The following is a 72,089-nucleotide window of genomic DNA, read 5'->3' as shown; positions in this document are numbered from 1 at the left end:
GCAGGAGACCAGCCTGCCAGAAGAGCATGTGAGGTTCATGCTGTTTATGATGAAGATGAAGCTTGACAGCTTTATAAAAATATAATTTTTTCCCCCAAAAGACCAGCGTAAGTGCTTGCAGGTCTGAATTTCCCAGAAGATGAACAGCTTGAAAAGCTATTAAGCTTCTGGAAGAAATAATAAGGAATCAAAGCTTGAATGAAGAGTGTAGGAGAACTATACAGTGTGTTCATGGGCCAGGGCCCCCCACCTTTCCATAATCACCATCTGAACTTAGTTTAAGAATAGCACATAACAAGGCAAGTAAAAAACACACATTGAAGTTTTAAGCCACAGGGGCAAATGAACTCTTGTTTGAAATAAGCTAAACATTTGATATGTGGTCACACACTGTGGTGGGGCTCCAGAAGGGCTCCAGCCATGACATGGTGAAGGAACTGGGGGGAAGGAGGGAATGGACTGATGACCTGCCAAGCCAGAGGCAGGACATCAGTTGGGGTAAGTCCCAGCAATGGGGAAACCTTGTTTGGTGTCCAGGCTGCTGTGGGCCAGCCTTCTATTTGCATGTACCTTGTAGCTCTGCCCACGCCCATTAAGGTCCTGCAGATCTTTTCCAGCTACTATTACTGGAGGGATCAGGGTAGAAAAGCAGTAAGTAGGGAAAAGGCAATGGAAGATCTAATCTGGAAAGGGCAGTAAAGTAGCAATGAAGTGCCAGAACTCAGAGACCCTCCTCTGAAGTGGAAAGCCCAGAGGGGATCCAAGAACATTATCTATACCATGCTTACTGGAGGGATGGCAGTGAAGTGTTTCTTTGCAGGGTGAGTATTTGTGCTTGCCTTTACCAATTACAGCTGCTGTAATGAACACAGCTGTTGCTGGAAATAAAAAAAAAAAATTTAAAAAACCCAAAACTAAGTTGCTTTGGCTAGAATTAAGCATTTGCATGGAAGTGTTTGGAAAAGTCCTATGAAGACAAATGAGCTCTTTCTGTCTGATCATCATTGGATTTGCAGCAGAAGGAGATTTTGGAGAGACCCTCCCTTGAGTGTCTTACTTTTGCAAGGGGGAAGAGCTGTCCTTGCTGCTTGTTCTGATACAAAAAATGTTAAGAAGGTCTGGTAATAAATGATGCAGTGTTGCAGGCTAGGACACAGAGCACCTTGGTGTGATAGTGGTAACACATTAGGCACGGGGTACTGAGTATGTCACATATGTCCAGATATCCCTGTGGTGTGCTTGTGCAGGTGGAAGCTGTTAAAACTTACTAGCACTTCACACTGAAGTAGTCTACTCTTTGGAAAAAAAAAGAGCAGCTGCTCCTGAGTCAAAGGGTTAAAATTTTTTGTATCACAAAACCTAGACAAATACAAAATTTTTGTTTTCACTCTTGCAGATGAGTCCTGCCAACTCATTCACCCTAAGGGCACAGCTTAGTACCAGGCACAGGCAGCATCATAAGCCTAAACAGCAACAGCTTCATCTGCTATTCTGTTCCTTCCTTTGCAGTCACAATAATAAAATCCAGGGGGAATTAAAAGTATCCTGGCTGCAGAACCCATCATCCAACCATTGTAATATGACTGTGAAATACAGAGCCACAGACTAGCAGGCACAATTAGCTAATAAGACCGGTGCTCCATCATAACCCCATTTTAAACAGGCTGCTGATAGAGTAATTTTGACACCAAAATAGCATCACAGGAAATGCATATTCACTGAAACTCATTGTGCGTTCTATTAAGCAACACTACAAAGAAGCCAGCAAATGATTTTCACTGGGGGCTGTCAGCAGGAGCAATTTCTCTGCTCAGACCCGTGCTGATGAGAAAATTTTCCATGTCCCCTTCCCCCAAGCAGAGCCAGAAGGGCATGGTTACACATGCCAGCTGTGAAGGTTTTAGGCTGCCCACAGCTTCCCTCACAGACCTCAGCTGGGAGAAACACCATGGCTGTTCAGCAGCACATTGGCTCTGCCATATCCTCCATAAATAGCTCAGCTCAACTCAGTGTGCATTGAGCCATATTTATTCCTGTGGGGCACTAGGCCTGTTCTTACCCCTACGCATGAAGATCAGGAAACCAAACCAGCCATGCTCGACTGTTTGAGTCAGCTCCTAGAAAATGGAGGACCAGCAGCTCAGAGCCCGTTAGGGAATGTAATTTAATGCTCTTTAATGCCCCGACAATGTACAACTGCTTCCCACAGCATGCATGGATGCACAGCACTCCCTGGGTTTGGAAGCTCCCCAGCAATGGTGCTCTCTGTCACGGTCCTAACTGGAAACAATGCAGCTCTCTGAAAGGAAAAGGCAACATTTTTTTCTGCTCTAGTTTCTCCTGTAAGAACAAACTGCTCTCTTTTATATCTAATCTAGGTTTTTAACAAACCAGCAAAGGGCAGTTCATCTTATTAGAGCCCACGACATGAAATCTTTCACCACAAAAATAATCCTAGTGCAATGAAGTCTCCAGTCTTCAAAGGCACCTCTTGGGCCAGCTCCAGCCCTGAAAAGCCTTATTCTGAGATGAGATGTGGTGCTGCAGCTGGGTGGTATGGCTTCCAGTGACCCTTCCTGAGATCTATTCTCTCAGTGCCCCCCGCCTCTGCCTTCTGAGCCTGCCCGGAGGGTGGACTCACAACGTGCCAGGATTGCTGTGAGCTTTGCCAGCCTCTTGCCTAAAGGACTGTTGCCAGCTTGATGACTTTCTGACAGATGTCAACCCTGTGTGCCCCACTTCTCTCCTCCTCCAAGGCAGGGCTGATTTGTGTCAGCATTTGTCCCCCCCACAGCCTGCGGTGCACACACCTGACATGATTTTTTACTGGACACAGCCAGCCTATGAGTGCTGCCAGAAGTGTGAACAGATGAGAAGCTCACCTCCTGACTGGCCCAGTCCAGAGCCAGAAGACTGTGCACAAAGCACTGGCATTGACAGTACTTGACCTCCCCCAGCTCCTGTCCTTTCCTCCTCCTTATCAGACTGCAACCCAAGGTGATGCACCAGAGGTTATTGCTCTCTGGGAGGTAGCAGAAAATTAGCATTTGGGGCAAAGGTGATCTGCTGCCTCCGAGTTTCAGTTACAGTAAGTGTAGGACAGGATTATAACACCCTTTCATGCTCCCCAGCTTCTTCTCCTTAAGGAGATTTATGGCTCATCAAGCCCAAAAAGTGCTGTGGTTTTTTTCCTGCTGTGAATCTTCTTTTGCTGTGCAGCCAGAATTCACTGCAAGATCTGAGAAGTTAAAGGGTCAGATCCTTCATCCATTACTGCTCCCTGAAGTAGTCACACAAATATATGCAACACTGCCTTCACAGAAGTGCAGAAATGTGACTTCTAACCCTTTTATGACTGTCTTTTTGTCCTTGAGGATCACATCCCTGAATCACCTTTCTTACCTCACCTCAATTGCTGCAGTCCTATTTTTTTCTGTTCTTTGAACAGACAGTTGATCTTCATGCCGCACATAAAACTCACCCTGTGCTTTTGCTGTCCACATGCTCAGCCACTTCCCTTCCACTTGTTTACCTTACACTGCTTGTCTTCACCTACCCAAACATCACCCAGCTGTGCCTCTGTTCAGCTCTGCTGTTCTCTGTGATTTTCCAAAACCAAACCTTTGGACCCAGCCTTGAGCTCTATGTATAATCTATACCTCTCCCCCACCCAGGCCTTGCCTCCATGATATTTCTCTCCTCTTCCAGCTCTCCTGGAACCTGAGGTGTCCCACAGTCATGTTTATGCTCTGACTCTTGCTTCTGTCATCTGGGACAAAGTTCCCCATATTTCCCTCTCTCTCTCTCTCTCGGTTCTTTTTCAAGCTAGATGTCAAATTTTTTGTCTCACAGTTTAAACATCCTCAAGGAAAGAAAATGGAAGCTGTGTGCATTCTGCAGCACTGGCTTGCTTGCCCCAGTAACTTCAGTGAAGGTAGGCAAATGGACAACAGCTTCCAATCTCTGTCCTGCCTTTTACAGGATCAGTCAATGGCCGTGTATTTCTGCTGCTATTTTAAACTTTGATCACCTTGCTTTGTACCTAATGCTAGCAACAAGACACAGATGTATTGCTACCTCCTTGCATGTCCATCCTGCAGTTCCTCTCTCTGTGTAGGTGGGTCGCTGTGTAGTGCTTGGTAAACCAGGGGTCTGACTCCAATATAAAATGTTATGCTGGAATTTCAACTGCCTTTGGCTCTGTCTGCCCCCCACTTACTTGCACTACAAGCAGAGTGGAGAGCAGATATGCACAATCAAGTATTTTTAACCATGTCACCCTAAAATTATTTGAACAGGGACCCAAAGGACTTATGCATGGTGTGTTCTAGTTCATTCAAGTACCATTTAAGTGGAATTGCTAGTTGCAGGGTCCCTCGTTGGCACAGGCAACAAGCCCATAGATACAATCTGTCTACATTTCACTCACAGATAGAATAGATAGATTCAGATCTAAAAAACCTAAAGCTTTGTTTTAGAATGTGTTTTGTCTTGGATTCACTTACAATTTAAACACTGATTTGTTTGAAGTGCTCACTTTGAGAAGACATGAGGAAGTTAGGCACTCCACACTGGCTCCAGTAACATGGGGAGACTCACACTGGTTTCTGCAGGATTTCACTGCACTTTTCAAATGAAAACCAAGACGCGCCCTAAATGCTTTCAGCACATGGCACTTTTTAATTAAAATTTATTTCAGTTAGTGACCTTAGCAGAGCATAGTGCCACGTGTTGTTACCTGCTTGTCCTCTGCGAGGCCACAGCTGGCAGGTGGCACACCCTGACGACCCTGGGCACACAGACCTACATGCAGGCTCTTCTAATGGCGGGTGTGCCCCTGCAGCCATCACATGGTGTCCTCTTCTGCACGGACCCTCAGCATCCCCAGGTGGGTGAGGGCTGTGGAGCTCAGGGCCAGAGAGGTGCCTGCAGGAGCAGGCACTGAGGGAGACTGGGGCATGGTGGGGACAGGAAGTGCAGCGATGGGTGCTGCTGATACCCAGGTCTGGGGTGCTTGTGGGGGTGTGGCAGAAGCCCTGAGACAACACAGGTCACAGCAAAGTCAGAAAAAATGCTTGCAAATTTGCAACCTCCATCACTTTGCCTTCTCTCTGCTCTTCAAATCTTTTACAAAATACTTCAAATGTCCCCAACAACTTTAGTAAAACTCTACTTGCCTGAGCAAAACTGCAACTACTTAAAAAGAGGACGTGGCCCCAGGAGGATTCAGTAAAAAATGCTATAAATTATAAATGCTTGTCAGTGATCAGCAAGCTGCCTGTTTGACCAGCTGGCCAGAAAATGGCAGGCTTTTCAAGTCAGGCACGTCCAAATTGCAATAGCAGCAGTCACCTGTTCCTGTGAAGGAAGGTGTACACTGTACACAGATGCTTTCTTGAGCACTATGACAGTCTGATTTCCATTTCAGGTCTCTGGCAACAGCTGCACCCTCTAGAGGAGCATGCTGTGGAGCTTCTTCACTGGTCAGGGTGACCACCTTGGGCATGGGAAATCTCCAACTAATTGCAGCATGGTTCATTCTCCCCCACAGAGCAGGCAGACACCGTGGGGAAGTGGAAGAGGACTGGCTAATCTTTCTTTACTAGAAAGTGCTGATGATGTTCGGCTGCAGTCATAGCTGGCTGTCCTAGGGAGGAAGATGTGGGGCTGTCACCAGCTGCTCCTCAGGCTTTCAGACCACCCACAGCTCCCAAAAGGAGAGCCAGGATTGCTCTTGGAAGAAGTAAGATGAAGGTGTCTTTACAAACAGACTGTGTGAATCTGCTTGTCGACAGGGCCAGGGATTTGTAGATAAGTAAGTAACAGGCGAAATTATCAGTTTCAGAAAATACTACTAATTGACATGGACTACTGCTCAGCCAAGGTCGTGCTAAATTCCTGAACTTAGAGAAGAAGAACAAAGACTTAATAGAATATGAATATCATTTAATATACAAAAAGGGGGTTGTATCTTAAGAGAGGCATACAGTACACGGATCAGGGAGTCCATACCTTGCAAGTACCTTAGCCAGTGGGGAAAGGAAGAGGGTGATGCTGCTGGGAAATTAGGAAAAAAGGAGGCTGCATCCTCCAACAATTTGAGACACCCCAGGGGGAAATGCCCCATGGCCTCTCTCTTTATTCATGAATAAAGTTACAGGAATCCTCTGTCTCCTCTTTGGACATAAACCTCTGGCGACGTGATTTTTTCTGCACACTGTCCATGTCACAGCCTCCAGCTCTGTTGTGCCCAGGCTACGGTCTCTGTGTGCACAAGAGCTTCCTCCTCTGCAAAGTTTTCAGGTGCCAGCACCCCTGTTCAATGTTAACTGGAGGGTAAAAATGGCAGGTCATGGACTATGATTGGTGCTACAGCAATCCTTCTAGGCACTGATCACAGGCAGGTAACCCACTGCTCTCCTCCAGACAGGCAGACTGACGAAGACACAGTGCCATCAGCTGGGCATTTGCAGAGTCCGGGCCACTTTCCTGCCAAAAGGCAGGGGCTTCATTTTGGTGACTACAAGCTTTTTGTGGCAGACAACAGTGCGTGCAGAGCATATGCCTGTCATAGGTGAGGTGGGCAAGCCAGTCTGCAGCACAAAAGCAGGATTAGAAGGTGTTGAGTAGGGCAGCACTAATTCTTGCTAAGAAGCAGATTTAGGGAGCCTTTTGTCCTTCATTCCACACCTTGCCATCCATCAGCACTTACTTGCTACATGAAGGCAGGCATGGCAGCAGCAGTGCCACTGGCACTAGCAGCAGTGTGCCATGGGGACAAAAGCCTTTGCCTGCAATTTGATTTGGGAACATTTTATAATGAAAGGGGAGGTGCAGGCAGCAAGCTGGATGGACATTATTCCTTAAGCTTTAACAGCTGGGGGACTGCAACTGACTCTGCAGCCCAGCAGAGTGCATACAGCCTTGGAAACCTAATTAATTATGCTCCTTCTCTTCCACACTGAAACTGGTCTTTCCAGTTGTGCTGGAGTATGCCAACATATCTCTCCCTGGAGGTGAGAGCTCATATTTCCTTCTCCCCACTAAAAATAATAGGCAACAGCAGAGCCTTTTCACAGGTGTGCTTGCTGTAATGCCACACGAAAAACCTCCCTTTTTCTGCTCTTTCTCTTGCTGCTGCCTCTGATCCTCCCCAGTTTATCTCTTCACTCTGCCTGTCTTCTTTCTGCTCCTGGATGGCTGCAGGGCTTCTCAAAATCTGGTTTTAAAATATGAAGTGACTTTTGGACTGTGTGGCTCTGGGCCATGCCTTCATAGGCAGTGGCTGAGGAAATGTACTTATTCACTGCTTTTTGACATGGTCAAAGCTTATTCCTATAGACACTTTGGCATGAGAGGAGCAACTTCAGAAACTGACAAAATGATGTGGTTTGAAGAACTCAGCCTTCATCTTCATAGAGGGATGGCTCCTGAGCAATATACTTGTTTTTCACATAATGCACCTTCTGTTTCTTTCCAGCAGTTCTCATGAATTCCCTTGAGTCTGCTTTATTTGAGGGGTGTATAGGGGTTTATCCTACTTATATTGATATATCTTGTGTTCTGAAGAATTCCCTCTGTCAGAGACGGGGAAGGAGCAGGAGGTGCATGGGTGGGGCAGAGAATTAAATTCACAGTAGTTAAATGAAATTAAAGGCCAAATTCTAGTCAGCTGGGTCCTTTTGAAACTTACCTCTCCCAACAGAAACAGTCAGTATCAGGGGAACAAAATTCACAGCAGGGCAGTGTCCCAACGATGGCACAAGCCTGGTGATGCGTTTTAGTACCAGCACCGTGCTGAAGGCTGCTGTAACACCGTGAAGCTGCACTACAGCCCAGTGGCTGTTTGTGGCTGGATTTCTGTCAAACGCCATCATTATGAAATTACTATTTCCTTTCAGCACTGCGGTGTTGGAATTCGTTTGTTTGTTTTTTTAAAATTTTTTTACTTTATTTTTAGAACTTGGATTAGTGAGCTCTGTGATAAAGCAAAGTAAACACGTATACACAATACTCAGCCATAGAATGGCTGGGGTTGGAAGGGACCTCAAAGATCACACGGCAGGACAGTACAGCCTCACATGTGATTGCAGTTGTTGCGATCCCGCATGACACCCAGGGTATGGGGACAGGCTCCCCACTGCGGGACACCCCGAACTTGAACCCGCCGCCCCAGCGCAGCGCACTCGCGGCCCGCCCCCGCGTTGGCTGCCAGCTCCCACTGCGCATTCCCAGCGGGCATCCTGGACGAAGGAGGGCTTGTGCCGCCGGCGGGAGCCTGCATCCCCGTGCTGCTCCGGGGGAAGGGCGGACCTGCCCGTCTGTCCCAAAATGTGGAGTGTATCAAGATTGCCTTAAGTGAGGATGTGCTTCGGTGTAAGATCTTTGTATGCTTTCAAGCCTAATCAGCAAGAAAGGAGACGTAATCAGTGGAACAGGGAGCGGCTAGCATCGTCTAGTTCAGGACATCCGGGAACTAACAAGCTGTGCGGATGTAGTAAATCAAGATGTTAATGTTACATACATTGATAACTTGGCAATACACTCAAGCTCCATGTATCCTATAGCTGAACTATGTGCATTATGATCCTTGAAATCACGCCTGTAGATAAAAAAATCCCTGACCAGGTGAAAACCCTTCCCCTGAGCATGCGTAGAAATTATCTGGGGTGTATTAAGGTATGGAAATTTCCGACTAATCGTGATAGCGGAGCTGTACTTGAGAAGTCACTGACTCCTAACTTGTGCGTGTAAATAATGTAGAGGCAAGGCCGGCAGCACGGCGCGCTCCGTCTCTGGAATACCACGGAGCTCGCGCAGCTCTGAAATAAACAACCAATGCCTCTCCTGAGTGTGTAATTATTGGCTTGTGGCGAGGAATCCGATTTTGTGGAGAGCGCTCCCGCGGCTGGGGGCGCTGCCAGGGGCTCCGCCGGCACCTTCGGCGGTGCGGGGGCCAAGGGGCTGCCCCGCCCCGCTTGCCCTGGGTCGCAGCGGGGTCCCGGGGCAGTGTCCGGCCGCAGGCTCTGCTCCGTGCCCCGTGCTCCGGGCGCCGGCGGTGCCGCTGCTGCTGCTGCCCCGCAAAGTAGCGCGGCTCTGGTGTAGCGTGCCTCCCTGTAGCGTGTATCTCTGTCGGCAGTAACTATGGTGCATGCATAGACCCTTCTGTTTTCTCACTGACGTAGTTGAAGGGATCTAATTATAACAGCGTTTTTGTATGTTTGTTTTTCCTGTGTCTGCTGCCTTATAATTTTCTCTTTCCCTTACTTGCTATCTACCTCCTCGGGGAAATCACTGAGGAGCAAAGATGTGCCTGGCCAGGGGCTGAGCTTTCCAGTCCAGAGCTGGGTTGGAAAATGGGGAATAAAAAGCAGTGAAGTTTTGGTGCTGTAATTTTTTTCTCATTAGTTTTCTCTTTCAAACCAAAAGAAAAATGACCTAATCTGAGAGCCCATCATCCCTTCTTAATGAAACAATTAATTCCTTTAAGAAGCAGCAGAACTCTGTTTACACATCTGCTTCCACCCTAAGTCAAGGACACCTGATCGCAGTGATGATGTGGCTGAGCCCAGCTGCTCAAATCTCCCACCTGCCCAGCCCCGGATGCCAAGCTGGTAATAGGGAGCCCCTTTACTGAACCACCTAACCCCAAAAACCTGTGAGAAGGGAAAGTGCATTCTCAGATTTTAGAAGCAAACATAGGAAAACCCACAACAACTGTTGAAGCTCACACCTTACCATCTGCTCCAGATCAGGATTGCTGTGTTTCTCCAGCTTACCATGAAAAGCATGGTTATTGAAAGCTCCTGGCATCTTCTTTTTTTCCTGTTAAAATGGTAGGAAGATAGAGATATGTATTCCTAACAACTGGCTTGTTTTGCTTCTGCTCTGAGTAGATGACTGTGTTAAACTGGGACCTTGTGAATTCTGGCTGCCATCCTGCCTGTCCCCCTCACACTTCCCTCCAGCACAGCACCCATCTAAGAAGGATGTTTTTCAAGGGCTCGATTCAGATTGGTGGTTTCCACTCTCCTGGCACCATTACTTGAGTAAAATGATATGTCCTCTTATGACTGGCTCATCACAAACACCCTCTTCCACTGCTCACATAGTAAAGAACTACATAAATAAATGTAGTTTATGTTTATATATAAATACATATAATAAATAAAGTCTGTAAGCAGACATAACAAGCAACGTCAATCCTTGTAATACAAACCTGAGAAACATAGGCACACAATAGAGCTGTACAATTCACAAGAAGTTGAATCCATAAACTCTCTGTCATCTGTCCTGCATACCCCGCCAGGGCAGACAAGGCTTGAAAACACAAGGATCAATTTAAAAAAATGAAAATAATCTCCCACCCTACCAACGGACTGCAGTTCCTTAAACAAAACAGGACTGTTGAATTCTACACTGCCTTTCTTTTCCCGATGAGAACAGACCGCAGTGCAGGGCGCTGGGGCCCCGCACGAGGCCGGCCATGGGGACATGAGCGCGCTGCCTCCTGAGGCACGCTCCGGGTCAGGCAAGGCTGCCCTCTGGTGTTTCCCAGCAGGATATCCAGCCTACCACCGGGGCTGCGAGCTGGGGATGCCAACATCAGAGTGCTTCCCGCACAGCCCTCCCTCTCAGGCCAGCTGACCAGCATCACACGGCTCCATCACTGGGGAGTACCCCCGGATCCCTAAAATAGGACACGAGGAAGCGGCGACCAACCGTGCTGACTGACCCACCCCGCTCCCGGGTAGCACAGATCACCCGTACCATCGAATCCTTCAAAAAGACTCACAGCAAGCCAAGGGGGCCTGTGCCCACACTTGTCTTGTGCAGACCACAGGGCTGTTTTCTTCCCCTTCTCCTGACTCTTTTCTGCTGCTTTCAGTAAAAAAAAACCTCTCATATATCTCCAAACAAAAGCAATTCATGTAGTTTTAAGAGGAATGGTGGAAGAAGGTAGCTCTGTCAAAATATTTCTTTGCGTGAGGACAAGTGGAGACCTCAGGGCAGCCTTTGTTGGCCCTTCATATTGATTAATTCATATTTACACTGCTTTGCTTCATTTGAATGGAGCTTGTTGTGATTTATTTCTCATGTATTTTCAGAAATGTAGCCCTGGCCTGCCAACACGGACAGGAATTCCACAGGCTGTAGTTTGGTTTCAAGTGTTTGTTTACTATTCTTGTAGTAGACAGTTGGTTGCATTGTGATGCTTAATAAATCCCCTTTTTGCTGTGTGTGTCGGTATGCAAGCAGAGCCTGCCCGCTGGGGGTTGAGACAAACACCCCCAGTGCAGGTAGCTCGGTGTGCAAGCTGCCGGTGCCAGCCGCAGGTTGTACCCTGGATGGCAGGAAGCCAGCCGGGAATGGGGGAGGACTCTTCGTCTAACGAAGGGCATGGGCCCTGCGGGGTGGGCATGAGGGAGACATTATCCCGAGACTCCGCAGGAGCCAGTGGACACGGAGAGACCCCGGACTAAACACCAGCGTCGGAATGCGCGCGGCAGCTCGAGCCGTCCTCGTGTCGCTGCACCACGAGTGAAAACGCTCCAAGAGGGGAGAGGTCTGGGAATGCGTTATGGAAAACCTGCGGCCGAGCCGGTGGGAGGAACCGGTCAGACTGGGGGGGTGTGGGGTGTGCAGGGAGCCAAGCGGGGCACCCGTCGGGTCACCGGAGCAGCCCGCTGCGAAGGGGCTGCGGTCCCAGCTGCGGCAGTCCCCGTTTCACCTAGGATCTCCGAAGCAGGGAGGAGCCAAAGGGTGCGTGTTGAAATTTCCGGAGTAGATCCAGTATCAGTCGTAAAGGTGGACTCGAGCCCCTCCGCTAGGGCAGTATTTTGTTCAGATTTGGTGACATTCCTGCGGGGGAGTGCGTGTGTGTGGTTGAAGTCCCTCGGAAGGCGCACGTAGAGGGTGGGGAAGTGTTTTTTGTCCGGTGCCGCAGCGTTATCCCAGGAGCCGCAGTCGCGGGGCGGGAGGAACGGCCGCTCTCACCTGGAGCTTGGCGGAGCGATGCCATCACGGGGACCGCCGATCACACCGATTCCCTTTCCTGCGGCAATGGTTGCCGGGCGATTCCCATATCCCAGGGTTTATTGCTGTGTCTGAAAGACGGCGCCGGGGGCTAATTGAGGGTATCTTACTACCCTGCATTCTATCAGTACTAATTAATGAATATTTACACATGTGTAAATTCCATTTAAAGGACGTAAAATCAATTTTGAAAAAACATCAAAATAAACCTTTTTGAGTGGACAAAAAATGGAGTCCATCCTCGGGGTAGGGGGGCGGTTGGTGGAAAGATGTCTTGAGGAAATATTCATCCTAATCAAAAGAGACAAACAAAAGAAAGAAATTCTCATGCAAAAGTGGATATAAGATAAAATCTGTCTTGAAGGGTTTCCAGCAGTCCATATGTAGGCTCTTTCTAATATGACTTGCAACCATGGTTAATTGGGTCTCTGAAAAACAGACACGCTGTTATTTAGTCATTATTCTTAACCTCTGACTTGACTCTAGAAGAAATGAAGAGGCCCAGCAACAATGATGCAAAGAACTTCCATTTCCTGTGGCTCCCAGACAGTATTTTTTACTTGATTTTGGCTAACTTAATTTCTTGTTTGCAGAAAGACATTGGGAAGAGGTTTCTAAGAGTATGCAGGGAGTTATTTAATTTTTGCATTATGTCTGCTCTGCTATGTTGAGGAGTTCTTGTATTTGTTTTGGGTCTTTTGGTTGGTCTTTTTTCCCCCCAAACTTGTATTTCTGTGTAGAAAACCCTGATTTTGTTAATGTAATATCAAGGAAATTATTTTCCATTTTCATTTAAATGGAAAATCTCAGGAACCTGTATTCATAATACAAACATTTTAAATAATTAATAGCTGTTTATTAAAATCTTAATCTTTTTATTGCAAGTTTTTAGGTAATTACCAAGAAATATTCCTGCTAGCTATTCAATTTGAAACAGTCTTGCTTGGTTATGATGGAATGCTATTACCATCTGGCAGCTACTCAGTGCCTGTGTGAAATGGCTGAGTCGTCTAAGTGTGCTTTGTGTCTCAAGTGTTGCCAAATGAGAGAATGAACTAGCAAACTTAATAGCAGACTGAGGTCAGGAGCCAAAACCTACATGATCTGGGAATTGTGGAGATGGGAGTACCAGTGTGAAGAGGAAATCAGGCATGTTACAGATCAAGAGGGAAAAACAAATAAGAGCTAAACTGTGGCCTAATTCAGCATGAGAACAGAATAAAGTGTTTGCTATTTTGAAAACATTGTAAAAGTGGTAACAATGCCTGAGAACATTCTGTTTTGAACTTTTTCCTTAAGGTAAGCCATGTTTTAAATGAGATTATTTTATATCCACTTCTGCTCTCAGACACTGACTATTGTGTGCTGTCCAACTTGCTCATGAATTGGCACTTTAAAAACTGCTGTACAGCAATTGCTTACACAGCATTATTTTACATTTCTCACTGATACTAATTATTTTTGTCTGGGCCACCAGTGTCTTAAGTTAGCTGAATATTTTACTCCTTTAGATCATAATACTGATTCTGCCTTTAAACTGCATAAGTTATTAGATTAATAACGCTGTAGGCATTAATAAAATACAAAACTGGCAGTCAGAAACATAACCAAAATACAAGCAGTGCATATAGACAACAGTTCAATGTTTGTTAATTATATGATGTAATATTTAATTACAGTATCTTATGCTCAGTATCAATTTTTTTGTGTGGAAAATAAACATTCAATGTCAAAATACAGTTGTAGCATTTAGTGGCCATTATTTTCCACAGCTTACACCAGAATTAACACAGATAATCTGTTTGCAAGAACCCATCACTTCTGGCATGTAATTTCTTCCTTTACTTACCAGTAGCTATACTACTGAAAGAGAGTTCTCATGAAAACTGGGCTGAAATGACTGTAAGTTCCAGCTGTTTCTGTAAGTGAACACCTAGGCCTTGTTAAAAGGAAGAGGCAGATCAGAGAATATAGCATTAGCACACCTGCTGGATGTACTCTCCTTCACTGCCTGTACCTGATTACATTTAAAAATTAAACAACTCCACACTTATGTGAGGGAAAACCTGTCTGCTGTATATTCTACTGTGTATTTCCCTGAATTCACATGATCTTTTCTCCGGACAGATAAAATAGGTATTGTATCAAGATAGTTCTTGCCCTATTTGGAGCCCATTTTGCAGAGGTGTGTGGTTAGATATTTCCCAAGCAGGGGACTTACTTTCTCTTGGTTTTCAGTCTATGCTGTCACTACTGCCATAACACATTGAAACACAATAACTGGTAATAATAATAACAATAATAATAATAATTGTAATAATAATAACGAATGCTACCTTCATCTAGGGCACATTGATATCTCCCACGGGATACAAGGTTTCTGAACTTGGAGTGAAATTTTAAAAGAGCAATAATATTTGTTACGTAATCCATATAGATTTACTAATCTCCAGAAAAATACTCCAAAGTCTACGGGTGACAGGCGTGGTAAAAAACAAAACAAAACAAAACAAGGCATAATTTTTTGTTTATAAAGCTATAGAAAAAGCTTCTAATATAACACACATTTTTAGCTATAGTAATGCACTTAAAGAATAAATATTGCACCTAAATATACCAGAGTGCTTTCAATAAACTATGCTGCACATTAAATCAAGTGAAATGAACTGCCCACAAAATAATTTTATATTAATTATAGGTCACATTTAGCTGTAATATGAGAAGATTTTGGCTTAGTTTTCTATACACTGTAATCAAGAACCCCAGACTAGATAAATTTTTCGTAACATATAATTTTCATGTAACTTTTCTAATGAAACAAAGAAAATCTCCCCAGTTACGGAGACAGATTATATGACCAGATAAAGACATTAGAGTTGGTGCCAGGGGAGTGATAGTTGGTCCTTACCAACCACTATAAAAGACATAGACTGCTATCAAGTCACTAAATTCAGGTTATCATATAACCTTAAAACGTGCACATCAGTTGTAAACTCTTCAGAGCAAAGAATCTTTTTACTCTGCTTTGAGGGTCTTTCTGAGGGTGATAGAGCTCTTCAAAACATCCTCTATTTTAATTTAAAAAATAATTTATATGCCACTAAGCCATAGATCATTTATTATATTATAGAATATTATATTATAGAATTATTATAGAATAGAATTTAAAAGAATAATATTAATAATTCTAATGGAATTATTATTATAGAATAGAATCATAGAACAGAGTCACAGAATAGAATATTTTCAGTTGAAAGGGACCCATAAGGATCATTGAGTCCAGCTCACTGTTCCTTTCAGGACTATCAAAACCATATGAATAAGAGCATAATGCAAATGCTTTTCTAATTACTTGTTGCAAATTAATAAACCAAACTAATCTACTGAAAGAAATTACTTCAATAGTACTAAGGAACCACAAAAGCACTTTGAAAGCTTGTTTCAGATGGCGTGTGGACACTTCATGTAATTACATACCAAGTGGGTAAGTAGCTGAGCTTCAGAGCAGTATCAGTATTTTCACTCATTTCAGTCACCACAAGGTGGTAGCATTTCTGAACATTACTCATACTGCCTGCCTTCTCTAGTACTTCAGCAGCGGCCTGATTTTTAATCGCAGAATGGTTGAGGTTGGAAGGCTCTGGATGTCTTCTGGTCCAGCCCCTCAACTCCAGCAGAAACACCCAGAGCCAGCTACCCAGATGGCTTTTGATCATCTCCAGAGTGGGAGACTCAACACCACTCTGAGCAGCCTGCACCAGTGTTTGGTGACCCTCAGATTAAAGAACTCCAACATTTTCCTGATGTTGTTATTGTTCATATTAACATATTAATGTTCAAGAGGAACCTCCTGTGCTTCAGTGTGTGCCCATTGCCTCTTGTCCTGTCACTGGGCACTACTGATAACATCATAGCTCCACCTTCTGTACACACTGCCTCCAGGTATTTGTACAGTGAGGTGATCCCCCTTGAGTTTTTCTTCTCCAGACTAAACAGTCCCAGCTCATTAAGCTTTTTCTCATAGGAAATAAACATCCATAAAGATCTTTGTGTTGGCCCGAACTCTCCACAGTACCCAAAATACTCTCCATGTGCTCACAACTAGACGTAGCATTACAGGTATGACATCAACAGTGCTGAGGGAAGGGGAAGAAGAACCTCCCTTAGCCTGCTGGCAATGCTGCTCCTAATGCAGCCCAGGACATAAATATTTTCTAATAATAAGAATAATATTAAAGAGCTCCAGGAAGCTCAGAGAAAAGTCTGGTGACTACTCTGGCTTTATTCTCACTGTGAAGATATATTACAGTACACTGTCTGCCCATTACTGTCTCAATTCTTCCTCATGCTTTTCCCCTCTATAGTCAATTCTTTTCCAACATTCAGTCTTCAGAAAAAGTTAAAATAAAGAAGAGCACAAGACAACAATTCTGCTCCTGGTTTCACAATTAAAAGCCAGTAGCTTATTCATTTGCACAGGTGAAGAGCAAGTTATGTCCCACCTGACTTAACTTAAAAGTTAATGTTTTCAAAATGCCTTAGAAAAGAAATTACATCTCTTTTGTTTACAGTTCAGTTCAAAATTGTAATTTAATTTCTAGTTTAAGGAATAAACTTATGCTAATAAGTTCCTCTCCATCAATGGTGGAGCTACCCGGTATGCTTTTTAAGGCACCAGTACTTTTTTCGCTATCAGTACAAATGTCTTGATAAACTAGCAGTAAGATGCAAAACATGTAAGGAACTAAATGTGATAAGGAAGACACTGTACCTACACAAGAGGAAAATAGCTAATCAGCAACTTTGTAAAGAAAAGGCTACATTGGCTAGAGTGATCAAATCAAAGGACATAACTTACAAAGTCAGCACATGCAAACCGAGGCTGTTTATTCTCCAGCAGCCTGCATAAAGCAAGCTCCCACTGTGGTTACACTGGGTGTAAAACACAATGGCCAAGATGATTTGACCTGCACAAAACCTGGCTCTTTCTGCAAGTTTAAGAGCTTCCAGAACAGTGTTGAGCACAGAGAGAAATTCAGCTGTGTTTGTATTCCTCCATGAACATACAACCAAAAATGCTAACAGGTAGTTTTAATTACCTCTAGCAGCAGCAGTGCGTACCACCCACCTAATTAAGCATGACAGCTGCCTCTGGAAGTGCCAATCTCTTCTTACTAATGATAAAGTTTTCAAACCTGAGTGCTTTGTGTTGCACCTAAATCAGATGTACAGACAACAATGATGTAAAAGTCCTCAAAAAGGACTTCATTTGCACATGGGTCTCCCTTCATTCTCCCTTGGTCTGCAAAGGCAGAGAATGAACACATAGTTTTGTGAGCAGCGGAGCATGCTTCAGCATAGAAATATCTCTGGGTGAAGAGCTCTCAATACCTGAACAGTGAACTAAACAATACTTTGAAGGTAAAGAGAGCTGGGAACTGTGAAACACTTTCAATAGGAACTCTTAGACTGCTGAGGAGGTTGTGAAATAAATGTTGTTGGAAGTTGTGTTTAAAAATCCATCTCAGATGTGCCCTAAGCTTCTAGCCACTGTATATCTTGTTATGGGGTTGAGAACACTTTACTGTACTTCAAAAAAAGCAGTCATCCAGCCATGATCAGCATTCACAGGAAACCACGTACCTTCACACAGGCCGCAGGGATTGGTTGCATTTGTTGTTCTCACAAGCTGTATGTGTTGGTGAAATAAATATCAGGCATACTTTATTTGCTGTTGAATTTCTTTTAAAGTGAAGACATACTAGGTGACTTCTTTTGGCCTCTCCACACTTTATGCTTTGTATTTTTGTTCAAAACCAGGAGGAATTTTATCTCAGGACTAAAAGTAATCTCCTCTGTATGCATCAATAAGATCTAGGTGACCTGCCAAAACTCAAGATATGTAAGGTTATTGTGGTAAGAATAGAAACAGATGGCAGAGTCAGGTATTTTTCCACACACTTTCATCTGCTTCACAGTTCAAAGCCTTCAGTCACCTCCCAGGGTTAATCTTTCTTCCATGTTCTCTCCTTCTCCGTTGGTACTTTACATAATGGTATCAGACTTTGGCATCTTGTCTGGTTTTTTTGCATTGTTTCTTTCTTGTATCAGCAAACACCCAGTTCAAAACAGTAACAGTAACACATCTTCACTTCTTATTTCAAGATATAGATGACTTTTGTTTTGGAGGAAGATATGCATTCAATTTTGAAAATGATATTACTTAAAAAACTTATTTTCACAAAGGAGCTCTGTCCTGCACTGTACAAAAGTCTTAAACTAATTACAATAGTTGAAACTTAGCATTTAAACCAGAGTCAAATCACCATTACAGAAATTAATGCCAAATATTATAATAAGAATTTTTAGTACTGAAAAGCTTTTAAATATATCGTTTAGTAGCCCATGTCACAGATGAGTGTGGAACAACAGTGCCCTATCAAATAAGAGGACCCTTAAAGAAACTGGGGGACTGAGTATTTCATATGCAGACCACAATATTTCTAGCAATAGGAGAAAAGTCCTATAAAAGACAAAAAATCCTTCACATGTTAACAATTTCAACAATAAATTGGGAGGGCACTAATTTCTCTGTTCAAAGCCTGAAAGCCTCTTAGGTGCAAGGATATCAGGACTTTTATTTGCTAATAATGCCAACCCTTTTTTTGAGATCTGAAGAAGGAGGGTGATACTTACATGCTTTTGCCATGCTTTTGCCATGCAAGGAGAACAGAAAAATCTCTGGAAAGAAGTTCAGAAGTAAGTTTGTTAATATCTGAATATATGATCCACAGTAGTATTTACGTAAGTGTCTATACATACCACAAGTGATTCAGTCTATCACCTTAATGCTGCCTTGTGTTTAGCTTATGCAGCAGAAGGACAGAAAGACATAATTTGAATGTAAGCAAACTATATCGCAAAGACATGCCTTACCATTTGTTCTCAAGAAACTTTTAAAATATATACTTTTAAAACTTAGATCTTGTTCTTGCCACTGGTCACTTTTTCCAATATAACACCTCAGTGCTGATCAGGTTTTGCAGTCTGTCCTGCTCAGCAGCTGAATACATTTCCTACCATCAGTGTTCCTGCCCAAGTTGGTGTCATGCAGAGAACAGTCCTACAGCCTCCAGAGAATCCTTGTATTTGGGCTGATGTACAGCACCATAAATTCATTATCCTACTTTTCCCTGAACACGATTTGACTTGCACAGGAATCATCACTGCCTATGAACAAATCTGTTCTCTTTTGAGTTGAAAAGCAAGTTAAATATTCAACATGTTCTCTGGAAGATCAACTCAAAGAGAGAATATTACATAGCGTAGGGAAGGTATTAAAAGAAAAACCAGCCCTCCCACTCATTCCTCTAGAAGATACTGAAGTAGAAGTTTCTTAATATCCAGCCTCAAATATCTGGAGTCTTGACTGCTAAGCAGCACAGGCACCTGAAAACCTTTCACACCCTGAAACCTGAGAAGTTTTTAACCTGTGGAGGTATTAGGCAGTGCAGAAGCTCCAAGCCTCAAGCAGGTAAACAAACTGCCAGAAAACAGGCAAATGTTAAAAAAGTTCAGGGACAGCTGGAGGGTTTCATGGCATTCTAATCCCCATTCTACATGCTGATTTCAAAACATTCTAATGGTTTTTGTAGCACTGCTGATATTACCTGGCATTACCAGTGCTCCCTCAGGCCTAAAACCAATTGTTACTCTGTTTCCTTTGCTTGGACTAGATGAACTATAAAATTTTTTACACATGTCAAAGAAGTTTGACTTCTTCTAAAGCTTTCTACAAATAGGGTTTTAATTAAAAGAACAGTTACAGAAATGAAACAAGAGAATTCTGTTACTATTGGCATATTATACAAAATGTGCTATTTTAAATCAGAAGCAACACAAATACAGGTGGTTTCAAAAGCTTTAAAGAAAAATTTTATCTTAGAAGCAGAAAAAATTAATTTATATTTAGAAGAAAAAACCTAAAGGGTTCCTTTGCAACTTTTTCAAAAAAATTCTAAGCCGTTTTGAAGAGTAGCAATAAGGCACATTTTACCAGATGCACCTTGATTAAACTTTGACAGTCAACACCAAAGGAAGCTGCTGGGAATATATTAATGTTCTTCACACACAGCAGAGAGGAATAGGCGTGAGCAAATTTCAGCCCAAGTATTCTGACCTGTTAGTACCTAAATATATTGAAATAGTACAAATCAAAGATTTAAAAGTTTTAGGATGAAGGATCATCTTTCCTTAATTGCAGATAGGTTACTCCCAAACAGACATAAAGAAAGATTTTTCAGAGTAAAGTGTTTGATATTTCTTTAGTTTACTAATGAAATACTATGATTCAAAAATTGCTATGTTTCAAGAACCATGTTTATCCTATCTTTAGAGGTCCTACAGATATATCAACATTCTGAAACTCCTCAAGTGAAAGAGAAAGGTGAATGTGAGTTTTAAACTGATCCATGTTTCTTGGTTTGTGGACTCAACACTTCAAAAATTAAAAAACATGGGGATATTTTAAATTTTAAATTAGAGTGTGTTTAATGTTGGATAATGCTTGCTTTAGTGTTTGTTTTACAACATTTTTTGTTGGTTTTCCTTGAGATTTGTTTTTGCTTGGAGTATTTACTTGAATTTTATAAAATTCAATGTAACTCACCAAAGATTTCTTTCAAAGGCTTGGAGGAATATATTTAAATTAAACCATGTTGGCATTCTGTATTGTAAATAACTACATACACAGTTATTTTTAAACTAGATCACCCTGGAATATGGAGTAATGAGTAAAGCAGAGTGTTTATAAGGTGATTCATAGCCTTTTAAATACCAGAAATCTGATAGCAACCTGGCTCCTATTACTTTTTTTACTACACAGGTATATTGTCATACTCATTTATCCTCCACATAGGAATTAAAAAATTTCCCCAAAACATTTTCTGAAAGCAACACCATCAAGTTTAGAAATTCTTCAAAAATAACGAATTTATTTAGTTTTTTTCTTTACCATTATAAAAATAACAATTGCAATATAAGTTTTGGGCCCATTTAGTAATAGGTACTGATTTTGTCTTTGGTATTGTCTGCATCTTAGACCTCAGACATTTCTGCATATGGTGAGAGTTGTAGCTCTTGAAATAAAAGTGCTGAAGAAATGTAGATTATGTTCTAAAACAATCTCCAGCTTAGGCTACTTCTTACTTCATGACACATAATTCCTACAGTCCTGACTTTAAATTATAAACAAAGTTGCAAAGGTTAGCAGTACAAATCTTCCAACATTGACAAATACTACTGTCATTTACTTGCACAAAACAGATTATATAAAACTTTTGCTCTGTGTAGGAGCTTATTTTCTACATACTTTTTACTTCCTGTTAGTTGGACAGATGCACTGCCACGTAAATATGAACAATACATATGCATTTTATGTAGATAACAATAGAAGGAATCTTTAGCAAAAAATCTCAGTGCTTTTACCTCTGGACACAGAGAAAAAGAAAGCCAAAACCATAGCATTGAGCTAGTTACCTCAATAAGAAGATCAGGAAAACAAGAAAATAATAATGAGAAAAAACACCAATATCAATAAACTAAGAGTCTTGCCACATTGAGACAATAATTTTAAATATATGGTATAGACAAGGACCCAGTAAAAATGGACAGAGTGAGATAATCTTAACACAAGTACCACTTCCATTACAACACCCCCTAATCGTTTTATAGTTTGCCTTGAAGCCTGAGATATTTTTCAGAAAGAAGAGCAGCAACGGTGTGGCAAAGAGGTTAAGGGCCTTCAGAGACTGAGATACTTATGCAGCCTTACACTGAGGTTTGTGAGAGACATGATGGGGATGATGATACGTGGCTTATTCTGCTTCTGAGTGTTAGAGACAGTAAATGAACATTTGAGTCTGCCTGTGGGGAGGAGAAAGTGAAAATTATTTTATTTAGCAATAAGTCTTTATATCTGCCAGACCTGTCAAATGGCTCTTCTACACATGCAGCAGTATTTAGCAATTTCAACTGACAATACTTTAAAAATATGCTCTGTGTTGAAAAACAGTTAAAAATAAATGAACTGTTCATTGTAGAACCCGTACTAGAGAAGCCTGTTAAATGGCTGATCCTTTACCTAGGTTATATTTAGAGATACCTCACACATAATTTTTCTGGTTTTGAAACTTCAAGGAGATGATTATTGAATTTTTACTAAAAATTACTATGGAAACCTTTCTCATAATACTTCACTAACCATTTGTTTATGAATATGATATTTGCAAAGCACATAAATTAAATACTTTTGTTATTAAATAAACACAAAGAAAGATGAACTAACCAAATTGTGAGTACAGCCAGAACTCCTTTAGAAAAGGGTTTTTAGCAACTCCCAGACACAAGCTTTTTCACATTGCAAGGTAAGAGCCCAAAATGAATAATAAGGCTTTAAAGCCCTGCAGAAAAATTGATGCAAACAAATACTTTATTTTTGAAGTATATAGGCATAGTAAAGACTTCTGAACTTTAATTTCAGGAAAACAATTAGTCAGTATGAAAATTGGAATAATTCTCAAGCCTTATGGTGTAACCATGACATGTTGTTCCTCTCCTTACCACCACTGCCCTTCCCTGAGTTCTCACAACGTTTGGAAAGCAAAGTAATGCTGAGGGACAGGGCACAGGAAAGGGTGCAATGATGTGCAGCACATCATTGGCCTCTCTGTCCTTCCTACTGCTCCTTCCCCCATGTTTGTCTTCGTTCTTTCTTGCCCCCATTGTCAGAAGATGTCTGAAAAAAAAAAAGAAAAAAAAGAGGAAAAAAGTTAGCACCCTCTCCCCCCACAAACTGTTGCTCTTTAACAGGTGAGGGGTCTTCACTGAGCTACTTACAGAAAAGAATGCATGATAGAAGAGACTTATTGCTCATGCCTGAGCCTGTGCTGTCTAGGCGGACTGCTGTAGTCACTGCCATCACCAAAGTGAAACTCTTCTGCAGTTTGTGTTTTTTCTTGCTCCAGCTGGGCAATTGTCTGCTTTGATTATTACACAAGCTAGTCCAGCAAAAAATTCCTGCCTTGACATAATGTAGCAATCGCAAAAGCAGCTTGTAAGCTGATTTCCCCTGGCCGTTAGTTTTCAGTTATGGTGGTTTGCAAACAGACTGAAATGTAGGAAGGCATACTAACAAAAAAGTATTCTAGTGAGACAATTTTGGCTGGTCATTTTTGTGCATCATTCCACGATCAGCTGACCTGGAGAAATCTTCCAGAATCCCTTTTGCTTTCAGTGGAAAGTAGAGCTCACTACCTTATGTTAAAGCCATTTTCAGTGCTGTCGACACAGTGGTACCAGAGCAAACAGTATTCTAGTGGAGAGAAGACAAAACAGGATTATCTTGACATTTATTAGTACATCACTGACCACTAACACTCATGCTGCAGGTGGTCGGTTAACACCATTGAGACAGAACTATGAAGCTGCAAGTAGCCAATTGGCCAATTATTATTAGGTGGTTAATGGACTGGTGTACAACAGGCTACTAATGTAGATTTCAGCAAGTCATTTATAGAAAAATGGCCCCTGCACCCAGACATACCCTTAAAAATTTCTTTTTCAACACCTTGGCACGAAAACATTTTGCAACAAGATCATTCATATAGATATAAAAAGTTATTCAACTCTATCCAGATGAAGATTTTGGCAAGGAAGTCCATTCCAGAAATAAAAGCATAACTATTTACTCACATAATGCTGATTTTAAAAGTGCCTATACTTGCCTTGTGGTTACCATGTTCTTTTTTTCTTTTATTGCCAGACTAGTATTTGAAGACACTTACATACTTACCTCCTCATTTTAAGATAACCACTTAATGACACAGACACACCCCAGGCAGTTAGAAACTAAGAAAATGGCCAATTTGTCTGAATGTTCATGGCTTAAATCTTACAAACACCATAAAATGACACACACAAAAGATTTTTTTTTTTGCATGTAGTAGTGACTATATCACATAAATGTAAAGTTAATTATATTAAAGTATCTGATTGAGTAACCTTATTTGTTCCTTGTTAACTGTTTTCCTACATTTGTTCCCCATTAGCCTCATGAGGTTTATCAGTTGATGTGATTGAATCTGACAGATCTCATCTACAGTTTACATGACAAGTTACCTGAATGAACATAAAAGACTCTTTTTTTTAGAAACACTTTTTAGAAAACTGCTAAAGATATGAGGCTCCACCACCTTCTTAGAACCTGTGAGAATCGAGTAACAGGTAGTGACGTAAATTCGCCCTAATGGCCCTGACCAGCAATAACTTGGGATGTTCTCCCCTCCACCCAAAGGCTCCAAAGAGTCTAAGTTGAGGGCTGGGCAGGCCCTGAACTGAGTTGTCCTGCCCTGTGGATGGACACTGTCGTATCACTGTCCCTCGTCCTGCCTCTGGCCTCATGTCCCATCCTGGACCCGATCCATTACTGTGCCTTGTCTGGGACTGCTGGCAGCCCCTGTATTGAAGTACCCCAGACCTTGGTGTGTTCAGGTGCAGCCAGACTGCCCTCTGGTCAGGGAGGGTGCTTCTGCCTGTGTTGGGGGCATCCTCAGCACCTGTTTTGTCCCCCAACTTGTTGAGTAGCTCTGCTGTTGCTGCTCAGTGACACTGACTATGTATAATGGAGTCACATGAATAGGAAATGCAGGTTTTCTCTCTGTCATCTCTCAAAGTAAACTGCCTTGTGAAGGGGGAAAGGGGAATACCAGGGAAAAAGGAGAGCACAAAGAGCATGTCAAACATTGCTTCAAGCAAGCAAAATTCATATGTGCCAGAAACTGTTATTAGCAGTGTTAACACAACAACACAGCAGCTCAATCCAGCAGACTTAATACAAGACCATTTTGATTTACAATCACATTGAACAGGATTTACGTAGAAGATGCTTGAGGAATGAGTCTCTTGCACCACAAAATGACTGTGGTTTCAGGATTCAGTAATGCTGAAACGTGTGCTGAGAAGTACAAGTACCTGTAACTCTTAAGTACCTTAAATTCTTTTCTCTGTCTCCTGTTTAAGTTGCTTCTTGGGCTTTCAAGAGAGTCATTTTTCCTCTTCATTTCCATACTACAGAAAAGGAACATGTGAGAAGAAAGCTAAGAAAATGAGTGAAAGTTTTTGCTACTGAATTTAAAGAAGTCAGTATTTTAGCATATAGCCCAGTTATACCAGATGGCAAAGTATTTCTGAAATGTTCCATATAGAAGACCTAAGTTCTTAAAACATAGAGACAGTGTCAGAAATGGTAGTACAAGTACAGGGAAGTACTTCTAGCAAGAGGAGGTCACAGGAATGAACTGTTATACCAGCTAACATTGATAATACTCTTGTCACGGTCATCAGATAAAATTTCTAATGCAGTCAAAGCATGAAACAATGGAAGCACAAATAAGGGGCAGATGTTCTCTGGCGTACTGTTTAACTGTGTTGAAAACATGAAAGCTCGGAAAGCAGAGGCAAGTTGAAAATTATCTTATTCTTGCCTGAAGGCACAGAAGGCAAACACCCTGTTCTAATCCTTTGAAAGATGAGTACAGCAGCCCTTTCACCTAGAAATTCAGCATAATGAAAAGATGGAACACTTCCAACTGGTAGTTACTGAAAACACCCTGATATGAAAGATGCTTATTTTTAAAAGTTTCTTTTAAATTAAAATTTGTCTCCCTAGCACATACCCACAAAGCAGAAGCAAATAATGGAAATGGTAAGCATCTAGCTCATGATTTCTTAGAGACAGTTACAGATAGTTGAAGTTTTGCTCATGATTTTCATGCCTCATCTGCTCCATGCTATTTTGACACAGGCCAACATGACAGAAAATTTCCCTGACAAGCATTGGAAGATTTCTTCGAGACTCTTATGGTATCCTAGTTAAAGCCAGATAAGATTGTATAAAAGTATACTTTTGTTATTTGACGTCTCTTGAAAACCAAATTGGGATGCTGTGCTCTGCAGTGATAGTCTAGAACAATTATAAGAATAACAAAAAAATTAAGGTGTAGAACTTTCAAAAAATGTTTAGGTGTTTTCCATATGAGTCAAGTTCCACTAGTGCTCAACAAAGTATCTATTTAAAGAATGTGAAAATCATGGCACTTCGTACTGAGAAGTCTGTTTCCTTCTCCCTTCAGTTAATGACCTGTCTCGGGTTTCCCCATGCTTTCAAGTCTCCTTGTTTACCTTACACCTGAGACAGCACCAAAATATCCTTTATAAAGGATTTGTATTCAGATTCTAATTTTCCTCTGGCTCTTATTTCATCTTTCTGTATAAATGATTACCTATTCTTAAGAGCCATGTAATGTATGCATCCCTTTGACAGGTCAGTGCTGTGTCCTATACCCGATAAGCAAGGCAATAGCTGTGGAATGGGAAAAATCAAAAGCACTGGTTTGAGACTATCAGATGATAGTATGAAGTCCTTCTGCATAATTGTTCTGCCTCAAATGTATAAACTGGTAGCTTGGTTAATTCACATTGCTTCTGGATGACAGTGGGAGTGAACCCAAACTCTATAATTTCAGGACCAAAAGACTCACTGTTGTGAACTTCTTCCATCAGCAGTCCACAAAGTAGTTCTAGGAGTGAGAATATTTGAATATTTCAGTATGCTTCTTTGGAAGCTTGTGGCTAAATTTTATTGGGGTACTAATGCATATGGCTCCTAGTACAAACACATTTTCATGAATTCAGGCAAAACAACAAATTTACCTTTAGAGCCTATTCAAAGCTAAGTAAAATTAAAAATAAAATGGGGCAAGGGGGTGTTAATGATCTAACTCATTAATAGTAAAGCTTTCTATTAAAATTTCTCCTACCTGAGATGATTTTTCTCTACATCTTTCCAACCTTTGAAAGGTTGACACAAGTCTGTTGACATGCTGTAGTGAATGACTTGAGACAAGACACTTTATGTAATGTGAGTATTTCAAATGAATGTCCTCACACAACTACAGAATAAACAAGCATTCCAAAACATTATAAAAATTAATTTTCATTTCCTATGGATTTGAATCCTAAATGCTTTCCTTTGATGAAAAACTTCCATAATGTCTGGTCTGCGCCATGACATTAACTTTAGACTTTACCTCCTCAGGTCTCTGTAATAACTGTAGTATGACAACACCATTCATTCCCCAAATTCCCATGGGACATTATTAGTCAAGGGTTAGTTTTGTGTGGCTTTTTCAGCATTATGACTTGCTTACTGGCCACTCAGACATCAAATTCTGGTTTTCTTATTACTTGTTTAGTTTTAGGTTTAAGATTTTAGCCTTTGCTAGACATATGTTTTGCAGCTAACCTCTGGATATTAATAGACACAATTACTTAGATATTATTGTTTCACTTTAATGGGAATGGAATTGAAGAGTGAGATGTGAAGATCTGGAAATTGCATTTTCAAGGTATTTTTATTTTTAGTTTAATCTTCTGGATTATATTTTAAAACATAATATATATTTTTAAATATATTTATTTTAGAATATAAAAAAGGAAGAATTCAATAGTGGTGGACAATCTGCAAGGCAATATTCAGAATATGATGCTATGTTCTTCCTCTTCCATATTACAGCATTCTGACACTTTGAAAAGCCAGGAATCTATTTTTAAGTCATAAAATTTTTTTCTTCTAGGCATTTCTATTTAATCTCTTTCTGCTGTAAATTTCAAAACTTCTATTTCAGATGAAGAAAAGCCACTACTTTAAAATTACTTTAAGAGGAAATTAGAAAATACATGACACTTCAGAATTTATGCTACTATTTTCCCTGAGGGGACCCAAAAACTCCATAAATCTAAAATACCTTATTTAAAACAACTTTTGTTCCCCCCCCCCCATTTGATACTTATGTCACTAAAATAGCCCAAGCAAATTCCCTTAGGCATATTAACCATGTTCAGAGTTAATAAAAATAAATGTACAGCACCATACTGTGTTATCTGGATATTAAAAGGCATAATGTGCCAAAATGGTAACATCAAAACTACAGGTTTTTTATGCTACAGAAGCATTTCTGTAATCAGTGCATATTTTCTTGAAATACTGAGATTTTGTTACAGGGAAATGCTTTATCTTTAACCACAAAAAAAATCCCCAAAACTTCTCACATATGAGTTCCACCAGTAGAAAATTAAACTCCTTTGTATTTCACTACTGGGTCATAGCATACTCTCAGGCATCAAAATGTTTTCTGTTGAAGTGAAATTGAGCAGAATAATTACAGCATACTAAATAATTCAGGGCTCAGTGGTTTTTCTGTGGTATGAGTTTATGTGTCTTGTATAATGTCAAAAGTAAATTAAATTTCAGCTCATGACATTTAACAAGAAGCTGACGAACAGGTAGTTTCTTGGCATACTTCTGGGGTTTTATTTACTTTAAAATAAATATCACTACATTTAAAATATGAGAACTTTCTAGAGGTTTTTTTGAGTTAACCTTTGCAATAGTTTTAATCAAGGTTTCTTCATAGTATGGACGTATCACTTGCAAGTACATGATATGTTAGTAATTTTATTCTCATAATAACATACGTTTTTTCCCAGACAACTATTTTTCCCAACAACTTACTCAATGCATATGGCAACTCATGTTCTCTTAACTGTTCATATGTTACACTCAACAACCCATGCATGCAGATAGTTGCATCTTCACTGCTGATATTAACTAGTTAACAAGAAAAAAAAATAATTTCTTTGTGAAGTCTTCAAATTCTATGCTGTTTACTTAAAAAAAAAAACCAAACAAACAGATGTGCATGTGTTTCCATTGGATTAAGAACTGAAACAGTAGAGAGGAAAAATATTGAAGGTGAACTTAACTAATTTCTAACCCACCTCCTAACTTTAGGTGCTAGATCAGCTACCATTTCACTTAGCCTAGAATAGAAACTGCAGATCCTTATGTCTTAATCTGTAGTTGCTTGTGTAACCATCAAACCAAGGGTCTAAGAGAGCCTTAAGGTGTAAGGTTAGGCATGTGGCTTGACTAAATAACCCAGTTTGGGGACATTGTAAGAGATTAATCCAATATCCCCAGGGAATTCTGGCACAGGCAGGGTTTGAATCGAATTCCAGCATGGCTTCACCTGAGTTATGTGACTTTTTCATTGCCTATTGATATTTCTTGGCTTGCCTTACCCATTTTTACAACAGACCAGAAAACTATTGGAAAACAACTCATGCATTAGAGAATTGTCCTGTCTCCCTTCAGGAGGATACAAGAAGTAAGTTATTGCTGATGTTTACAAGAAACTTGGATACTGAATAGAGAGGATTGATATAATTTCTCCGTAGAATTAACAGGAAAAGAGACAATTCAGAGATCACAAACCCACAATTTTGCTTTGAGATGACGTGTTGCAGAGTCATACCAGAGTCTTTATGTTAAGGTCTTGCTCATCATTTCAGTTCTTGGGGATTAGCAGCACTGATAATATCTAAACCACAAAGTTCTTCCTCTCTGTTCTCGTGACATGACTTTGGTGACATACTAGTCATAAGTCACTTTAGTAAATGCAGTGTTGCCTGGATGATTTTTAGCTCACAGCAGAGTATATTTAAAATATATTTCTCTCATCCACAGGCAATTCTTATTGATCTTACTTTTGTGCTCTATCAATTACCTATTGCTTTTCCTCTCACTCTCATCCATATGCCCAGAGCTTTTCATTGACCTGACCCACCTTGCCTTCTGCTTTCTTTCTGCCTTCTTCAAAGCAATCTTTGCAAACAAGAGTATCTTTCAGCCTCTATTTTCCTTCAAATCAACACATAAGTATGCATCATCCTAAGGAGTCACGGCCTTTCCCTTTATTATTTATGCATATTTCTGCAGCAGTTAACAACAACCAAACTCCAGTCAATCAAATAGCTACAGTGAGTTTTTATATGTTAAGCACATGTTAATGCAGCATTTACTCTACCTGTTAGTTACTTTAAAAAAATTTGTGATAGTGGCCCTTTGAGGTATCTCCACCTAAGAAAAGTAAGCTAGAACTCTGTAGTCTCACAGAATGTCTTTCTGGAAGAAGTGATTCTCACCAGCTGAAAACCTAAATATTTCTGTCTTCCTGTAAATGGACACCTAGCTGGGACAGGACATACACATCCACTGTACTTTCCAAGTAAGGAACACTGCAGTATCAATAAAAAACTGTCAGCCTACTGAGAGTATTGCCTTTAAAGGGGCATGAAATCTATTCATAACCTAGTTTTGCACTATTTAATTTGCTTGAATTTGCTTTCAGTGCATGTCCAGTCAGTATTCATATAACAGACCTGTGTCTGTACATTCTTCATCTCCTCGATCTTAGTGGTAAAACAGAAAAAAGTACTAGAGAGAGTTGGGAATACAACTCAACTCTTCAAGTGTCTGCTCTCCTTCACTGCTTCGGGGCCAAGCCTGCGGGGGGGGCCGAGCCCCGGGGACCAGCGGGTCCCCGATTTCGCGGGGCGGGACCGGCCGGCAGAAGCCACCTGCCCCCAGCGCCTCCCACCGCCCGCCCGGGACCGCGCCCGGAGCTCGCTCAGCCGCCGCCTGGGCCCGGGGCGAGGCTTCCTGCACTCGGCCGTCGCCGCCTTCCCCGGGCGTCAACCCCGGGCTGCGGCCGCCGGGCGGGGTGAGCGGGAGATCGCGCCTTATGCAACCGGCTCAGGGAGCGGCCGCCGCCGCCTCGCCGGCAGCAGCAGCCCGGCGCTGTCCGTGAGTCCCGGGGCCGAGGGGGGAGAAGGTGTCCGGCCTCAGCCTCAGCCGTGCGCGGGGAGCGCAGCGCTCCCGCCCCGCTCCCGCCAGGCGGTCCGCAGGTGCGGCGAGGCTGAGGCGGGCGGGGGCTCCGGCCGTGCCGGGGCTGAGGCGGGCGTCGGGCGCCGTCGGAGCTCGCTGTCTCCCTTGCTCCTGAGCGGTGTTGGGCCCGCGAGTCCCGCTGTAGAGGAGGAGAGGGCGGGAAGAGCCTCAGCCCGTGCCAGCCTTCGCCTCCGCGCCCTGCCGGGCTGTGTGCCCGGCCGCCCGGCTGCGGGGAGATGCGTGGCTGGGACGACCTCTACCCTCTCCCAGTGCCGCCCTCCTGGGTGCCGGGGGCTGCCGTCGGGATTCTTTCTCTGCACTTCCTCCAGAAACTCCTCTTCCCCTACTTCTGGGCCGACCTGAGGTACCTACTCAAAGTGTTCACCTATGGGCTGAGAGTGGAGATGTACCGGCTGCAAGGGAGGGTTGTCACCGTCCTGGACAAGTTTGTGAAGCTGGCAGAGAAGCAGCCCCACAAACCGTTCCTCATCTACGAGGGGACCGTTCACACCTACCGGGATGTGGACCGGAGGAGTAACAGGATAGCGCAGGTCTTTCTGCAGCACGAGGCTCTGAAGAAGGGAGACACGGTGGCCTTGCTGATGGGGAATGAGCCCGACTTCATCCACGTGTGGTTCGGACTGGCCAAGTTGGGCTGTGTGGTGGCGTTCCTCAACTTCAATGTCCGCTTCAGATCTCTCCTGCACTGTGTCAGTAGCTGTGAGCCCAAGATACTGGTTGTGGGAGCAGGTAGGGTATACTCCTCATTCCTATATCCAAAGCTTTTAATGTCACATCTCCCATATGTCTGGCCCTCCAGATCCTTTATTGGAAACCTGATTTACAGATGTTCACAGAATCAAAGAAATACAGGGCTGGAGCAGGCTTCAAGATGATAAAAAGCTTCAGCCTCTCAGGCAGAATCAGTTTTATCCATGCTTTGTGAAAATCCATTTACCCTTTTCTTAAAAAACGTGTATTGCAGGAGAGTTTTCAACATCTAAGTACAGCCTGTTACCAGTGTTCAGTTGCTTCAGTAGTAGCTTAAAGTGTCTCTGAAAACATTAAAATTACCTATTAAGTATAATTTTCCTTTACTTCTCAAATAGTAAAATTTAATCTTATTTAAGTAATGTACTTTTTTTTCTTGTACTATCTCCCCATCTTTCTGCTGATCAAACACACTGCAAAATTGGAAAGTCTAAGCTTGGACTGTACAACCTCTGCTGTTCAACTGCAGAGGTATGACAGTTTTCCAGGAGTAAAGTTTTGGGAGTAAGGCACATAGGAGGTTGATTCATAAAAACCAACTTACTGTTGGTGTTGGATTGTGGAAGAAATTGCTGTGTTTGAATCCGGATGGTAGTGTGTGTGGTGTAAGTTTCTTGAGTATTACATTTTTATTAAATGCTTCAAAAGAATTTAAAATATTGTTGTAGGCATCCTGGGCATTGGACGTTCAAATTTGGCTTCAATTAGATAGATGTGTAAACTGAAGACAGATCCAAAACATAAACTTGCCATAGCATTTATGATCAAATGAAAATGAACCTGCAGTGCTCAACAATCACACAGAACCTTGACACTTGGTTGGAGGAAAATATATCAAAATATTGCATATTAATGTAATCCCATCTCTCTAAAATTAATGTTTCAAGTTTACTTTGCCTTTTTATGTTGCACACCTTCTTGATTTTACTCCTGTTACACAAGTTGTGGGGTTTTGTACCCATGATACCTAAATGACGGAATTTTCTTCCTTCTGTTTTCTGCTGCTGTGAATTTGTGTTTTAAAAAATGCATTTAAGATTTTTCCCTTGCATATTTTTAAATTATAAATCTTGTCATTCTGATTCTATATGGTATGCTGGTTTAAGATGCTTGGTAATTAAAACAAGCCAATTTACATATAATCCAAATACATGATAACAAGACTTCTGAACTGACAGCTTTTCATTTTGCCCTCTTACTTAATTTTTTTAAAAAATCTTGTTTAAGCCCCTTCTTATGAATATGTACTTTTGAGTGTATGGATTGAGGAAGGGAATTAATGTTCAGGAACTTCGTGCTCATTGACTGTGGCTAGGGAGAAACTGTGGATCAAAGCTTGTATCTAAGAGAAGTTTTTATTTAAATTAGAGGTAACTAATGGATGAAAAAAGCATCTGCAGAGCAGGGCAAGGAACTGTGTTTCTCCACTCTTAATTTTCTACCAGCAGCTGACAGTAAGAGCAACCATGTTGAACTAGGTTCTTTTGGGAGTCTGCCTCTGCTCACAAGAGGTGTGGGCAGACAGATGGTACAACAGAGATACCAACAAATTAGTCTCTCAGTTGTTGTTTTACATTTTGGACTTCTTACTTTATTAGTGACTTTTAGTGTCTGGTTTAAGTCTGTCAGTCCCATGAGCCTTCTCAGTACTTTTCTTCAGGACTTAGAGGCTCTTTTTATCTCTATCTGTGAAAGAAGTTAAAGTTGCTAGGTCCTCAGCTATTGACCACCTCATATGGGAGCCTCTCCAAAGGAGTATAGATTTAGCAAATGAAAGTTTATACTTAGTCCAGTGACTGTGAGGCCTGACTCACACCACTCTTGAAAGAAACATATTGTAACTAATTATTGTAGATAGTAATTTCCCCGTAATGTTAATAAAAATTGCAGAGCAGTGTTTAATACTGGGGTTACGCAGTCAGTTTCATAATTCTTAGAGGGCTATTAAACATCTTTTCATCCAATGTTAGTGTGAGTTTCAAGGGATTCTTCCTCATCAATAGACATGAGTTGTGTATTTTCCTATTGTGGCGTCATTTTCACAGGAGTGTGGATAGTTTGAATGTAGTATTTTTTTCCAAAGTATTTACACTAAAACCAATCAACTTGTTGTCTAATATCTATCATTGCCATAGACAGGCATCGTGTTTGGCAATTAAGATTGTTTTTTTTAAATCAGAGAATAGTGTGTAATGGCAGTATTTCTGGATAGTGAAATTCTTTTAAAAAATATATGGGTTTTTCACCCCTACACAAAGAAATACAGGTTAACTTGGCAATTCTGTTTCTTGCAATAGTTACAAACTAGATCTTCAGTGTTTTGGATGACGTTTGATCTTATTCACAGACTGCAGCACAGAAGATATTATCCCCTTAACAATTTGACTGCCTGTGCTCAGCAAGACCAAATTTGCTCTTGAAATTCTTGTCTGTAATAGCACATTAGAACAGGATCTTGTATAGTGGTTCTACTGTTTTATCATGCTGTGTACCTAGTTAATAGTAAGGTTTCATTTATGCTGAAGGGAATCTTCCACCTTTGGCTGCTATCTGAAGCAATTCCCACAGATAATTGTTTATGGCTGAATCTTCCCTGCTCCCAGTGATGTAGTGTAGCTACATCCCAGTAAATGATGATGTAGCTTCCCTTTGTGTGAGATGATTGCATCTTGAAGCTTTTTTTGTACCTAATTTTCAAAAATGCTTTTATTTTTTACAAATGTGATACCTCCAAACAAATAGGCTGGATACTATTTATGGTTGCATTTTCTTCCATACCTTGTTCCATTTTTTCATAGGGCCTCTTGTAAAAGATCACTCTCATGTGCCATTTTTTACTCCTCGCTTTTGTTGTGTGCCTGCATATTTTTCAGACATTGTGGTTTGGTAACCTCGTCCAGTTAGTATCATCTTGTCTTTGCTTCAGCACTTGGATTCAGACTTTCTTCTGGTCTGACAATTCTCTCATACTCTGATTCCTTTTTTTTAGTTCAGAGTGTTTCAGTAGTATTTAAGTTTTGTGGGTTTGATTTTGCCTTAATGTATTCTATGAACCCAGCAATTGAATGTTTTATTCTTAAGTTTCAGATATAAAAACTTCATTATTTCTTCCTCTTGTTGATTTCTTATATGAAATGACTATCTCTAAAAGTCTGATTTCTTTTTTCTATGACACTGATGCTCTTTCAATTCATTTAGTTCAATCAAGTAAATTTTTTGTCTTCTCATCCAGGCTCTGGTTAAATGGCAAATACAGATTCTATGATTTGCCAGTATTTACTCTTTCTATTCTTTTCCAGTAATTCCACTTTCCCTTGTGTCAGAGAGAGAGTTTTTTACTTTAACTATCCTCATTTGTCTGCTGTGTTCCCCAAGTATTTAGCTCTTGCTTTAATGTGTTACTTAACTTCTCACACTTGATTCCCAGAAACACTGTCTCCCACCACTTCCATTTTGGAGACTGTTTCTTGAAAGAGATTTAAAAGCTGGAGTTTAAAACTTCATTTTTAATAAAACAGTAGTTAACTAACTTGTAAGTTAATGAGGAACTTGTAAAAGAGAAAGGAAGAAATGTATGCTCTGCTCTTTCTAAAGGTGTTCATTCTTACTACATTTGTTACCAGACTATGTCACCCTTAGTTGTTTAAAAGCTGCTGGTTAAACAGAGGAGGTAAGGTGCTGCTTAAAATGAAGATATCTTTTAAAGAACTATGTCCTTTCTGGGGAATATATATTTCTATTGACTGAAGTCTTGCTTGAAGAAGGGATTGCATTGCAATCCCTTTTGTATCATTCTATCTATTACAGTGTAACAGCAATACTACTATTTTTTTACAGTAGTACAGTACTGCAGTACTACTAAACAACACTTGCAGTCCAGTGCGCTACCAGAAATGCACAAATGGAATTTATTTGCCAGGGCATCTCTAGTCTGTTCCTACTGGGAAGAGTTCAGCTCAGAGTAGGACATCACAGATTGCCATCATGACTTCTGATGCAAGGATTCAGGTGTTAAAGGATTGCTTTCTGAACTGCATGAGATTGATTTACATGAGTCCTGATAACAAAGCCTATTAAGGGAGTGTACATGCTGCGTGGACACGTGTGGGCAGTCTGCTCTATGTGGCTCTGCTTGAGCAGGGAGATCAGACCAAGATGACCTCCAGAGACCCCTTCTATTCACAGCCATCTTGTGATTTTGCAGTTCTGTGCAGAGGTAGGTCTCCCAGTTGTATTGTAGTTTTCTGGCTAGGATTCTTTACTCTTGAGGCACTAGTAGTGCTTTCTGCCTCTGCTAAATGTATTCTGAACTAGACAGAAGCATGTCTAAATCCTGGAGAAGGAGAGTAAACAAAGTATTTTTTGGTATTTGTAAATTAAGGTCATATGATGTTATGTACAAGTAGAAGTCTCATCTCTCATGTTAGTCACTGAATGAAAAAAAAGAATGGATTCTATCACAACTGCCTTTTCTTATCCATTTGGAATAAAGAGCTATTTAAACCTAAACATTTAAGACAAGGGGACCATAGAAGACATGTGGAAGACACCCTTACCTTCTCTATTAGACACCATATCTCTTTGATCACTTGCTCTTACTTAGTCTCTGTCTTGTCCCAGATGGTCTTTGAGTGGAAAAAAGAGCCAACTGTGATTTGCAAGGTGGTTTATGTTTTATTATCTTTACTGCCTTCAATGATGCTTCAAGATACTAACACTGATCCTGAGCCACAGCTGACTTTTCTACTATTATTACTTTGTGAGAAGCCATGCCCAGTCACTTGGGGGATCAAGTACAAGTGGCAACTATTTTCTGAGGCCAGACAGTGTGGGGAAGAGTTTGGACTTGATATAACTTCCTGAGCATATCAGCCAGGGTACACATCAAAATTATGTAAGAACTGTTTCATAGAGTTTTCTTTCTTAGTAACTTTCTGTTCGGTACAAGCTGATCTCATAATCTAATGTATTCCTTTCATCAGTGTGGGATTGCATCCTTGCCAACAGCCTGCATGATTTCTTTGCTAGAAAAGAACATAAGAAACCTTTGTGCAACTGGAAGCCTGGGACAGTAATTCAAAATATATTTTCCTTGCTTTCTCAAAAGATGTAACATGGTTATGTATTCATGTGAATATAAAGTAACAGTTTCAAAACTTTTTTGAATAATGTTTTAAAAGTAAGAGGACAAGAAAAGCAAACAAAAGTGGGAAAAATGTATTTATCCTGATCAATTCCAGATATTTTTTCCCAGTATAAGCCAAATAATTAGCAAATGGTGGACATTTGTATGCAAACAATGTAAACAACACAAACGGAACTTGCCAAATTTTATATGAGCAGACATTTCTCCCAAAACAAGTAACCCAAAATCTGAATATACTTTCATAAAAAGTAAACAAGTACTTGAGAGAAACTCCAAGTTTACATAGCCGAGTTGCTTTACTGTAATTGCTTTTCTATATGAAGTGCACATACAAGGTAGCTCTAGAAATACTCAAATTATAGCCCTTCTCAGAGGGCTGTGTCTTCCTGACACGTGGAAAAGGTGATATGTAAAGACTAGACAGCCCTACACAATGTCTGGCACAGAAGTTTTCTGTTTGGGAAACAAAATGTTAGTTGACTATCATTAGAATTATTATTTGGAAATAATGTTAGTACAATTGAGAGTCATCTACAAACACCTCATCTCCTGTGTGTTCCAGAAGTAACTTTCAGTTTCTGGCCCTTTGAATACAGCTGTTTTAAATTACCTTTTTTTATTCAGGAAATAATTTATTGTTTCTGCTGTTCTCTGCTATCTACTGAGAAGTTTCTTTCATGGTAACGTTTAATTACAAGCTGTTCACATATTGTTCCAACTACTAGATTCCTGAGCATAGAAGAAAAATTATGCTGTGTAATCATTTAGTAGTTCAATAGTAGTAAAAAACTCCAGAGCCATTTGTTTTAAGAGGGAGTGTTTAGAGAAACAGTAAACAACATGTATGTTTAATCTGAAGATTAATCTTAACTTCTTTGGGTAAATATGTTTCAGTCTACTGAAAGGGAGCTGTGTCCTCATGTCATTCTTGAATCTTAAATGATGATGTGTCTGCAGGGTTGAGATTAATAGTTGCCATATTTCTTCCTTTGATGCGAGAAAAGGGGAAAAAATAAAAAGAAGAGGCAAGTCCTCTTCTTTTTGACAGACTTGCATTGTAGATGGAGCCAGTGCATTAATAAAGAATGACAGAGAATGCCATGTTCTCCTACTACTTTTGAGAACAGAAATAGAGTTCCAGCTGCTTTTAACACCTCTGTTTCTTTTGCTGGGTTCTCAGTCTAACTTGCACCTACACAAGCTATCCTTAGTGTATTTGAGAGACATATATGCATAATAGGAGGGAAAAAATCAGTATAAGAAGGTAATATGTATATAGTTGTTCTATCACACTTGATTTATGAATAGGTGTTAGAAGTAGTACAGTTGTATTTTTCTGTTTATTGCTTGAAAAATATACCGTAATTCTATTATACAACAGCAAGACAGAATTAATATGCCAATGAACCTTGACATTCATGGCATCAGGTTTCCTGCAGTTAATACTACTGTTCTTAACATTGTTTTTTATTCACATTTTTTCGCTCTGTTGCTATCTATAATGGGGCTGTACTCCAGTGATTCAAACAGGAGGCTATCCATCTTTCAGATTTATAAAATTGTTTGGGTGATTCTTTCCTGGAATCATTCTGCAGTAAAAAAAAGTTTGAACAAAAATTTTTGGTGTTACGCTACACCAGATCTATTTGCTAAATGTTCATAAAGTACATAAAACTTGTACTCTGTAGGCTTTAGGTATATAAAACATGTTTAGTTGGCGATAGTAGGCTATATATCTGCAATAGCAATACAGATTAGTATGTTATTAATCAGAATAACTACATCAGTCTGTCATTAGGAAAGGAGTTTTCTGAAAGATTAAAAATACTCAGTTGTTTTGATGTAAAATTTATGCATACAGTATAATATTTGTGAAATGAGTTGGGATTTGACACCAGGATTTCAAATGTTGACTCTGGCAATGCCTCATTGTGAGGTTCTGGGTAAGTCATGTCAACTTTGTTTGTTTATTCATCTATAAAAACTGAGATAATAAAATAAATTTATACCCACAGGAATATTTGCAAGATTAATTATTTAGACTGAGATGTATCAAATTACTTAAGTGTAAATGAGTTCTGCTGAAAGCAGTATTGCTCTTGTTCTTGATGTGTTTCCTGGATTAGTACTTTAATGACTGTGCAGTCTTCTGAGAAAGAGATGTTGTAAAAATGCTTCAAAATATAAATACCAAATGGATTATTTAAGGACTGGCCTCTATATATATTTTTCTCTTTGTATTTAGTCTGGGAATCTCTCTCATTGTTTCTTTCCTGATAAGCCAACAAAATAAACCTCAGCTAAATTGCTGTTTGTTTTTAAATTTGTCACTTCTGTGCTTTTGAAAAAACCCCAACTTCTGAATGGGAGGTTGCTGTTGAGGGCATCCAAGGAAACCTGTACTGTAATTACCACTTATGTATGTATTTGTGTTGCATTTTCAATGGATTTCTTCAAGATTTATTTGAAGTTGAAATTTAACCACACTTCATTCTGGTCTTAGCAATGACTAAGGGTTACCTGAAATCATGTGGGGAATAGGAACTAGTAATCAAGACTCACAAGTTTGCCTTGAGAGCAAGTTGACAATTTGACTATGTGGTATCAGCAGTATTTTTAGCACATTATATCCTGTTTTCAGTAAATTTTCATTCTAGTCCATTGTTATTTTACTTAATCTCTTTATATCCATGGAGGTGACTTGCATTTCTCTTTCTATTATAAAAAGTAAAACTTCAAGAGGAAAAATACTTTATTCTCTAGTTTTGTGAAGACATAATGTAAGTAACACTATTTCATGTTAATTTTTAAGATTTGCTTGGGACATTAGAAGAAATTCTTCCTAAACTTCAGAAAGATGTTAGTGTTTGGATTATGGCCAAAGACTCCACGTTTCCAAGTGTGCATACCCTTTTAGACAAAATAGAGACTGCATCTGAAGACCCTGTTCCAGTTAATCGATGCTCTGCCAACAACCTCAAGTCAGCTGTTCTATACATTTTTACTTCAGGAACAACAGGTACAGGTCTGCTAAAGAGTCTTTGTTTTCCTTCAGCTTTCATCTAGAAACTTGATTTTTCTGAAACTCTAATATCTCAATAGCAAAATGTCACATTTCTCATCTAGAAGCATTATTATAGAAAACCACATGTATTTCTTGTAAGTAACTTTTTCTGTTTGGTGGTTTACAAGTTCCTCTTCTTTATTTTCTCTTGTCACACTGTACAAATACTATGAGAGTCTTTACCTCTCATTACTTCACAGCTAAGGCATTTATGAAACACTGCTTTTTTGGTCAGTTTACAACCATAATAGATAGTATTTTGTGACCATGTAACGCTGCCTAGCTAAAATTATTAAGATTTTACCTAGAACTTTAAAAAACAATCTTGAAACAAGGAAATAGACATTTGTTTTTCTTTCATTAATTCATGGTTTATGCATGTCACTGTAGAGACAGAAAAGAGCATTATGTTACTAGCCTTTTAGTTTAGAAACAGATGTCTGAATTGTGCTCCAGCAGCTAAAAAGCTAAGACTTAAAAAAACCTGATCACTGGCATGAAAGGCAGCATTATGTTTTTAAGATGAGTAGATTGGCATTCTCATTCAGTTGAACACAACAATTTTAGTCACATGAAGATTGAAAATGCGTATGTGGTTTGAGGCTTTGTTCCTTCATACAAATAATAATTCAGTTTATTTGCTTCAGGTTCTCAAGAAAAATTAGGAAATAAGAACATCAGTCTCCAGTAAAAAAGTTAAGTTATAAATATTGTCAAGAGATGAGGTTTTGTTTGTAATATTGCTAATAGAAATATGGTTGAGCTTGCTTGTTAAGAGTTGGGAGTTGAATTTAGCTAAAAAATATTACAGAGTTGTCCAGGTGGAATGATTTTGTTCTTACAATGCAATCAGAATATCTGTGTGATATCTCAAATTTCAGTTATGTAGAATTCAAAATATATATTTTTGAGACTTAGTATGTAATACATTAATTTACATTGAATTTCTATTATATACTACGTAACTAAAACAGTAAGATTTGTTTAGTCTGAAGAGTATTGAATAACTAATTCTGAGTAACTGAGCATTTTCTCATGTTTTGATAACCCAGTGATTAAAAAACTAGTTAAAACTAGCTAAACTTAGTTAAAAGGAGTATTTTGCACAGTCTATAGTAGTCCCTCTGTAAAGGCAGAAACAAAAACCCCAAGACTGAAAACTTCTTGCTGTAAGCAGTTCATTGGCAACACAGGCGTATTCCCTTTTCTCTTTAGGGTAGAAAAGTGGGGTAGCTAGTGGAGTAGCCTTGAGGTGTAGCTAGACTCTCCACAGATTACACTTTCAGCTCTAGCTAAGTCTTGAAGTGAACGATAGCTTTACTAGAATAGGTGAGAAAACTTTATGAAACATTACATTTCTGAAAAATTGAACAGTTCTCACTGTTCATCATCAGCCTGACTCAGACTGAAATTTGTGTGTTTGAGAACATATATAATGCAAGATCACATCCCCTACTCAAATTAATAGGTACCAGAGTAGTAGCCCAAGAAGCCCTTGCATGTGAGTCTGCGTGTTGCTGAAGAGAAATGTTGTCCTGAACCTGAAGAAACTCATTCAGAAGAACCTAGCTGACGTGGTCTTTTCACTGATTTTTTTTTTTTAATTAATTCCTCGTAGTCTTCATAGAGCTCTAAAACAAATTGAAAGATTCTTACACAAGCACCTGCTGTGTGTTCCACTCCATGTAGATCCCATACCTTTCTTATTTATCTTACAGTCACTGTGACTCTTGCCGTAACAAGACCTGGTGTGATGCCTCTTTATGTTAAAAGTAGTCCATATGTAGAGTAAATGTTTTTGTCCCTTCTTACACTATATAATTTGATAGCAGGCAAGCCACTGAGTTTCTTCTTATTTCCACTTACATGAGTGGATGTGACATCAAACTAAATAGCAAAGAGATGAGGTTACAAACTGGCTAATCTTTATGTGTGCAGAAACATGCAATATTCTATTAAACAGCCAGTTGTCCATTTATGGCCATCTGAAAAGACAGCTGACAATTTGGTTACAGAAGAAAGAAATTGATTCTTTTATGATTTTAGAGACTTTATACAGGGATTCTCTTTAAGAGAAGCCTTAATGCATTATTTTGTTGTTATTACAGGTCTTCCAAAGGCAGCAGTCATTAGTCATTTGCAGATTCTTAAAGGAGCTGCTGGACTGTGGGCTTTTGGTGCTACTTCAGAAGACATCGTTTATATTACTCTGCCTCTTTATCACAGTGCAGCTTCTCTTCTTGGTATTGGTGGATGCATTGAACTGGGTAAGGCTTGTTTGATTTTGTTGTTAATAGAGAATTAATTATTATAAAAATGTATAAAGCACACTTAGGTTCACTACCCCTAGGGAAAGTAATGCTTCGCTCAAATGAGTCTTTTTTGGAATAGCTGTGTATTTTGGGGAGAGGGGGAGTTTTGTAATAACAAAGGATCTCTACAAGCTCTCTTTGTGGAGAAGAATTAGTTATCATAATTTGTGTCACAAATATTTTAACTTTTTAATATTTAGGTAAAAAGGAACTTAAGGACATACGCAATATTTTGGCAGTGTGTATGGTGCATTAGTATATGTGCAGTCTAAGCATAGTACAGTAGAATAGACTTAAAATGTATTTTGGTGAACTTAAAATATTGACAAAGACATTTATAGTAAACAATCAGCTTTTCCATGTATTTTTAAACCATATAGAACCTTTTTCCATTTAATTTTTGTACTGTTTTTACACTGACAATAAAACACATCTATTAATGAAATCAGGTAGGTGTACTCCCTGATTTATTTGGAACTCCATGGCAAATATTTTCTGTTTCCTTAGGCATCAAGTACAAGTCAGAGCAAGGGAAAGGTCATTGTACCACATAGTTCTCTGAACGAGGCTGTCTTAGTTCCTCAAATGTTCTGTTTTATAGCTAAGCTGCCGCACAGAGAAATTGCTTAATTTCCTTTTCCTTACTGTTTCCATAAAGGTGCAACCTGTGTGTTAAAGAAGAAGTTCTCAGCCAGTCAGTTTTGGAGTGATTGCAGAAGGTACAACGTGACTGTCATCCAGTACATTGGAGAACTTTGCCGTTACCTTTGCAATCAGCCAGTGGTAAGTGGAATCACAGTGATGCCTATTTGTCTGTCAGTGCACTTATTGTTCTTAATGTGGGTATGTTAAAAGGGAAATTGAACTGTGTTGGGCATGTCATTCTGCCCTTCTTTTTATGTGAGGTTCTGCAAATAATTGGTGATATGTAGACACTTAATAAAAATAATGGTTTGAATCATGAAGAACTAAAAGTATTATAAGGAACGACTTTGAGACTAAAAACTGGCTCAGTATCATTTGGTGAAAAAATACTATTTCATGGAATTTCACAAGGTAAGTTCAGAAAACCAGGATTACCATTTGATGACTTTTCTGAATTATCAAAACTTGTTTTCTTGGCATCTGAGCATGTCATTTTAATAAATGACTTTGCACAATTATCATTAAAAACAGCTTTTATTTAAAATATTAAATAAAAATAAATAAAAACCTCCAAGTGCCTGTATAACATTAAGCAAAAAGAAAATATCCTCTTTTAATTTAACAAAATATTCAGGATGACAGAAAGAATTTTGTGAAAATATATAGAAGTTGGATGTAATGCAACTGTTATCTCTTTGAAAAGCCTCCCTTTGCCACTATCATAATTCCATTTTGTTATTTCAAAAAAATAATCCGTGGTTTATCTCCTTTTCAGTGAATTTTATTAAAATTTCTCATCCCTTAGAAAAAGGTATCAGTAACTCAAAGTATTTAATCTGAAAATTATTAACATCCTCCTTAAGCAGTATTCTAAAATAAGAGAATGCAAATTAGTCTTGTTTTCCAACAGAATAATAATTTGCATTAATATCTCGAGTTGCTGACCAAAGAATGGAAAAGGTCATTGGATTGCTTTTCCCTTAGGAAATTTTTCAAAAGTATGTTTAAGCAATGTAGTTGTGGGTCATAGATCCTACTGCACTATCCATGCATGCCTCAATAAAGAGGATGTTCTTGAATTAAAGGGAGCATGGCTGATGGCCCAGTGAAGGCCACTGGCAGTGATGAAGAAACAGAATAGTGGTAACTTCTCTATCTGATTTTTTTTTTTTTGTTATGTTTTGGGGTTTTGTTTATTTTTAATTTTTATTTGTTTGGGGGATTTTAACTTTATAGTAAAATATACAAAAAATTACTGAATAACAAAAAATCAAATTATAGATCATAAGAAAAGTCAAGGCATAGGAGAGGCATAGTTTTTATAAATTGTGATTCTTTCCTCATTGTAGGCTAACTTGATTTTCGCAAAGTCATTTCCCTTCTCTCCAAAACTTCACAATTTTTGCCATGTTCGCAGTCTGAGATATTAATTGTTCCCCTTTTCAGTTCCCTTACTTTACAGGGAGAGCATGGCTTTTTTTCCCCACTCCTTTTTATCTTAAAGCAAGAATTATAGATTAATATACTTAATTTCTGAAACAAACTCTTCCATTTTTAAATCCTTACCAAGCCACCATGAAGTTAAGGCAATTTTAAATTGTGCAAATAAAAGTAATTTATACCATCCTTAACTATTTATATAGTTATACAATGGTTATACAATCATTAACTATTCATTAACTGTATAACTGTTCTATTTGTTAGTTTACGTGCATACTCGGTAGGAGCTGGCATGTCTAAACTCTTCTGTGAGGCTTCTGTTTTGCTTGCTTGCTAAGCCTTCTCCAGAAAAACTAAAATTATAAAACAGATCGGTTTGACAGCTAGGTACTTTAAGAAAAATATTAAGTATTTGTCATGTTAAAACTGGCAGAGAAACATGTTCACACAAGTAAGTGGAAGGTTTTATGATATGTTATGCAATGTGCTCTTAGTTTTCAAGTAAGTAAAATAATTTCCTAAGTTGGTTTCTCTATTTAAGTTTCATTAATGTCGAAGTACTATATATGCTAGCAGCTTGAGAAATATATGGCAAGTTTAAAGTTCTTTGAAGATACTTTGTGGGCAGTGTTCTCAAGATTAGAGTGCTACAAAGCCCTTCTAATCAACACAGATTGAAACCATAGTGAGTACTTTATTTTCTTAATTTGTTTCTTTAACACTGAACTTGAAATAAATGGTATATTGCTTACAGCTGGAGTCCACACTGTGGCCTCTTATTTCATAAATTTTGAATTGAACTTTAGGCAAGTCTCTGTGGTAGCATATTGACTCTTGGCTGAGCTTTCCTTACTGGTTTTGTCTTATTTGGTCATTCTGCCTCCCACTCACATCTGCAACAGCTCTTGAAGACTCTTGCAGTAGGATTTTTCTGAGGTTATTCTGCATCCAGTTTGGTTTAGTAATCTGTTGTCTGGAAAGAGCATTAGTTAGAAAAGGAAGTTGCCTTTTTCCTTAGGTAAAAGTACAAAAAGACCTGGCATTATGTGACATTCATAGATTTTGCTGGGCTTTTAAGTGAGCAGTCCTCATGCCTGCCCTCTTCCAAACACTTTTTCTCCAGTGTTTTGAATATAGTGAACATACAGTGGCCAGCATTGATGGCTAATAGCCATCAGTAGCTACAAAATGGGTCCTGCTCTAAGCTACTACCGTGACTACACAAGTGAAAAAGAATATTCAGAAAACTGATAAATTGGTCTTGCTGGCTGACTTTGCTCAAAGTCTCTATTAACAGTGATCTGCAAAGCTACAAGAGTATGGCATAGCAAAGCTCCCTGTATCCTCTTCTTAGCAAAAGCCTTGGAAAGCCTTCTCTACTAATCTGTGGATATGTTTTCCTAGAGGCTTGCAACTAATTTAAATTTTAACATCTGAACTGTAAATTAAATCTTCCAAAGGCAGTTGCAGATTTTCAAATTTGACATAATGATCTATTTAATAATGCATTGCATCCTGAGGCTTTTGGAAATATAGGAATGATAATGCAGCATCTCTTTCCTGCTCTTCTGTGGAGAAGACCTGAATCCTGAAATGTGTTACAAACAGAGTGTAGAAATCAGTTTCCTCAATCGTTATGTCCTGTTTTCTACTTTCATAAGCTGTGATGCAGTATGACAGTATTTGTATGATTTGTGATACCTTACGTGAAATAGGTGAACTCTCTATTAAAACCAGTTCATTTCTACTTGTATTCAAAGTCTGTTTCACAAGGAATTGTATAATTGCTTAGAATTTCCCATTTAATATGTGTCCTGGTTTATGTCCGCTTGGTATTGAGACAGTGTTATCCTCCAGCATCAGTAACAATTCTTATTTCCTTGGGGTTACCTAAGAGTATAAGACCATGTATATCAGCTTTCAGACTTTGTTTTGTTAAGCTGAGGCAAGACAATCTCTCTACTAGATACAGTTTGGCCAAGGGATCCCATCTTTGGATAGGATTAAGCTCTCTTAAGTGACTTAAGATGCTTAGAGATTTCTTTTGTTAAAACTCTTCTGTGTTAGGACAATAGTAGTTTAGAAGGAGAAAACAAGGAATTCGATTACTGGGATAAGGAAACAGAATGAATATCTATATCCCTGCAGTTGACTCAAGTTTGTGGAAAGGGGTGTAAGAATGGGGTTTATGTAGTTGGACAGCACTAGTCACTCACCTAGAAGCAGTTTTCCTTAAAGGAAGGCAATTTAATAGTCACGTAAGCAAGGAAAAATTAGTCAGCAGACACTTTCCTACAATTCAGATTTTACTTGTAATTACATTTTATTCCCCATTAAAGTTTAGCTCAATTTATGTTCAGTATTGGAAATTGTTCTTTTTAATATCCTTAAAATGTAGAGTGGAAATTTGTCAAGCCCCTTGCAAGTTTTTGGCATAAAGATTTTATTGAATTCCCCAAACCAGTAACGTGACACAGTTACAAACAACCACATCTCTACCTTCCATGAGAAGGCTCCTAAGAATTTTTACATGTCATTAAAATTTGATTTACAGGGGGAATTTTGCAATTTATTTATTCTTCTACTGACCTATCCTTTAAAAAAAAATTGAAACCATTTGCATGTGTCATAAGACATCATTCTTAATCCAAGGTGTTGCTGATTTACTGCAGTATTAACAGTGCCTAAAATGAAATTGAACGCTGTTTTTACATACTGTTAGAGAAAATAGAACTTTTAGACTAAGAGCATATCCAGCACATCTGAGATTGAAGCTTAGAAAAGGCCATGAGATTTGGAAGCTTGTATTTTTTCCCTCTAGACTGTATCAATTGATCTTATAAAAACCAGATTGTATGTCACAGCAAACTTTGTGCTTTCAACTGCCATACCTACAACAACAGTATTATTTTTAAAAAGTGGCTTTATAAATACGTTATAAACCCACCTATTTTTCCTACTGCCTTTTGATACTTATGTGTACTGGCATACGTCTCTTGGTATCATCCACAGATGATCCTGTGTCTGTTTTCTCATTCTCCCCACTAATAATGGTAGAGGTTTTCAGACATTCTTTGTGGAAAATGTCTTCTGTAATGCCTTAGGAAGCATTAGTTCTTCATATGCAAAACAGCACTGAAGGCTAGTTACAATGTCAACTACTGGTTCTGGCATGGTGGATCAAGACTTTTCTGAGTGTTTAAAAGGTCGTACAACTTGACCAGTTTCTCTTCTTCCAGCTTTCAGTTTTTCGTAGACTCATCTTTTGGGTTAAACTAGTGGAGTCATGCAGAAAACGTCCTTATATTAAAGCCTGGAAATCACAGTCATGCTTTCACAAAGGGAAGCTTCATATTCCTCACAGAATACTGTGTGCAACAAGCATCGCAAGAAATAATCTGTGTGTGCTTTAATTCTCTGAATTGATCTTTGAGAAGTTGTCTGTAATTTGTTTTGACTAGTGTGCTCCTGGGGCAACCACCAAAACCAAAACAATCTACTTCATATTACTGGGTGGAACACAGACAAAAGTGACTTTTTTTTGTTGGTAGATATTTTCTGAGGAAATGGGAGTACAACTAAACAAAACATTTAGAAGAGCTAAATGAAGAAAACTTATTTTAGAATATAATTCTAGTAGATTACCAGGAGATTGATTATTAAAAATGGGGTGAGAATGATCTTACTATTTAGTATCTCTAGTGAGCTACTAAATAGTAAGCAAGCAGTTTCTGAACTAGAAAGATACGTCCTTTTCCTACTGTTCCTGTTCTTTCTTAAGGTGCATCTCTTCACACCCTTCCTGTTTTCTTTTATTTGTATTTTTAAATTTGGGTATGTGTTTTGCAAAAAATCTAGTTGCAGTTTATAATTATGCATTACTAAATAATGAACATGGATGTGCATCTTGAAAAATGTATTCCATCTATAACAGTAGGATATCTCCCATCTTATTGTCTTCTAAACTACCTGATGCCCCTTTTTCAGGGCTAATGTATCAGTAGAGGAACTGGTGAATGTGTTGTTACATACACACCTTGTAAATACTTGAATGCAAATCCTGAGTCATCTGTCTTATCATATTTTATAATTAACAGATGCATTCTCAGGCCCTGAGATTGCTTTCAGTTTCATCAAGGCCATGATACAGAGAGCACTTCATGCCTCCTTTTCCTTGAATTATCTTTGTTTCTCTCCCTTTGGATTTTCCTTATGCAAAAATAATAGAAGTAGGACAATGAACTTGTTTTCTTGTATTTCTTTAAAGCAGCTGCTCAGCACATTTTTTATGTAGCTGCAATTATGAATCCTTCTTGCATCAGTTAGTATACTGTTGATAGCACTCTAAAAGGCATTTACCAACAGCTTAATCATGTAGATAGTCAAAGTGTTTTATTAAGAACACTTAAGGAGAAAAGACTGACAGATGAAAAATCCCAGGTATGTGGTATTTAATGTAATAAGGCAGATCTTGACTTGTCAATTAATTAATATACAAAAGAAACAAGCACACAAGATGGAGACATAGTGTGTCAAACTGATTTATGATGTGTGCAAATGTTTGGTACACAGTTCAAAGATCTTGGCAGAGTGAATGGAAAAGAATTCCAGGTGTATGGTAAGAATGTGCTCTTGCTTATTAATGCATTGATGTCAATAAAAAAGGCATTGAAAAAGTGCTTCACCTTTGCTGTTAGAAATAAGTGGATGTATACTGAACACCCATTTTATTTCAGACTCACTCTGAATTAAGAAAATAAAATCACGGTGCAGGAAAATAAACAGACATTTCTAGAAACCTTGGAAAGCTGTTACAACATTCTGTTATTCTAAAATCTCTTGTCCTAACTATCTGTGGAGAGCTATTAATACATTCAGAAACATGAACTGTAATTGAATTATCACAGGACGTGCAATTTGAACTTACTTGAATTTATCTTGTGGTAGCTGACCAGGGGAAGGCACTGAGTGCTTTGTGAATGAGATACTGTGAGGAAATACAGCTTTTAGTGTAGGAGGTGTTAATTTGGTACTGTGTTTTTGCAGTGGGCTACAAATACACATGCACACAATTCCTGCATGCCAACTGTTGCAGGGCAGCTGGCTGACATGCCACAGCTTGATCAGGTGTCAAGAATGGCACAGGGATAGCAGAGCTTTTCTGCTGGAAGAGAGATGTATTAGGTGACTCCTTGGAATTCCTTCCACTCCTTAATTCTATTTATTGTACCAAAGGGAAGCTGGTTGATGAAATGCCATCTGAATATGGTGGAAATACAAAGCATGACTATTTGGTCTAGTCAGCTTAAAGCATAAGTTTCTGCATATTTGTTTTATTTCTTTTTTCATTAGGACACCCTAAGTGTTTGTCATTCAACCATGTTTTTGTAATTTGTTGGAATTATCATCTCTTTTCCTTTCCTTCTCTTACTTGCAGCATTTTATTTACTGCATAACTATTCAGCCACAGTGCCCATGGATACGAATATGCCTGTCCTAAGAGCTGGACTTTGGCAGTGATACGGACAATAATATATGTGATGATGTTTGATGTTAAAAAGAGGTGACAGATATTAGAATGGCTAACTCACTTTACTGTGGCTCACTTTACATTGAAAGCTAGTTACAGATAAAGCTAAAATGAACTAATATAATATATTAATTATAAAAATTATAAAAATAGATAAAATATAGCTATATTAATTTACTCACATGTAAAATGAATGTGAGTAAAACTCACTGCTTGAAGTTTCCCTAATTTTAATAACTTTTTTCATGCTTATTAAACCTGCTGGGAGATTAAATTACACATAATTTTAATTTTTATGGTTCAAAGACTGTTAAATGCATGGCAGTTTTAATGTCTTCACCAGAAAGCCCTGCAGTACTCTTCAGGGAATCTTATATCAACAGACAGGTACAACTATGGTGAGCTGACTAGATCACAAATACAGCAGTTGTAGCAATGCAATCTAACAGTGAATCTATCTTAGTTGTGAAGAAGGGAATTACTGCCCTACCTTTTTAGAAAATTTGTTTTCTGTGATCAGTCCTTGATAACATCACATACCTTCTTTATATTTTTGCAAAAGGCCTGAGTGCTGTAAGAGCATCTCTTCCTAAATTGAGATGGCCTTACGTTGTACTGTTGATGTTGATGATAGGTGCTAACATTGCAAGGAAAGTAGGATGATGACGTGTCAGGTCTACTCTGCATCTTTTCCACTGCACAAACAAATTCCTGCTGTATTAATATAAACCAGCCAAAGTAATGTGAGGAACTGAAAGGTTCCTGCACTTATAAATGATGGGGTATTTGTTCTTTTGGGAAAAAAACCCGAACACCATAGTCCATGTAGGCCACTGTCTTCTAGCTCATCCTGGTTTGTGTCTTTTCAGCAAACAGCTATCAATGCTTTTCTTTTTCTTGAAGTATAAATAGTAGAAGCAAGGTCACCTTTTTATTAGCTTGGTCTCTAGAGGTTTTGAATGATCCTGGCCTGATGAAAGACTCAATTACTGTGTGTATATATATGCATATATTTATATCTTCTGTTCATTGTGGAACAAAGAATTTCCTTGAAAGTATCTCTTGAGCTATTTTTTGTATCTTAGCAGAGGCAGTACATTTGAATAATTCAGTGACATCAGCAAGAGATAGCTGCAGTTTGGCTATGGACACATTCATTTCAGATTAGCATTGAAATTGCAAGGAAAATAACCCACTTTGAAAAGTTTTATGTTGAGCTGACAGGAATATTCTATAAATGGTGGCCAATTTTCTTGAGGGGAAAAAAAATCCATTAAAAACTTTCCCGATTAAGTTCAAAGTAACACTGAAACAGTTTATTTTAAAAATTAATAATATTATTGCTGTTCATTGACAAGGTAATGACTTTGAATATGTGATATAACAGATGTTATTATTTCAAGTGTGTGAAAAGCTACACTCTTGCATTGTGATATTGTGTGTGAAGTAGAAAAAACAAACCACTGAAAAAATGACATCTGTGGGCAACTTTTAGATACTTTGTTCCAGGCTATGTCTGAGTCAGATTCATAATGCTATGTAATGCAGCACTTGTTAATAATGATTTAGCATGAAGTCAGTGAAGTATGTGCTTATGTGTTTAGAAATTACTTTCACTTCTAAAGATAGGGGAAGGGGAAAAGCAAGAATTGGGTTGTTGTAAAAACAGAATTGGTAGTGACCAGGGTAGGCTGGTGAGTGATTTATTTTTGACGTAAAATTGCAGGATAATGCCTCAGACTATAACCTGTCAACACTTGCATCTAGTGAACTAGGTGCATTCCTTCTGCAAAGTCTTACTTTGCAGAAGACTCTAAAGATGAATGAATACATTTTTATCTTTCTGTGAGTTACTGGTTTTGAAGAGGGAAGAAAAAAACATAGATGGTCTTTGTGATTTAGAGGAACTTAAAATTCCATTGTGTTTGCAATTTTTCATTACAGTAGGAAGAATTCACATCCTCATGAAAAATTTAATTTCTCCAAGACATAAGTCTCTGAGGAATACTGCTGTCTATGTACTCAGTAGACGCTTTACTGTTTTTAACATCCAAATTATTAAAAAGATTCCTGTTTCACTCAGCTGACCAGATCTCTTGGCAAAAATAATTTGCTGTGATTTTATGTGAGACTAAAGGTGTTAAAATGGATTTTTACTATAAAGCCATAATTAATTCATACTGGTTTGGTGGGGGGGATGCGTAATAGAAAAGTAGAAAATAGGGACTCTCTTTTCTGTAGTATATGTATGTGAATGTGTACATACATATATGTGTATATATATGTATATATATATGTAAAGAGGTGTTTGCATACATATATGTGAGTGTACGTAGATAGAGGTATGTGGAGACAGTGTTGCAGTGGCAGAGTGCTATGCAGTTCTGAAGGTATGTGGTAACAAATTGTACCTATGTTTTATGCTCTCTCAGTTCTAGGAAATTCTTTATTGCCACTTGAAATGGTTAAAAAGCGAGTCTTATTTTAAACTAGATGAAATTTTAAAAAAATAAACTCAAACAAACCCAAACAGTATAGATGTTTTGCCCTCTGGTACTTCAGCTTGAACATGATTGTATTTTAAAGGTAGTCCGTGCAATCTCAATGTTTGGGAATGTGTTAATAAAATTAGAACATCTTACTGAACTGGATGCATACTGTTGTGTTCATTGTGGTAAACAGGGGAGCTGACAGCAGTAAAGACTCACGATCACTAGAAATAATATATTCCAGTAACATTGAACAACCTTGCAAGTCTTAATATTGAAAAAAATACAGAAGATGACTCATATGCAATATGTGGGAAGGAGCATATTTTCTTACAAGTGTGTGAAATCTAATTGTTTCCTCACAATCAGTCTGAAGACAAGAAAGTAACTATTCATCTCTTCTGACTTTAATCCTGTGGCAGAAATAATTCCCGTCTTTCTCTCTTCTTCCCAATTTTTTAATTCCTCTGGGGAGAAATAGACTGAGACAATACAACTTTTAAAATATGGAAGTGTTTATATAAATTATTGTAGTCATAATTCATGAAATAATTTGTTCAACAAGAGAAGAGGTTTTAGATTGCAGCTTACTACTTTGCAACTGTCCACCAGCTGTGCCAGCTTTCTTTAACTTATTGAGTGTTTTTTTCCTTCTTTTTGTTTTTTTTACTGGATGTATTTTGAAGAAGGTACATTTTATCTGCAATATATGCAGAAATCAAATGCAATTATCAGTATACGATATTTTAATATTTATTTTCTTTTTTTAACAGAAGGAAGGAGAAAAAAATCACAAAGTCCGACTAGCAGTTGGAAATGGAGTAAGAAATGATGTATGGAGGGAATTTTTAGACAGATTTGGTGCTGTTAAGATCTGTGAGTTCTATGGTGCTACCGAAGGAAACATTTGTTTCATGAACCACACAGGAAAAGTTGGATCCGTTGGACGCACCAATTTCTTTTATAAGGTGACTATTTACTTACATTCTACTTAGTTAGTGGTAGTGCTGAAAAATTGTGTTTCTTAGTTTGAGTACAGTCGTAAGTCCAAGAAAAATTTTCTAACTCGGTTATTGCAAGTTAGTTGACCCTCTGTAAAATCTTGGCACCTGACCCAGTTAAACTCTCAGCAGTAACACTTGAGATTTTGCATAGAGTTCACAAGAGTCAAAAAGGCCTTGGCTCTCTTCGGACAGTTTTGAGTAATCTGACAGTTACCGAGTATAGTTTCAGGCCTCTACTACATTAGAGGACAAAAGAAAAAGTTGGATTCATACCTACGTTCTTTGTGCCTAAGAACTCAGCATCAGAAGTAAGCATACAAATGTCCTATTCTGATTTACTTTTCTACAAATTATAGTTAGAAATGTGTTTATAGAGTATATTTATATCGCATATTGCTATGTAAATATTTGGCATAAATGGGAAAGAATAATAATATACTATAATAATTATATGCAGTATCATATAGAGAGATACAAATGTAATAGATATTTTATACCTCGGTGCAATTAAACATAATTAACTCAAACTACATCTAGTCTGTATCAGTATTCAGAAATGTCAAATATAAGACAATACATATATAAACTCTGTTGATTTATTGTGACAGAGAATACTTGGCAAGATTATTAATTTTAAAATGCTATACCCCTTTATCTAAAGTCTGCTATATGTGTTTGCTGTATTCTAGGTTACTAAAACTAGAAAAAAAACCCTTCTGTCTTTCATCAGCTTTGAAAATGGCAGTCATATATCTTGGGGAGGAGGATTACATATTATTTATATCACACATTATGACTTTCCTCCATCCTTCTGAGTAAATGAAGAATTTATTTCTGCTTGAAATTCCCAGATAGACTTTTTCTTTTCGATCCTATTAGTACGACCTTTTAAGTGATTTGAAAGTCCCTAAGTAACACGTCCCAAGCTTTAGCTAATAATATGAAAGATGTTCAGTAAGCCTTTTTGCAAGGAGACTACATATTTATCATTATGTTGTTGTTTATGCCAGTTTTTACTCTTGAAATAAATAATACATCACGCATTGCCTGGAATTTTAAATGGACTGATACCTATCTATTTACAAGTCCTGTTGACTTAAATGACGTTTGTGCTCCTTAGGAGAACTGATAGCAAAACGTCCTGACAAAACTTCTTTTTAGAGAGTGATGTAAAACCGTTGTTTGGAAATACACCGGAGGTATCTTCTGATGACATGTAAATAGGTTTCTAGGCAGCATATGTTCCAGGGTCCACAACTTCAATACTCCATCACCACATTACAATCACTACAGACTCTTTACACTTTGGGGCCAGAGGAATTCTTCACTTCTAATACAGGAACTCAGACTGCAGGGAAGAATCTGGAACCACACAGAAAATACCCCAGGAGCTAGTGTGTTGCTCAGAAACCACTAAGAGCTCAGGAATTTAAGCAGATGACTCCACTGATTCCCTGTCCTACATGTCTGAAGCTCTGTAGCAGGCATGGTGGCCATCCAGTGCTGATGGATATCTCCAGAAGGGTCCAGAACTGCTACAGGAAATCAGGAATCTGGAATTTAGGGAGTAGTAGGTGAACGAGGAACCGTAAACCTGATGTTAATTTTTGTTTCAGACTTTTCTAAGCCAGATGCCTTATTATCTTACAAGATTTTGCATGTGTTCCAAATCTGAGTAAACTTGTCTTCAGTATTGCAGAACTTTTGGCAGAATTTTGACATAAGTCATTAACCTTTTGGAAATACCATGTAAAGTCCACAGCAGATAAAGATTAAACTTGGAACTAGCTGTGTATTTATTTAATCATCTGTATTTTTAATCAAGTAGCTTGGTGATTTTGCATGTGGCATTAAATATGTATTTTAAGGCCATAGGTAAGTTAATTTTTACTATTTCAGGCAATTGTTACGGAGGGTTTTTTAAATACATTTTGCGGCTTGCAGATTACTAAACAATGCCTTCTGAAGTGTAGCTGTTGTTTGTTTTACTTCAGTCTAAATGACATCCACGAGACAAGTAGTGATATGTAATGGAGAGCAGCATTATTTCTGATTTGCTGACCTGTGAATGATCTGAAGTTGGAAAGAATATCTGTCTCCTGCTGTAAAGCAGACAAGGGCACAGACAAGGCCTAGCTACCCAATTCCCAGCGTTTGTTGTTTCTTCAAAGACATGCTACAACAGCTTTTGAAGCATTCTCTTGACACAGGACAACATTCTCTTTCACACACTTTCTAGGGATTTCCTAAACACTTATTTCTTAAACTGGGAATAGAAAGAAAGAGAACTGAGAAAGTGGGAGGAAGAGGCTTGTGTGCTCTTATATATGATACACTAAAGGAGAAGGAAGAAACTTGCTCTCTTCCTACAGCATAATTGCACAACTAGCAACAAAGTAAATGCAGTACAAAGCCCTATATGTACAGAGGGAATATTAGCAGAAAGGTTCAAAGTATAACATTTTTAGCAGGGAAAAAGGAAGATAAATAGTAGTGCATTCCTGTTGTAGGTAGTGACAATGGTACAGTTTGTAAAGGTGAAATACAGATAAAAGATACAGCTCTTAAAGGCAAGCTGAGCTCCCAGAATGAGCCAAGTAACTTCTCTGCCAGTTACTGCTAAGGGCTGGGGACAAATGCTTGTGATAGATATTAAGGTTCTGTAGAACACATTTATTTTCATAAAAATATTGGAAGACATAAGCTAATAAGAAGAAATGGATGAATGTTACAGCTGTTGCCAGAAGTCACTGTATTTAAGATGTTAACTAAAAGCAGTGCTCATGTTTGCACTTGTTTCTTTTCACACTGTGTTCTTTATATGAGGGATTGGTTCACGTGATTGAAAGCCTCCCTGTAGAATATGAATAAATCTTTCAATAAAGATGTTTGCATAGAGTCAATGAACAGAGAAGTAGAAGCCTCCGAATAGCTTTTCAGCTGGTAAAACTTAAAATGTTTTACAAATAGATAGTGTATTGATTAACTCAGTAATATAATAAATTGCTGTTTAATCTTTGCATCTGACATACTATGTATCTAACAAATGTTAATAATCAATTTTGTTATATATGACATACATTATGTATGTATTTATATAAATGCGATATGGGAAAAATCTGGAAGACCCTCAGTTGTGTCTATCAAATATATATAAAAGTCTCTCACTCCTTAAATTCTGAGTGATGGCAGACAACAAAGAAGCTTGGGATTAGTGAGATCCAAGGAAGCTTATGAGAGGGGCTAAAAATAACACGTGGCATGTTCACCTGAAAAGCATTATGAAAAAAAAAAAATCCAAACTTTATTTGTAAATGTAATTTTTCATTATTTTAAGCATAGATATTCAAACTATCACAGGAATCTAAGTCTCTTACTCAAAACTGTGTAGATAAAAATCAGCTTTGAGCTGAGAAACACTTAAATCTTACAACATATTTAAATAATTTCAGTATATAAAATGTCTTTCACACAGCCATTCAGAATTAGTATTATGCACTTCTTCATGCAGTAATAGAACTTGTGGCAGACGAGAAATCTTTTAGTTTAAAAGTAAACAAAGCTAGTTTTAAGCAAATTTTCAGATCCTGGAGAAATCTGTTCACAAGAAGAATACTGATTTGTAAATCCAAACAATGGAAGCTCCTAAGTTCATTGGCCAGTGAAAATTAATGTTGTTTCTTCTCCTTTGACTAATTTTGAGCTAAAATAATGTACTACAATTGTATTCTAAGGTATTATTTTCTTACATGTCATGTAAGAAAACAATGTGATTCAGTTAATATCAAACGTAGCTTAAAAGATTTGTTTCTTGGTTTTGTTTACTTTGGCTAACAACACTGTGTGGAGGACTTATGCATCTGCTCTTTACAGCATAAATAAGCCATTACAAGTATATTTAAAAGCTGTCTCTAAGATACAATGATATTATGCTCCAAAATTTTTTTCTTACATTTCAGTTTTCAAAGATGCTTGAAATTAAATCTAGTACATGTAATGTTTGGTTTAGAAACTGATATTCTCCCAGAGAATTCAAAACCACTTCATCTCTAAAACAAGTAATAAAGAGCTTGTGATCTCTGTTTTCTGATAAAGGTTCTCTGAGCATTCTCTGCGAGTTGAAACTTTAGGAATGTCAAAACTATTTTCAAAACAATATTTAAATCCACATATTTCCAATCAATTGAAAAAAAGAAAAAAGGGTGAGGGAAGCTGTTACTAGATAACATCTAGGCAGCATAGTAAGAGACAATAATGTTGCATGTTTACTCATTATAAGTTTCAGCTAGCTAAATTATGATCTTTTTTTGCTACATTTATGTCGTGCTTCAGAGAGTAAAATGTAGATTAAAATGACGAATGTTGAATGCAGTACTCTATGAAAATAATATGATAAGGCTTCAACAGCTCAGGTCCTCGTCCCATTAAAATTTGAATAACGAGTTGAACCAAATGCTAGTCTGTGCCCACACTAAATACTTTGCTTTGGAGCTTTCATTTTCTAGTATTTAATACGAAAAACAAGCTGCTTAGAATCATAGAATGATTTAGCTTGAAAAAGACTTTTGCACAGGCACAGCTGTTGGCACAGTCTCTGTATAGTTTCACGATGCATATATAATACAAGATGTGGTATTTTCTTTTAATTATGTATTTTCATGACTACTATTTCAAAAACTTAATTGGAATACACCTCATTAATATTCTGAAGTTGTAGGCAAAAAAATATGTATGCAACATACTATAGTTATATATAATATAATAGTCTCAACAGTTTTTAGATTATCTCAGATACTGAATTACAGTTTCTGAGTATTTATAACAACTTAAAATTCTTCATTCTATCAGAGCTCAAGAGCTCTATCTTTTCAAAATACTACCCTGTATGATGCATTATTTTAAGCTATTCTAATCAGACACGAAAACACAATACATTTCATTTTATACCATTTCATTCTTATTATTTATATTTCTCATTGCATTTGGTCATATGAAACCTATTAAAGTAATAAATGTCAACGTAAAAAAAAAAGAAGGTGAAAAAGAGTAGCATTTAAATGTAGACAGCCAGAAAAAAAGACCCACTCCCATTCTGTTCCTCAAGAATAATCAATTATTTTCTAATTGAGGCAAACTTTTTGGCTCTCAAATTCTTGACTTTGGTAAATGGTTTAATCTGAGGTTAATAAAAATAATTACCCTTCACTTAATTAGAATAGTGTCCCATTCTTGCAACATTATTTTGCACGCTATGACCTTTTTCCTTTGATCAATTGTTAAAATATCTTTTTATTTCAGGCTTAGGGTAGAAAAAAACATAGTGCTGAACATTGAAAGTACTCAATGAACCAGTTTTGTCCATATGAGACTTAAACAGTGGGATTCAAGTTGCTCTTTATTCAGACTTCTTTGAGAAAAAAATTATTTGATATATTTACAACAACATATCAAATTAGGATAACGATGCAACTCTTCATCCAAATTAATGGCAGAAAAGGAAAGAGATTTGTGTTTTAACATCCTACTCTTTACTTCAGTCACTTTCATATAACCTTCCCTAAGTTACATTGCATTTCTTTGTTGTGAAGAGTGTAGGTGTATATTCATGTTTTATAAAATTGTTCCCCTATTGCCAAGATTTCTCAGGAAAAGATAATTACATATCCTTGGTTTCACTAGTTGTTAAAGATTGCTGATGTATTTCTTTTTGAGAAAGCGACACAGAATCCCAGGCAATTCTAAATTGTCTCTTTAGAATAATAAAGAGACAATTTGGACTACCGCAAACACCATGGTCCAAATGGTATCAGGCATAAGGTATCTGTCAGTGTCTCGTAAAGGTCCAGTTTGGATTCATATCACAGCAGAAAAATGAAGTGAAATAAGAGTCAAATGCTGTATATTCAAGAAAGAAAGAAAAAAAGTATTGCAGTTGCTAGTTTTGATAAGAGTATCTTGTCCTCTCCTTCAGTTTGCTTGGAACCATGGGAGTACATATCCTTCTGCTGGTGCTCACTCCTACCACCATACAGAGAAAGTGAGAGGGAAGAACTGAGGCTAGTTAAGGAAGAGTAAAGCCCAACAGGAAGCAGGTTTTCCTTTGTGAGGCCTTTTACTTCCCAGCTGTTTCCAGTGCCAGAAGACCCCAAGAACACTTCATACCAGCCACCACCATTAAATGTCACTTAAATACTAGAGATACGCTTACTATGCTGACTGACGTAGCTCTTCTGCTGATGATGTGGATCCTATAACTTACTTGTAAGAAAATTAACAAAACGACAGTTCTATGTCTTCATTTACAAAACTGTTTTGATGTTGCTTACCTCCAGAAAATGGCATAAATTTACATACAGAGTATTTTCAGTTCTAAATGAAACTGCATTCTTTCAGATCAGCAAGACTGGAGTACAGGTTTCCTCATGTATATTTACTGCCACCAGATGTCACTGTGTAGATGAATAACTGATGACTTCTTCCCTTTTTTAGCTTTTTTTCCCATTTGATTTAATCAAGTATGATTTCCAAAAAGATGAACCAATTAGAAATAAGCATGGTTGGTGTGAAAAAGTTAAGAAAGGTAAGTATGTATTTTAATAGGATATTATGGTATGGCCTATTGATTTTAATAAAAATACTTCAGAGAGTTGTTTTAAGGAGCCTTGCTATTGTTACTGCAATTTACCAAATCTTTGCTCTGAAAAAAAGCAATATGACTTTTGATCTCAGATAAAACAGCATTAAACGCACCAGTGCTGATATCAGAAGCACTCAGGAGATCCTTGGATATATTCACAGAGCAGAGGAGTTATGTTCAAAAGTGATGCTATGGTATTATCTTTCAAAATATACCTAGTGACATCTGTGTTTTTAAAGGAGGCTAACATAAGGAAATGGTTGCCTAAGAGATCTACAGGAAGCACTGGTGGATTAGAGCAAATGCTTTTTGATGAGAGATTAAGGGTTTCTGACTACGTGATGTGATTCAGCTTAATAATTAAAAAAACCCCACCAACAAAACAAAACAACAAAAACCCAAAATTGCTTCCTTATGTCTGTCCTCAAAATATTTATCATGATTACAGAATCATGATTACACAAATTTTTCAGAGTGTTTATCAGATACTGGAGCATATATTGAAGTGTGGGAAGGTAACAGCTGAAACTGAAGCTAGAAAAACTCATATTAAAGGTTAGGCAGACAGCTTTAATAGGGAGCTGAAACACAATTTTCAAATGAGTTATGAGATTCTCTAACAGTTGGTAATCAAAGGTGGGCAATTTGAAGAAGGTATGTCTCCAAAAGCTGAAATTTTATAGGAATTTATCTCCAGGGATGCCACACTGACCTGTGAAGGGAACACATGCTCTAATTAGACACTTAGTCTAATTTTTTTCCAACTACACCACTCAGTCTAATAAAAAGTATTATCTCTGTCTATAATCTTTGTTTTTTCCATGTCTTATTTCTTCAGAGCATTATGGCTGCAATGATACTACCAGTGAACTAAATACTTCCACTTTAAACTTACCAGTTTATGAAAAAAAACGGCACAGCTGTTTTTTAAGGAGGCAGTCTCAAATTAAAAATTGTGACTACTTTTGGAAGCATTTTGATATATTTTCATATTTATAATTCTTGTCTCTGATACAAAGTAATGTAACTATTAAGCTTTATTGTTCAGAACTTGCTCCCAAAAAGGGTATTTCATACAATTGTTCCATGTTCTGCAAACTAACACCTTGATACTCTACATGCATAACAGGATAACCCTTTCCTCTATGCTCCCTACATTTTGAGGAAAAAAAATTGTATTAAAACTTCTATATTGTGCTCCAAAAAGTAAACTGATGATGCTGTATCACTTAAGAAGTCACAGAATCATAGAATATTCTGAGTTAGAAGGGACCCAGAAGGATTAAGTCAAACTCTTTAAGTGGATGGCCCTCACAGGGATTAAACCTACAAGCTCAGTGTTATTAACACCAGGCTCCAACCAACTGAGGTAATTTCAGTGTTCTCAGAACTTCTGAAAAGAGACTAAATAGGGACATAATGCCTGGGTTGAACACCTGCTTTTGATTAACAGTAGTTTTTCATTAGGAAGCTGATGAAGCTGAGACTCATTGGAAAGTCAGTAACATGGGGGGAGTAAATTCAATATTAACTTGAATTGTGCACTTTCAGAGGATAATAAACTACTAATGAGCTTGCAACTGACGGATGACCATTCTGGTAGAAACCTGATGAGTCACCAGTAAGAAATACAAGTGATTGTGAATTTGAGTGGACAATATTGTAAGTAATATTAATGTCAGGTACATAAATGGCCAATGATGTTCTAGGTTTATATTCTTTCAACTTCTCCATATAGGGGAGGCTGGTCTTCTGATTTCCAAAGTCAACGCGAAGAGCCCCTTCTTTGGTTACGCTGGCAATAAAAGACACACAGAAAAGAAATTACTCTGTGAGGTATTTAAGAAGGGAGATCTTTATTTTAATACTGGAGATCTAATGGTTCAAGACCATGACAATTTTCTATATTTTTGGGACAGGATTGGAGATACCTTCAGGTATAATTATTGTTTCTTTTCACATTTCTTCATTAAAGATATACAGAATAGAATAATGTGGTTATATTTGTTTTTGACTGGAACTATTCAATTTATTGGTATTGTGATGTAGTTTATAATGATTCTGAAGTGGATGATAGGGGCTTAATTTTGTCACAAGTGTTCCTTAATTAATAATCCTGTGGATTTGAATGGCTCATTTTCAGAACGGTTTGTAGGAATTCCAGCTCTTTGAACGCTCTTCAGTAAGCATGTAACTAGTGATGCATTTGCTGTGAGCAAGGAAGTTGGGTATTGGTGTTGAAAAAATGTATCAAATAGTAGAGCTTGGCCACATTTGATGCATTTATATACATGTAAAAAGCTTGGAAACAATTGCATTGATCTTCAATGCCCCCTACAGTGTTCTAATACTCATTAAGGTTTGAATTGCAACATTGTCTTCTGGTGATCCAATTCCAGGGTGACAAGTGTGAAAAAATTTGAGGTGGTGTTAGTCTGAAATGAATGGAATTTCTACTAAAGTTAATGTTTTTTTAAAGAGGAGGTGTCATGGGATAAAATTATTTTTTCACACATTTTAGATGGAAAGGGGAGAATGTTGCCACTACAGAAGTTTCTGATGTCATTGTAATGTTGGACTTCATACAAGAAGCAAATGTTTATGGTGTGTCTGTGCCAGGTAAAAGCTTTAGTTACACGTTTTTCTTCTCCCAGGTTAGTTGTTAACCCTCATAACTCTTCTTATTTTGTGTTTCAAACATATGAATCATGTTTGATTGATTCATCTGTTTAATACCCAGCTAAAATGTAGATTTTGATGCAGATAATGAAAATACCACTCGATTGTGAATGAGCCAGTGAATCATGCATTTTTTATCTGCATGCAATGAGGAGTATTTTTGAAAATTTTCCATGCATAAATTTGTGATAGCTATATAACCTAAATTAAAATATAAAGGTTTATTAAATTCACATCTGTGGAAAATCTAGACACGTGTCAAATAAAATACAACTTCAAAAATTAACTGTAATGTAACTCTAAAGGAAAATGTGTGAATACGTTATTCTGTCTTATTTCACTTAGCCTCATAAAATAACTGTAAACAGCTAAGTTACAAAACCAAGAAGAAAGTGAAAAAGAATACAAAGAGGAAAATGAATCTGTAAGGAAAAAAATACATTAATTTCTTTTTAATAGGTTCTCTTTTTGTTATTTTTCATGAGATCATATGGGCTTGATTCTCATTCATGCTAAAACTTTTTTAAAAATATATGCTAGGTCTCTCTGGGATAAATATACATTTCTGTATGGGAGACTGTTTGATGCTGTTCTTTGCGTTGGTGGCTAAAACAGTGTTGATAACTTAACAGTGCTTGGCTACCACTCACTGGAGCTTGCACAGTACCAAGGCTTTCTCAGTGCATGAGAATGCTGGGGACAGCAAGAACTTGGGAGCAGATGTAGATGGTACAGTGGTCTGAAACTGCCTAAAGATATTCCATATCATATGATGCCATGCTTAGTTATTAAAGCTGGAGGAAATGAAGAGGATGAGAGGTTTGTGATTGTGGCATTTGTCTTCCCAAAAAAACCACTACATTCTCTGCTTGAGGCCCTGCCATGGAGGAGGTAGCTGGACATCTACCTGATGGTGGGAAATATTGAACGATACCCTGGTTTTGCTTTGCTTGTGCATGTATCTCTTCCTTTCCCTATTAAACTGCCATTACCTTAACCCCTGAGCCTTCCTTTCCTTCACTTCCCTTTCTGTCCCATGGAAGAAGGGATGGAACATGAAGCTGACTGGATGTTTGATTGTTGGCAAGGATAAACCCACCACAAAATGTTAAAGGAGTTTAAAATGAGAAAAGGTGTCACTTACCTGTATTTTAAAGCCATACAATAAGAAAGATCATAGAAAGAAGACTGTCTGAAAATCAGACTCATAAGTATGAGAGACACTCATTTCCTATACAACACTTACCTGTTTACCTACTCAGTTTATCTGACTGTCTTGATAATTGCACTTAAACAAATCAAGTTCCTTACAGATTTTGTAGCATTACCAAAAATTAAACCACAACAAAGATAAGGTTGGCAGAACATATCTGGTGTTACTACTAGCTGATGGTTAAAGTGTGCAGTTACTTTTGATAGCTGAAGTTCATTGCTTTTACATTTTACCCATTTTGTTCTTTCCCAAAGATGCACAGTGCTCTCCTTTTCCAGACAAAACAGTATGAACTTTTAATCTCTCTCTCTGTTAATTCAGATCCACAGTTTTGAGAAAAGATACTGGCAGGAGAAAGAGACTAAAACAGAAATGAAGACATAATTGGCTAGTCCAGGAAAGAGGCTCATCACTCTTGTTTTTGAGAGAGGAATGTTGTTGATGTTAATCCACATTTATCCATTATATCAAGCATGGAACTCCATTTACTCTTACCCGCCACATTCATTTACAGCATCATTGCTTAACTGATCACTTGAATGATCTCCAAGTACATGTAATACCACATAAAATAGGAATGAGATCTTGCAGCTTTACTGAAACTCAAAATATGATACATGACTTGGTTTGTTGATGAACTACAGTACTTTTTTATATGGTGTATCACTACAGTGTCAACTTTATTGACGTTACAAAATTCTCATCTCCCTTTTGCACAGGTCATGAGGGAAAAGCAGGAATGGCTTCTCTTATCTTAAAGCACAATGCATCATTAGATTTGGAGCAGATGTATAAGCAAGTAGTGACCTATCTACCAAGTTATGCTTGTCCCCTTTTCTTAAGGGTCCAGGTAAGCTGCATTATTGCACTGTGTATACAAACATCTATATCATTTAAACACGGAGATGGCTAAGTGAATAACAAAAAGCCCTCTTTCACGTATCACTAGATTAGTTTTAAACCTAGTCCTATTTGCTTTCTTCATTAATGGAGTCCTGGAAAAGGGATTACACAAAAAGTCAATAAATTTGCAGATTATGTTTAAATGGGAGAAATTGTACAAATGAGCAAGGACAGAGATCATACAGAAGGATTTGGGCAGATCAGAACATGAGCATGGTGAAAGAAAAAGATTCAGATTTAAAATATGAACAATTGCATCTGAAGAAAAGAATCTAAAATCCATTTTATTCAGTGAAAATGAGAGAGAAATAGAGCTAAAGCAGGAGACAGTGACTGTGCACAATAAAATGAATGTTATTTTCTGTGTAACAACGACAAATGTTAAAGCAATTGAAAGGATACTAGATAAATTGAAAAGGTGAATAAAAAATGTATGTTATTGTTGTCACCACGGTAATCAACAAAGTCATCCTTATTTGTGCACTGCTTTGCTCTAGTAACTGTCCAGTTAGTGGGGAAAAATAGTCCCTGCCCCAAAGAGTGTAAAAATGTAAATACAATACAGTGGACTACATAGGGCTAGGGAAAAATGTAACAGTATCAAAAGCATACAGTATTGATAATCATGATAAATGAAGTCTGATGAGCATTTTCTGGTGTTTTGCAAACATAATGATAAAGACAAACAGAAAAATGTTTTTGAATATGTTTATGAAGGAGTCCCCTATGTTTGGGGAGCAGATAAAAAAATAGTCATTGTTTAAAGAGTGAAGGTAAGTTATGGAAGTTGTTGTCCTAGGCCACCTAAAGACTGAATACTGGTTCAGAATAAAGAAGGGAAACAAAAAATCTGTGAAAGACCTTGAAAGTGAAATATGCGTATATGTATATATCAATCTATCTCGTAAGTCCAGGAAGATATCTTTTGCAGCAACATTCAGATATGAGCAAGCAAGATTAGACTTGAGAATGTTGCAGTAGTCAGTTTGTGAAATTATGAGAATCTAGTCTAGATTTATTCCTGTACAGCTGTACAAAAAAGCCTTTATACTGGACAGAAGGAATCTGAATCTTGGTTGTTGCATTGATATCAAGTATTTGGAATTTAAATTAAAATTTAAATGCCTTCATTACAGATTAATTACTGTTGGTACAGCTGTCATTAACCAAGAAAGAAGGTAGTGGGTAGAACTTTTGAGGGAAAAATACTGAAAACATATTAAGCTTGATCTGACATATAATCATATTTAGAAGATGTCAGAACATTTCTTAGACCAACCAGAACACAGGTAGATAAAATCAGTAGGTATGCCTGGGGTAGATAAAATGGCTCTTTGACTTTTTTTTTTTTAATATAATACTTAATTTTTTGTATTCAGAGATGGTTTCATATATATAAAGATAAAAAGACAGAAAAGAAGGTGATTGAGAGAGGTCATAAAGTTGGGCTGAGTATAGGTAGTCAGAATAGAGAAGACAGTCTCACTAGAGATGCCTCCCACTACTTTTTCGAAGGATACCATAGCACTGAAGCGGTCTGAAAACAAAATGAATGGTCAGATCCATCTTTCTTTGGACCTGGCTGAATATCAGTATGGCTGACTTAGTATGTGATTCTTTCAACCCCTTTTTTAAGGTGACAGTAGTCATAGATATAGTGCATTTCTTGAGTTTTATCATTAAGGAGTTCTTGGTAGTAAGAGGTAGTAAGAAGCTTTATGGTGTGTAGTTTCCTTTTATAATGTGCACAGTGAAGAAGATCGATTGTCTTGGGCATGCTGGGGCTACACCACGTGTGACACTAAAGAGACACTGCACAGGGATGCAGAAAGAAATGGGCTCTAGCTTTTGTCATCCACATGTCTGGTGTGGGTCTGTAGCAGCACACAAGCTCCAGTTTTCCAGTGCAATGAGAATAAACTTACTTAAAGCAAGTAAGACTTTGAAAAATAAATGTGAATGTGAGCAAAAGAAAAGTAGCTTCTTTTTCAATAATCTATCTTTCTCTCTGCTATAGGAAAAAATGGAAATGACGGGAACATTCAAACAACAAAAATTTCAACTTGTAGATGAAGGTTTTAATCCATCTACAATTACTGATCCTCTTTATTTCTTAGACAATTCTAAGAAAGCATATGTCTTGTTAACCAAAGAATTACATGAGATGATCTTGTCTGGGAAAATGAAGCTTTAATGAATTGACCAACTAATAGGCTATTAAGGGACAGTCGACAAGCTATTGTATGAGAAAACAAATTCATCACCAGTATTTATACATCATTATCTAGAATAATGTTTTTTGTATTTGATATTTACATTCAGATATGTCTTATATCTTTACTTACTTGATCATTATTTTTCGGTAATCATTTTTTACCTCTTGAGATAAATTTCTAAGCAAATAACCTGTAAAACATAACTGAAATCTATTTTATATTAACTTTGGAATATAAATGCTGAATCTGATACTTTTTCTTAGTACTAAATGAACACAAATGATACATGGTATGATATATGGTAAAAAAAGGATCAACAGATGAACATATTGTGTCGTATGTTGTGTTTACAGGGAGAAAATATGCCAGTAAGATTTTTTTTTCTGTAGTTTACATACTTCTGAATATGTATTGTAAGAAGTAAAGGCTTGACAGTGGTTGGAACTAAAAAACTTTTCTGCAGAGGACTTTTCTGATGGGACATAAAAGAAAATGAAGCAGACAAAAGTGTTCCAAACAAATCCAAATACTAACATCGCTGCTGAGCTTTTTTTCTGTCATAATCTGTGCTATTTCTTTTGTTAAACTGGCTGTTTGGACTGTCAGATTCTGAAGACAAAGCAAACTTTCGTGAAATGTTTAGCAGCAGATCAACAACAGACAGAGAAAAATCTGCACACTTAATGGGGAAAATCATTTATATAGCATAAAAAGAATTATTGCAGCACTTTGTTATGCATATTCATTAACAAAAAGCTGCCATACTCTTAGTAATGATTACTAGATATCATTATTTTATGAGAATAGAATATAGTTGAATTTTTAAACCACTAAATTTTATGTTCTAACAATTGCTTTTTCTAAGTTTTAAAATAAAGTATAAGATTATTTAAACCAAATACCATCCTGTCTCTGTTTGATTTAAGTCTGATTGCACAGTCTGTTTTCCAGCCTCTCTTGATACTTTATGTGCCCAGTGCTGTCTTCTAATGCATCGTGATGCCTGCTTTGATCAGCCAGAAGGAGTATCAGAGAATACTGAAAGGGTGACTCTCTCCAGCACTGGGCATCCTAAGTCTCTCTCTTCCATCGTAACAGTGGTGTGAAACTAGGTTCTCATGAATGGGTAGGATGTAGCACACTTTAAAAATAATTTTCTTGTGTCTTTCTACTTTTTTCGTCTAGCAAGACATTAGAAGCTGTGTCAATTATTGAATCTTTGATTATCACTTTAACTGATTTTCTTAAAAAGCCAACCAAGGATGCAGTGAAAAATACATGAGAATCATAGCTTACTTATGTTTTTGAATACAGTATTCCTTACAGGACTGACAGTATAAATAAGCAAATTTACAGTCTTGCAATTTAGAAAGCAGTGAGATGTAACAAATACCTACCCCAACATCATGCTTAATGGTAGATGTTAATGTAAAATGCATAATGGAGAATGAAGATAATTGTTGCATAAGAATGGAAGGGGCTCACTATGATCTAGCACATCCTGAACAGTCCCACTTTTTCTGTTTCCTTAGGCAGTGCCCAAATGGCTGGCTGTAGCTGAAAGCTGGGGCAGGGCATGTTTGCCACTTACTGAGACAGATGGAAGTGCCATTACCTAGTCAAGAACTGCAAAATTTAAGAATGAGGTATTTATTATAAAGGTAAACCCAACTTTGCATGTTAGGCTGTGACTTGGAGCAAAGGATTCGTTGTTGAAATCAAAACTACTTTAACTCTTACATAGGTGTATACTTCAGGACCGCTTTTATTGCAACAATAAAAATTACATCCTTTCTATGGAAAATAATTATTTTCTGATTTTTTTTTTCAATATGGCACTCTGACATCCACAGTATTATGTTTAATCTTGTAGTATAATACTGAAGAATTCAGTGAAATCAATTGCTTAGCTTTGGTAACATATTTAGCAGTCCTAAAATTTATTTAGCTTTATAATACTTTGACACTATATATGACCAGTGAAAAGTTTCTACCTCTTAAATGCAACAGAAACGAGAGGGGGAAAAAAGACATGAAAAAAGAAAACACTTTTCCCTTAAAAAAAACCCAGAAAGAAACCTAAAAACTTGTTCATGAGTGTCACCATTTGGTTGCTTATTTTGTAAAGTATCTAAGATGAAGCAGATTGTTTCTGTGAACACTGGTGGGGTGAGAGAAAGCACCAGAGAAAGAACAAAGTCTTTCATGCTCTGTCCACTACAGGATCCGCCAGCTGGTGTTTCCAAGCTCTTGGGTACGTTTTCAGTAGCACTGGGAGTCTTCTAACACAGCTGCCTTGGGAGCCTACAAGCATTTGTTTCCCAGTTGTGGCCACTAGTGAAATACAGAATTCCAGCTACTTCCGTGTTTTCTGTAGTATAACCAAGACAATCTGGGCAATCTGCCTGTTTTCAAAGGCCAGTAAAATAGTTCTGTTCCATGCACTACCCCAAGAAATAGGATGTCTGTGACATCAAGAAAATAATACATAGGCTCTGTATTTCCTAAGGGGAAAACAGTATATTACTCTCAATCCAGTAGTTTTCTTTCATTTAGCCAGTAGGTTGGGTGTCAGCAGATGCACTGAAGCATGTTGCAGCAAAATATCACATTCCTCATGGATACCTAAGTTGTTGAACCAGCACTGCGGTTAGGAAGAGTAATGATGGTGCTCATGTCAGACACCACAAAGGGTCTTCCTTTCAGAATGAAACAGTATTAGGACTGACCTGTTCATTTCTTACCCTTACACAGAACAACATTTGGACTAGCTGAGGTCTGAGGGTTTGAGTATTGCTGCAAAATGATGCCCCAGTATTTGTCTGGGAAAACTAATTTCATGTAGTAGGTGGTAAAGAAGCAGATGAGGGGTGGCCAGGGTGTGGATGGAGAGTTGCACTACTAATCTCATGTATTAAAAACAGAAGTGAGAGAAAGATTAAAATAAATGAAGGTAATTATTTTTGAGATTTAATGTATATAAAGTTTTCCTCTGTGTTTAAGGAAGGTCAATCATGAAAGAAATGTTTATTGAAAAAAAAAAAGAGGTTGGCGTTACTGTGCAAAAAAGGTAAAATTCTGAAAGTGTAAACACATACCCACTCTCTTGTCCTGGTGAATCTTGTACAGTTAGTACAGTTATAGTCTGTATTAATTTTCATAAGTCTTTCTCAGTATCCCCAGAAAACAGTGAAAAAATACAAGCAGATCATTGCCTGAATTTTATTCTCCTCATCCAAGGCAGATAAATAGAGCTTTTTTTTTTTTGTCATACCTATAACAGCCACCATAAAGAATGCATTTCAACTGACATACAAATTTCCCACAGATGGCATACAGAAAACATCTACTGCTGATTTTGCACCTTTTTTTTTTTTTCCTGGAGGAAAAAAGGAGGTAAAGGGAGGAGGAGCAGTCTTTCCTGCATTTTTTATATCTAAAAATACTGGATGTGTATGGGAGAAAAGAAAAAAAAGTCACTCTTCTTAAAAAAAGAAAAAAGAAAAAAGTACATTTACAGTAGACTGTCCCCACCTAACAATGCAACTAGTAATTTGATGTGCATTATCACAGCAGAAATAACGACACATACCAGTATGTATAAAATTTATTAAGTCAAGAATAGTTTAAAGAAAATAATATCTTTCTGTTTAATATCTGCTATCACAAAAATTAGATGCAAAGACAGCCAAAGAAAGTTTGATGTGAATAGCAGCAATTTCAGAAATAATAGTGCAACATGTCTTATTAGCAGTACTGTCAAAAACTGACAGCATAATGTGGCAATTAATTTGGCCGTAAGGGTAACGTCAGAAGATCATCTGATTGTGTCCTGACACTCAGGAGTTAATACCTTAAACATTATACCCTTAATTAGACAAATAGATTATATGATTTATGCCATAATTTTAAATAAACTGGGTCATTAGCAGAGTGAAATGCAATTCCTATGTCCCTTACGAGTCTGAGAATCTTTTACCAAAGTAGACTTCATTGAGTTTCTCCAAAGACTGCAATAAGCACAGCTCAAATCAAATGGTCAAGAATTGCTTTTGCAACACAACGAAGCAGTCCTTTTTGCTGCCTTGCAGTAGGAGGTACACTGATCTATTCCCATTTGGAGCCATTCTGGCACCATGAGGTTTGCATACTTCCTGTTATTCCCTAGTACTGCATTACAAGTGGGAGGTTTTGCATTATGTCGGCTATATACATATATATATACACGCATTTATAAATAAGAAGGGCACTTACACTGGCAGAAAATCACTTGTTATTGTGTCTCCTTTTCTTCATGTAGCTGATACTACTATGCTGACAAAAAATAATGTTTCTTACAAGTATGTATGGACAGTGTTACCAGCATAGGACTGTCCAAGTCTGGTAAGATGCTTTTTGTGGTGGTTCTGGGTTTAGAACTCAACTAAATATCTCAGTTCACTTAAAAACCAACAAATCAACCAACCAACCCACCAAATAACACCTCCAAAACCAAACTCCACATTATAGCAAATTGAGTAAAGAGCATTCAATTATTTGAAATGTATTTTGCAAGAAAAGAGTCAATGCCTTGATGGGAATTCTAATATGAAATATTAGAAATATTGCTCATTCAGTGCAAACTGCTGAGTACATACAGATAAACAGAATTGTCAGACTCTTACAGTGCTTATGCTATGGAAGGGCATATATTTGGTTTTAAAATACTGCCAAAAAATGTAGATTTGCTGCAAAACCACAAAACTTATTTTTATATATAATTTGCCTGATAGAGTTCATTACTTACCTATTTTTGCCAGGCTTTCATGCATCATTGTTAACTATATGTGGCAAAAATACGTAGCAACAGGTGCCTTTATGGGATGGTGGGTGACAGAGAAACTAACTGATGGCTTTGGGAGTAATAACAAGAGTTTTATCTGTGATTCAAAAAAAAACCATGTTACAGTGATTACCACAATTTCCATTAATTTTTCTGTTTATTCTGCCTTTCTTGTTTATTCTTTTCTCTTTGCTAATAACAAAACATACTCGCATTCCAAATTTTTTAAATTGGTAATATTGAGGAAGTCACTGATGCTGAAATTAGTCATGTCACCTTAGAATTCTGTTGAATCCAATAACGCGTACTGACTTTAGTAATCTGAGCACAGTTTTATA

The 72,089-nt window shown here is 38.0% G+C and overlaps 2 protein-coding genes across 6 annotated transcripts in view; both read left to right on the top strand.

Moving 5' to 3' along the window:
- The window catches only part of SLC44A1 (solute carrier family 44 member 1), an 88,441-nt gene extending 74,666 nt beyond the window's left edge, over positions 1-13,775 (top strand). Inside the window, exon 18 of one of the 2 annotated variants that reach the window (XR_006015263.1) lies at positions 3,853-13,775. The gene's annotated coding sequence lies outside the window, so the exon portion shown is untranslated. The other variant, XM_042023419.1, reaches the window with a different exon arrangement.
- A 16,837-nt stretch (positions 13,776-30,612) lies between these two features.
- Positions 30,613-68,572, top strand: SLC27A6 (solute carrier family 27 member 6). Of its 4 annotated transcripts, none has more exons than XM_042023415.1 (10): positions 30,613-31,630; positions 39,610-39,816; positions 41,970-42,128; positions 42,832-42,956; positions 53,051-53,245; positions 59,771-59,861; positions 61,657-61,855; positions 62,440-62,537; positions 64,530-64,660; positions 68,462-68,572. In XM_042023415.1, the coding sequence occupies exons 1-10, from the start codon at positions 31,117-31,119 to the stop codon at positions 68,546-68,548; spliced, it is 1,806 nt and encodes a 601-aa protein (XP_041879349.1). In that variant the 5' UTR covers positions 30,613-31,116; the 3' UTR covers positions 68,549-68,572. The 4 variants fall into 4 exon arrangements, with proteins under 4 accessions (XP_041879349.1, XP_041879348.1, XP_041879350.1 ...); XM_042023414.1 differs by lacking the exon at positions 68,462-68,572 and adding an exon at positions 66,731-67,828 and having other exon boundaries at positions 30,614-31,630; positions 53,054-53,245; XM_042023413.1 differs by lacking the exon at positions 68,462-68,572 and adding an exon at positions 66,731-67,828 and having other exon boundaries at positions 30,616-31,630.
- Positions 68,573-72,089: the final 3,517 nt, after the last annotated feature.

Source organism: Corvus kubaryi, unplaced genomic scaffold, assembly GCF_017639235.1.
Source record: "Corvus kubaryi isolate FWS band 111438036 unplaced genomic scaffold, C.kubaryi_AGA036_p1.0 37249, whole genome shotgun sequence".
Taxonomy (NCBI): Eukaryota; Metazoa; Chordata; class Aves; order Passeriformes; family Corvidae; genus Corvus; species Corvus kubaryi.
Note: the sequence above shows the minus strand (reverse complement) of the source record. Positions and strands in the feature narration are given on the sequence as shown.

Excerpts from the sequence above, each read along its gene's own strand:
- SLC27A6 (XM_042023413.1), top strand. The coding sequence starts at position 31,117 with ATGCGTGGCTGGGACGACCTCTACCCTCTCCCAGTGCCGCCCTCCTGG. Across the intron at positions 39,817-41,969 it reads TTTTACTTCAGGAACAACAG|GTCTTCCAAAGGCAGCAGTC; the intron begins GTACAGGTCTGC and ends TTGTTATTACAG. Across the intron at positions 42,129-42,831 it reads TGGTGGATGCATTGAACTGG|GTGCAACCTGTGTGTTAAAG; the intron begins GTAAGGCTTGTT and ends GTTTCCATAAAG.